The 72,089-nt window shown below is 35.5% G+C and overlaps 2 protein-coding genes across 2 annotated transcripts; both read left to right on the top strand.

Annotated features, from left to right (window-relative positions):
• Positions 1-34,565: 34,565 nt before the first annotated feature.
• LOC149532089 (uncharacterized) lies at positions 34,566-38,627 on the top strand. Its single transcript, XM_089808427.1, has 4 exons — positions 34,566-35,149; positions 35,498-36,553; positions 37,274-37,836; positions 37,981-38,627. The coding sequence occupies exons 1-4, from the start codon at positions 34,566-34,568 to the stop codon at positions 38,625-38,627; spliced, it is 2,850 nt and encodes a 949-aa protein (XP_089664553.1).
• Positions 38,628-38,675: 48 nt separating this feature from the next.
• Positions 38,676-39,107, top strand: LOC149532088 (uncharacterized). Its single transcript, XM_089808426.1, has one exon. It carries the CDS (start codon positions 38,676-38,678, stop codon positions 39,105-39,107), a length of 432 nt encoding a protein of 143 aa, XP_089664552.1.
• The last annotated feature ends 32,982 nt before the right edge of the window (positions 39,108-72,089 follow it).

Below are 72,089 nucleotides of genomic sequence, written 5' to 3'. Positions count from 1 at the left end.
TGCCTTGAGCATTTTTTCAGCATTAGACAGAGAATCACAACTATAAGCCCCAACCTTCATGGGGAACTCATATCCCTTCTTTCTTAGACTGGTGCTCAACATGTTCACTTGGATACCTTGTCTTTTGATCTCTATGAGCACGATCTTGGGTATCTAGGTAGCTTCAAAGGAAATCCGTCGAAAGCTACCAGATGCAAATATGAGATGGATGAGAATTGAATGAAGTAGCTACCAAACTAACTAATGGCCACCATCACTTCTAGACTAAACCTCCTCTCTAGGCATCCTTGTATCTCCCTAAAAATCCTCATTGTAAAAGAATCATTAACCCTGACATACTCTGCATAACTATTTTGTAACTGCAAGCATGGATAAAATTCATAACTTTTTACATCATCAAGAAAATCCTCTATTCTGGGAAGGCTTGGCCACAATTCCAAAGAAGCCAACATGTAAATCAAGAAAGAAGACATGTAGAAGGTATTGTAGAAATTTGCAACACTAAGAGCTCTAGACAAATGTTCACTCACCTCATATGCCCAGTCAACATAATGTGTATCTAAATAGATGATTTGCACTAAAAAGAAATATTGTTTTACGAAATTGAGTGCTTCTACCTCACCTTTCAATCGATGCAAAATAACTAGGATGTCCATGATTTCGGGCTTGTTATTAGTGCCAAAAAGGGTCTTTGGAACATTACTCTTAGGTCCTCATGGCTTTTGGAACCAAGATCTCATAATTTCCTTCTGCCACACCATCTTCTTCAAGGAGAACTCGGACATGGCTCCTCCCATGATCAAATCGAAAAATTCTTCCCACTCTAGAATTTGAAGGCAATTAAGTACTATTTTTTAGTCAATTGAGATCAAAATTGTATGATCTAGCAACATAATTTGTTTAGTATCTGGATTGTAATGGTTAATGCATTCAAGGGTCAGCTTGGGGGCTTGAATTGCTACTAGAAACCTGACTGCTTCCACTAGTTTGTTTCCTCGAAGTTTCTCTATTATAGGGTGGATTGGCTCTATCTTCAACCTTCTTTGAAAATCTTGCATGTCAAAGAAGCGGAGTGAAGTATCTATGACATTCTAGAATGTCAAATTAATCCCATTCAGTCCATTGAAACCAACAAATCTTGTTGCCATCCTGACTGAGATAGAGATGAGCTATAAATCTTAAAATTGAAAATAGTACAGAGAGTAGAGCTTTACAGTTGTGAGGATTCTGAAATCACTATTCAATTCAATAGCATATCAGTTCAAATAAGAAAGTGGTAGTTTGAAAATCTATTATGTTCATCTCTATGTAGAAATCCCAAACCACCCGTTAATCTTCAAGATCTACACCACACAAGTGAATTAAAGGATAAATATGTTAGATTAGTAAATGCAGGGGTTTCTAACTAATTTTTGCATGTCATTTCACTATTCTCGTTCACTCAATGGTTACTTTCCTTTATTATAGACTTACATTCCCATTTTTCACCAAGTTGCAAAAAATTAAGAACGGAGTACTCTATGGGGATAAATCCACCCAGCCAGATTTTTCTCAAGATACCTTCCCAAATGTGATCAATTGGCTTCCATTGTCATTTTTAAGTATCTTGTAATTGATCTATGACCCCAACATGTTTGCAGAAGTAATTTTTTAATGGATGTGAAAATTCACTTCGAAGGGTTGAAAACCTGCCAAGGAGAAGGCAACTTCTATTTTTTTGCCTTTGTCTCATTTTCACTTAGCCCCTTTAAGTCAATGTGTCTCTAAGCTTCAAAAAATTTTAAAAGGGTTGTAAAATGAAAAATGAACCCACTTACTTGCTTTTCTCCCTTACAAATATTTTTGTCAAAAAACTGACTTCCTTGGTCGAAAACCCGTTGTGGAGAAGCTAGTTCAGAACTTTCTGCCAGATGCTATTCTAATCATTATACTAATTTCTAAGTAACTCCTGAGGTAGAATACTACAATGTAGGAACAATGTATCCATAAAAAAGCTCGTTTCTTCTTTTTTGTAGCCTATAAACCTCATTAGTTGGCCTTTGTGAAAAATCACCTACACAATGTGAAAATCCACCAAGGAGAAGCTGATGCTAGGTTTTTCATAGACTTCATTTTCTTTACGTGTAAACTATAATGAGTCATGAGCAAGTTCTTATTTTCTTTATGTGTAAACTATAATGAGTCATGAGCAAGTTCTTTCTTGGAATTGACTTTGTGAAGATCATCATGCAACTAAGAATCTCCATCGAAAAGGATCTTAAATTACCCACAAAACTCATGACAACAAGGGGAAATCCATCTGGTTGTGTAATGCAGGAGAAGGAGGAAGATGAAAATTTGATGGAAAGACTTTTCACTTGGGGAAAAGAAATAGACTCAGACATACCTAAACCTAATTGAGACACAAGACCGTTTTCCACTTTGCATAATGGGCATAGGATGAAAAGTGGGGCAACATTATGGTATGTGTTTATGTGAATGTTAATTGCTTCCACTATTTTACAACTATTGTTGTTGTGTTATTATCTTTAACTTCTTTTTTTTTTTAAATGTTTGAAAAACTTAATAAAACTTTAGGTCAACTTCTTTTGGGTCACATGGCAAGGCGTTACATTTACCAATAGGTTTGCAACTTTCTAAACCAAATCTTTTCAGCAAGTCTTTTAGATACTTGGTTTGTGAAATAAATATCCTATCTCTGCTTTGCACAATCTACAATCCTAGGAAAGACTTCATTTCTCGTATCATGCTCATTTCAAATTCATTTTTCATCTCTTCATCAAAATTATCACTTTCTTTATCATTACCTCCAACTATTATATCATCCAAAAATATTACAATGATAAATAAACCATCTTCAATTTTTCTCAAATACAAAGTACCATATGTTGTACCTTTGATAAATCCAACCGTAGACAAATACTTGTCCAACCTTGTATACTAGGTTCTAGGAGCTTTCTTTAGATCATATAGTGTTTTCTTTAGTCTGCATACAAACTATTTTTCTTTTCTTAGAGGGAATCCATCAGGTTGCTCAATTTAGAGTTCTTCTTTAAGTTCTCCATTCAGAAAAGCTGAAATGACATCCATCTAATAAACCTTGAAATTCTTGCTTGTTGCATAAGCCAAGAACATCTTTACCACTTCCATTCTTGCCATAGGTGCATAAGCTTCTTCATAATCTATGCATTCCTACTATCAATAACATTTGCAAACAAGGATGGCCTTATTTCTCACAACCTCTTCTTTCTTATTCATCTTATTTTTGAATACCCACTTGGTTCCTATAACATTTTTGTCTTTAGGTCTAGGAACTAATTCTCATGTCTCATTCTTCACAATTTGATCTAGCTCTTCTTTCATAGCTTGCACCCAGTGATCATCCTTACATGCCACATCTATGCTCTTAGGTTCCACTTGAGAAATTAGACATAATTCCTCATTCACTATGTTCCTTGTCATCACACCTTTATCCTTGCTCCCAATTATCTTCTCTGGAGGGTGATTCTTTGTCATGTTTCTGGCGGAAGTAGGAGTTGACATCTCAACTCTTATCTCTTCTGTAGGTTCAAATCTTTGTTCTTATCTATGCTCAATAGATACACCATTATGCAATTCATTGTTACTCTCAAAAAGAACTTCAACATTCTATCTAACAAATCCAAAATTGTCCTCTTCTTCATCAAAATTATAATCTACCATCTTCTCTTTAGTAGAAAACTTTTCATTAATCCTTACATTTGTGCACTCAACTATTATCTTAGTTCTATGGTTGAAATATCTATATGCTTTACATTTCAATGAGTAACCAAGAAACATACCTTCATCACTTCTAGGATCAAGCTTACCCATATCATCATATCTCTTTATGTAACACTTACTTCCAAATATTCTGAAATACTTGATTAATGGTGAGTGACCAAACCATAACTAATATGGTGCTTTGCTCATACCTTTCTTGATTTGTACTCTATTCAGAGTATATACTGTAATGTTAACTACTTCTCTCCAAAATGTATTTTAGACATCATTCTTGAATAACATCACCCTTGTTGCTTCTACTACTGACTTATTCCTTTTTTGAGCAATCCCATTCTATTTAGGTGTTCTTGGTGAAGATATTGAATTCTCTAGAGGTGAACTCTCCTCCTTTATTTGATCTCAAACATTTAATCTTGACACCAGATTCATTTTCAACTCTATTCTTGAATATCTTAAATTTCTCAAAAACTTCAGACTTCTCTTTGAGAAATGCTACCCACATCATCCTAGCAAAATCATCAACAAAAATAATAAAGTACCTTTCACTAGAGAATCCTTTGGTTCTTACAGAACCACTCAAATCTGTATGAACAATCTCCAATTTCTCTATAGTAGAGAAATTCTTGCTAGGAAAAGACACTTTCCTCTGCTTAGCCAAAACATATGAAATTCCTTATAGATAACATTAGTACACTTAATAATTTTAGGTAGATCTCATGTTGCAAATGTACTACTAACTTTCACAATATTATCAACTTTTATATGAGAGAAACTTCTATACCATAACCAACTTTTTTCAACCTTAGCAACCAAACATGTTATTTTAGTAGGATTTAAGTGAAATACATTACCTCTAGATTTGGTTCTAGTACCAATCTGCTTACCATCTTTGTCTTTGATAATGCAAGTATTCTCTATGAACTACAATAGATATCCCCTATCTACCAATTGTCCAACACTTACCAAATTATGTTTCAAACCATCAGCAAATTAAACATCATCAACGTTAGTTTTACCATCAATAGCAATAGATCCAATCCCTATAATATGACAAGCTGCATTGTTGCCAACTCTAACAATACCTCCATCATGATTTCTAAACTTAACAAATTTGTTCATATCACCATTCATGTGATTTGAACATCCACTATTAATTATCCAATTTGATTTCTTCTCAACTTGGGTAACCAGAGCTCTCTCTTATCTAACTTCTTTATCAAGATCATCTTCCTTGATAGCCACAAATCCTAATTCATCATCACTTTCACTCTAATCTCTTTCATTAGATTATTTTTCTTCATTAGCATATAAATAATTTCTATCCTTATCTCTTCTAGGCTTAAATTTTCCTCTAAGATTTTTCTCTCTTTTAGGACATTTAGATGCATATTGACCATATTAATCACAAGTCCAATATTTAAATATTTTCTCACCATCTTTCTCTCTTCTTACCAGAAGGGTTATTCCTTATTCAATCTTCTTATCTTCTTCAGATTTACTACTATTGGAAAAGTCTCCTCTTTAACTTACACTTCTTGACAAATTAGGTCGAATGTTTAGAGCACTAAAATTTATCTCAACTTTAGCTAGTTCTCCAAACTATCTCAATTCTACTTCTACAGACTCTAACCTTCCATGCAATATCTCCTTTGTGAAATCTTGGGTGTAGGTAATTACTAGCTGAGTCATCTAAGTTGTCTACTTGAATGGTGGTGTTTAACTTTTCAAGATCATCCATATAACATCATCATCTTGTTTAGTTCCACCAAGTGACCAAATACCTATAACAATTTCTGATATTCTACCAACATAACTTCTTATAGATTAATCTTCCATCATCTTAGCATCTTGAAATGCACAAATCCAATTTTGCAATCTCATTCTTTTTGCATAATCATCACTTTCAAAAGTAACTTCTAATGCTTTCCAAATTTCATGAGAAGTTTGAAATGTCTTTTTCTAATTGTATTCATTCTCTGGAAGAGCTGATAGTAGGACTTCTCTAGTTGTCATGTTTCACAGATCTCTTTCTCCCTCACTGCATTTCTCTAACTTTGATTCTTCAAAAATTTCCTTCTTAGCTTTCATCAAAAGCCAATATCTTGGACCCATGCATAACATATGAGTCTTCATCTTTTCCTTCCATCTATCATAGTTGGCCCCATCAAATCTTGGACTATCCTTCTATAATACCCCAAAATTGGCTCATTGCCATGATACCAATTCTACTCTATTTCTGATCAACCCTAAGACCTATCCTAATAGGCAATTCTTATTCTGGTACTCGCTATTTGACTTAATTGTCAAAATTTTGAGACCCTAATCTGCATTAATTAGACTCATTATTTAATCCCTATAGTACACACTCATATTAGCCACATTAAACCTATTTGATTTCAATTTAATTTAATCTAAGGTATTCATACTTTATTAAATTAAATTATCTCCTAAGGCTAATGTACTACAAAATTAAATTTACTTAATTTAATAAATATGTCTATTTTAATTAATTAAAAAAAATTATTTAATTACATAGGAAGCCATTCCTAATTAATTAAATGAAGTTATTTAATTAAATAAGAAAAGTGTCTCTAATTAATTAAATAAGAATTATTTAATTAATAAGAAAATATATTTATGAGAGCATATCTCATTTTATTAAATTAAATATCTCTCCAAAATCTCTCTTCAGTTCAAAAAGGGGAAATTCCTAGTTCACTACTGATCAAATTGGAAATGACTCAAATCACTTACTCTGACACTAAAGTCTATCTGAGTTGACTGACTCTTACACTCATTTTTGAGCCAGTTAACTCCTTTTGATTTGGGAATATTTCTTTATGACTAAACTTCATCTTTAATCTTGGTCGTTGATTGAAATCGATCTCAACCATCGGAGGTTTTGAGGTAAGCCTATTTAAGAGATGCTCATCTCTTCATTTTAAAGAGGATGAATTAGAAATTGCATTGAATTGTTGCCAAATTGCATACTCATTTAAGCTTATTACATTCTCATAGATTTTCATTGTTAGCTTAATTCTCATCAAGATCTAATATGCATACATCTTTAGCATAAGTTTCTTTTATATGTTCTTAGACTAGTTTGCATATCTCATTTTAGATTAATTTGCATATTCACATAGAATAGTTGCATCTCATTCTCAAATCCTTCATTCTTAGAGGGTCTGGTTGCCTACCCCTCAAATCTGAGGACATTAATTAGGCAAAATCCCTTTAGATAGGAGGCAACAGGTCACTCTGTTAGGCATTTTGGATGAACAATCCAATGTTTATCCAAGGATGACTTCGCAGGTAATGACCACATTGAAGTGTCTGTGAGGTTCAAAGGCCCACAGTTCATAGGTACACCTTCTTGAACATATTCACCATAGATCTCCAATGCTGTTAAGCATTATCTTCAAGGACCTAATGCTTTGATACCAATTGTTAGAATATATAGTCCACTGATAGAACTGGGGGGGGGGGGGGGGGGGGGGGTGAATCATTTATACAACTATTATGCCAATCAATAACTTTAAACAATCTTAACTGCAAGAGTAATGTTAACTGAAACCACAACAAGATACTCATACACAATTAACACCAGATATGTTAACTAGGGAAACTCTTGATCAGAGGAAAAACCCCAATGAGGATGATACCCATAGACCTTGTTATGAGTCTATTACAACATTTAGTACATATGAGTCCCTTTTAGGAGACTTTGAATCCTTTTTAGGAGATTCCAACCCTGTTAGGAGTTGTGCCAATCCTATTAGGAGTTGTGAAAGACAACTGGACCCACTGCCCAAAAAACTTCAAGGTTAAGATCAAAGAGCCCACTGTCCAAATGATCTATGTATTCTTCCTTATAGAATAATAGAACTAAAATATACTTCCTTCCTCTATCTCTATCCTTTCAACCAAATTTCTACTTCTTCAGATCTTGTAACCAAATCCCACACTGTGCATCCAATGATCCCTTGGATTGCTTACATGCATTCAACAAATATTTTGCTCCTTCCACTATGCACTAATACTTCACATTCCACTTGATCCTCTTCCTTAATATACATTAAAAATAAGGAAAACAACTTTCCTTTATATCGTATCTTCATAATAATTCCTCGAGTCAGCCTTGAGGCTTTCCTAAATAATTAAAATAAGATAAGTAATTAATTCATAATTACAATAGCACTGTCGGCTCACAGTCTATAGAAAATTGCACAAATGTGAAACATTGTCTTACGTACATGTTGGCATTATCATAGGACTATCCTTGATCATTTTGTGTATGTGCATCTCTTCAGTACATCTCAGATGAAAGATAGTATCAGATCATTTGAACTCTACTTTCCAATGCTATGTTTCTGCAATGCTTCTGGTAAATCAAATGTAACTTCCATACACCATTGACTCAAACTTAGTCCTCTTAACCACGTTATAAAGACAACCTCAAGAACATGTCCTACATTGTGCATCATCTGAAACTTTCTTAGCTTTAGTGCATCATAAGATTACTGACTAGTATTCTTCTAGTCTTTACAAAATTACTGCTATGTTGTCATCAATGAAAAATGTTGTCATGAATGCAACATATCAATACTCTTCAATTCTTAGGATACTCCCCCAATTTAGTATTATCAACATTCATGCTAACATTGATGGCTAAAAAATGTCCCATGTTATCTCTTTGTACTTAAAATAATCCACATTTCTAAAACTTGAGGCTTATGGTAAAAAATTCATCTCCAATTAATGTAGTTGGCCATTTATATCAGGGCCTCTTATTATTTTTTGGTTATTATTTTCTTTTACTAAGTCAATAGTGGGACGTATACTAATACTTCATTTTTTTAAAATAATAGAATTTCACAAGGCTTGGATTGTCTATTATGAAGATAAATTGACTCAAAAGATTCAATTTTATTTGCCCTAACTATAAGGATTATTTAAACAAAAAAATGGTAGTTACATGCAAATATAACTAATTACACAAAGGAATAAAAAACACATAAATATAATAGAAGACACAAAGATTTAACATGGTTCACCCAATCTTGGGCTAAGTCCACCAAACAAAGAGTCCAATATTATTATCTTATAACCTCAACCTGTTACAGTCTTCAATCTCCCTTACTACTCAATATCATTGCAAAATAGTATATATTAACTTTATAAAACCCTAACCCTAAACCAATATTGCATGACTTGTGTTAGCTTAACAAGTTAACTCTAGACATACTTGACAAGTCAAACTTGGAAAATAGTTGACAAGTAAAATTAAATATGCTTGAAGACACACCCTTCCACCCCCCAAAAAAAAGGTTGGACCAATGCCTTGAATCCCATGCCTTATGTGTATAGTACTTTCCTAATCAATCGCCATAAATCAACACTAACTCCTCCAATTCCTAGCTTGAATTTTTAAAAATTCCCTATTTAGTTTATTTACTACTATTTTATTCCATGTATTTTGGTACATCTAGGACTTGTGACTTCTTCAAGGTTGGAATGATCAACATAGGGGTGATGTTTTGGTCTTGTGTCTAAAGTTCATTAAGATCTATTTTTCATGGGACCCTTCCCATCTATTGGATGTGTGATCAAAGAAGGATGTGAGGGTCCGATAGAAGAATTTTAACCCTAATGATCTAATTAGAGTCCAAATTTTATCTGTAATTCCCCACTCAAGAACCTACAAGAAATAAACTATAATTTATTTTTAAAGTTTAAACAATACCAAAGTAATAATATAGAAACAATATACACATACACATCAAGTAAATAAAAGAAATTACAAATACAGTTGCTCATTCTTCAAGGGTTCCTTCACATTGAGTCATGTTTAAGAAGTTTATACTAATTAGTTTAAGTATTCAACACATGTTCATGAATCATAGGGAAATAAAAGATGCATTATCTTATAAGAAAATGCACAAGTACAACTAATACAGTAAAAATACATCCAATGAATAACATCCAGTGCACATGTCACAATGTATGTGAGAATAAATGAAAGGTACATCAGAATACAAGATACATGATAATACATATACACCAACTGAATGGAAATCATTGAGATATAAATAAGAATAATAATGGGTACAACTGCACCAACTAGCATCCAACATCCACAAATATGAGTGGGACCCATATGGTAAGAAGACACTACTTCCTGACCATAGGGTCACCTAATTAGACTCCCACTCCCACTGTGCATGAGAGATAATGTACGATCTACACACAGATAATCAAATCATTAAACAATCCTAGGCAAGGAATCCTAATAGCCAAAACTACCTCAAGGATAACACAAACTACTCAAGAAGAAGAGATAATCAAAATTTTAAAAAAGACACTCATTCAATACCACCATCACATACCAAGTCAACATCTAGATACCAAATACAATACATTATCAAATCAAGATAAAGTCAATGAAAGATATCCACTTTAAGTCAAAGGCCACATGTCCAAGAACAGTAATCAATAGATAACAACCATCATCAAGAAATAGTAAATCACTAGTAATAAGAACATCCAACAATAAGTACACCTCCAATAAACAACTAGCACTCATAAATAAAATTCAACTATTAACAATAAATGAAATTTGATCAATAAGTAACAAATCACAATAAATACACCATCAAAAGTAACATCCAACAAGTACACCACTAGAGGCATATCTAAAAAAATCATGAAGGAGACTTAGGAAACATACTAAGGAGTGTCATCACATGGTTAAACTACTTGAGTTACCTTGGAGTGGTCACTCTGGACTCCAAACCCTCAATGTGACCCATGCAAAACTAGAATATCCTCTCATGAAAATGAGAAAAACTAGTCATACCTCTCACTAGGTATCATCCAATTCCCATCCTTAGCCTATACAAGCACTCAAGGCATGGGTTAGGGAAAAATCTTTAACTTGTATTTCTAACATGTATCTAAAAATTTTTAATTACTATGTTATCACTTGTTACACAATTTATTATGAGTTACCTTGGCAAACACTTTGGGTGTCGACCCCCATTGCAAGCCACTCCCAAAGACATACACCTAGACTACCTTCCCAAAACTCACAAACCACAACTATGTCCCATACCAAAAAAGTAATACTGATCGAATTTAGTTCCTTAATAGGAAACCCAAAAATAAAATTGGTTTTCATTATCCAAGTTCTCATGAATGCTCAATAACATAAATCTCAATTCAAATTATAAAGTATATCATGACATCCAGTAAAATAATTTTAAAAGAAATTTTTAAAAAAGCCTTTGGTGCACATCCTAACTTGGCCAACTAAACAACCCACAAAGAAAACCATCACAAAAATAAAAACCACAAGACTATAAATAGAATATAAGAAAAAATGTAGTTTTCAGCCATATGATTTAATTCCATCATTTTCTCTTATTTAGTTTGGGTCATAAGGATGTGTGTAGAAATAAAGTAAGAATATGCATGTTAATATAAAATGTTATGCTAATATACTTATTTAAATCAATAAGTATTGAAATGTCAAATCTCTTTGTGCATATAAAATATCATGCAATATTATCATGTTATTAATTTAAATAATCTTGAATCATAAATGATTTAATTAATAACATAAATGTATCAGAGAGATCAGATTTCTACAATCCATTAAGATTGTTGGTAATTACTTCTAGATTAGATTGTGTTGAAATTTTTACCATCAACATTTTGAATCACACTACATGATTCATCATCAAGATAAGAGAGAAAATGTTTCAGATCACACTTTATTTTTAAACTCTTGCTCTCTCATCCTGATGATGAATCACATAGTGTGATTTAAAATGTTGATGGTAAAAATTTCAGCACAATCTAATCCAGAAGTAATTACCAACAAACATAAATATATATTATTAGATTAAATATTAATATCAATTTCATTTCTAAAATATTAATTTAACTTCTATTTAAGTCCAATATTAATATTTAATTCTCCTTTAATTCATAATACAACTAAAGATAAAATTATAAATTTAATTGAATTGTTTATAACTTCTAGATCATAAAGTTAAATAGTTATTAACCAAGTGATTACAAAGTGAACTTCACCATAACTTCTCTTTAAATATAATTAAATTATAAATATTTATTTATTAACTTCTATCTTGCATTAATAAATATAAAATCATTTATATGCAACTAAGAGTTTAACTAGACTTAAAGAATCACTAATACTAACCTTTGCTTTATAACTAAATGAATAATATTTATTTAATTTTTTAAATTAATAAATAATAATTATTTTTTCAAGAATTTTTTAAAAATATGTTATTTTAAATTTCTGAAATTAATAATTAACCATAAATTATTATTATTATTTTTTTTAAATAAATAAATCTAAAAATTAAATTATATTTTTATAAAGTAAAATTAAACATGGAATCACTATTTTCGCATTCCTTTGATCTCTCAAATCATGCAACCATAATATACTTAGTTTTCTATCTTTAATATATTTGTTTTCACATGCATGTATAAGTTTAGTTACAACATGCTTTCTTCTCAATTCATCTTTTGCTTTTCCAATAAATTTTATAACCAAATCATTTTAGATATAAGAATAATATTTATCTTTGTTTAGAAAATGCATGATAATCACATGGTTCTAATGACAAATTTAAAGTTAAAATATGAGTTGTTCAATTTGTTTTTGTTTTCTTCCAATTTACTGTAATCGAATTTTCCCTATATTAGAAAATATTCTAAAAGAATAGAATCATAATAATTTTCTAGATTTTTCTATATTTTTTGTCAGCCAAGTTATATTGATTAATAAGTTTTACTTTTTCAAAATCCACAACATAATTCTTTACCAAAAAAATCAAAATAATAAATTAATAAGCATAATGCAAGCACTGAGGAAGACATGAAGTAGATAGATCCTTTAATAAAATTTCACAATGGATTTTCAAACCCTACCTCAACACCACAATTAAAATCTAAGACAATTTGTGAATGCATGCAAATCCAAACCTTCTGAAACTTTAAACAATTCTCTTTCTCCAATTCTTAATTTCGCTCCCCAAAACCTTTGTGCCCCTCGAATGAACTACCAACCCCCTAATAAAGAACTTTTTAATTAAAATATTATTTTCAGTTATTTGCCCTACTTTATTAATTAGTGCAAGCACTATTTAAAGTGTAGTTTATTATATAAATTAATAATAATTAAAGCTCATTATTTAAATCTAACTCTAATTTAATTATTATTAGTTATATAATAATGAAAAATATTAAGTCTTTAATCTTTTAATATTGTAATTCTCTTTCTATCCAACTTGTTAAATTAGACTTTTAAATTACATGTTTTAAAATAAAGCACATATTTAATTAATTTAATATCATCATATTTTAATTTCTCTTTAACCAATTTTCCAATTTAGACTTCCAAATTAAGTCTTTTAAATTAAGCACATATTTAATTAGTTTTTAAAACTAATTAATATTCTCATATAAAGACTAATTAAATATATTCATATTTTAATATTTCGTTTTTAATCAAATAATATTTAATAATTTTCAATATTATATGATTAACCCAAATATTATAATTAAATCATTTACCAAATAAATCATATAGTCAAATCCACATAAAAGCAATATTACCAAAACTGACCAAAACTCAAAAGTAAATATTATAGACAAAGATAAACTTGTATGTTTAAAAAGGGTGGAAAGTCAAATACATGTCCTCCCTCTCAAGACAAGTAATTAGGCTATGGTTGGGATTGGACCTAAACATTATCTCCCCATTCTTTCCATTGAGTTATTTTGATAGGACAGGCTCATCCTGACTATTTAGGGAAGTTGATGCCCAATACCTACAAATCTATATAAAATACGTGTGTGTGTGTGTGTGTGTGTGTGTGTGTGTGTGTGTGTGTGTGTGTGAGCTAAACAAACAATGGCAAGGAGTGGTACATCATGTAGATCCCGACTCGAAGGTGACTACAACTCTCTCCCTCAACCATATTAGACATGTCAAACATAAATATAAAACACACACACACACATGCAAGTATGGGGTAAGTATGATAGTAAATCATAAATATAAATAACATCATATTCTAACATGAATATCTCATCATTGTGAGTACATAATAAATATCTTTCTAAGACATGCCATATGACATCATCATAAAAGTAATTTCACTAGCCAACTAAGAATGATTAAAGCATCATCACTACAAGTAGGAAATTATTACAATTGGACATAATCAATTATTCAACATATCAAAGTATTACATTTCAAATATCAAATAAGGGATAACATATCTATAAAAGATTCATATATAACTTTAACAACTAAGTCTACAATGGTAGCAAATGAGGGGTATTACATTATCTCTCTTTTACATAGTAGATGTGTAGATCCAAGGTTTTGTTTATGTGTAAAAAGAGGTGGAGAATCTGACTCACCATAGGAGGGTTTAGCTAGACTCTAATACAAATCAAATTCTCTACCATATCAAAAAGAGATGATTACCAACTAGAATCCAAATGATACCTACATGTTTTAGATGAAATACAAGAGAGAAGAAATATTTTACACACAAAGTGATGTTACAGAATGACATAGAACTAGGAAAGCATAGATGGATAACAAAGATACTAAATTCTACAAACATAAAACATGAATACAAAGGAAAAATATAGATTATAATATATTTTAAACCTTATTTACAGACATCCATTTTTATAATAAATTCATAAGGAGGCACTCTTCAAGGGTTACTACCAAGTACTTGGAGATCCTCTAACCTTTATGAAAACTTGTTTAACATGACAATGAGGTCATCAACAAACTCTTAATACCTTAGATACAACATAGTGAATATGAATCCCAACATTGCCATGTGTTCCATAGAGAAAAGTTATAAGCATGATCTGGGTTTGTCCACCTAAATCTCACACCAACACTCCAACCCATAGGCTGACCTTCCTTTGGCCAAATGAAAACAAATTATGGTGGTTTCAAAGATCAAATGTTCTCTAAACCTCTATTTCTTCCAAATAGAATATTAGCTCTCAGAGCCCTAATTAGTTTTTTCTAAAACATATCATGGTTGTCACTTCTGACCAACTAGTGATCTGCCAAAATAAACCACAGATTCAAACATCCTTTTGGCCCTTTTATCAAATTCCAAAACTTCAATTTTGGATCATTTCATTTAATCAAGGTTTCTTCATTGAGTCCCTTTTTAGGGTTAAAGGCCTAATTTCTTATTGTTTTGATTGCAAATGGTTTTAATGCATTCCTCTACATAAACTAAATCAACTACCTCTTCAAATAGATTGAACACATCCAACACAATATATTGAAGGTGTTGAAACCCCTTTTTAGATCTTCAATGTGATCTCAAAATCAATATTATGCATTCATTTCTAGCCTATCACATAGAGATGGAAGACCTTAGGGTTTGTTACCAAAAAATGACCATTTGAGTTGATTTCAAAGGGTTTTAATGGATTCCTCTACATAAACTAAACCAATTACCACTTCAAATAGATTTTACACATCCAAAAAAATGTACAAAAAGTGTTCAAACCCCTTTTTATCTTCAATTTTATCTCCAAATCAATATTGTCCTTGCATTTATAGCCTATCACATAGAGATGCAAGGTCTTAGGGTTCATTACCAAAAAATGGTCAGTTGAGTTGGCTATAAAAAGAGACTTTAGAATAATAATGTACATTCATGGACCTTGCAAATGACTAGTTTTCAAAAATAATTGACTGATGGTTACAAGACCAAATTCCATGGTTTGTCTCCAACCCCTAGGTTTGAAAGGGTTTCAAGAAAAAGATGATGAAATGGCTACCATATCCCTCAAAAATTACTTCAAATTCTCTAACCAAATGCATTAGGAAACTAATTTAATATACTAAGGGGTTCTATAGATTGATCTAATTTACCAATGCATATCCATGCAATTGTACAACTTGATACACATAAAATTTCTTTGTCATTACTTACAAAATCTTGCCAAATCCTCAAAAACATCTAGTGAACCCATTATAGAGTTATTTGAATAGTTTCCTAGTGGTTCCCAACCAAAATTCAAAAGCTAGAGGTTGTTGGTTTCCAAATGCAACTTTTTGCAAAATATGTTTAATGAACATGTCATTGACAACTTGACCACTTTTGCATTTTTAATTCTAAAACTTGAATTATGACCACTAACACAATATATTTACTTCATATATCATAAAATGATTCTAATATCATGGCCAAGGGGTAGTTTCATTGGTTTGACTCCATTGGACCTTATATTTTCAATTTTCCCTAATTGGTTCTAAGTTACAATATTATGCCAAATTTGGCTTACATTATCTTATACTTGATCCACACAACCTACCCTACTCTACTTGGAACCTAAATAATTTGGTTCCTTATTACAATGCTTGGATAATCCTACACCATACTTCCCAATTAGATTTTGTCTCAATTCCCCTTAGAGACTAACTGTTGCAATGTCTTGGTCCTTTGGATTAAGACCCATTTCCCTTTTAATTTCCTCTAGATTTTTCATGATTTCAAAATTTTTTTTGTCTCTTTGTATTCTTCCCCTACTTTCTAAATTTAATACATTGCCTAATGTAGATCTACCTAAGCTTTCCCTGGAAATTTCCTCACTTAGAATAACACCAAAACCATCATCAAATTTTAGGGTATTTAAACCACAAATAGAGTTAAAAACAACCATTAACAAGCCATTCTATCTTCCAAGAAAAGAACACACAATTAAAATAGACCTAATTTCTTTCCCAAAATTGTCATTTAAAAATGATAATTGAATGGTAATTGTTAACCAAAAATGTTTTGCTACCAAATACTTGAATTCAAATGCCACAACTCACCCAATGGTCACTTCCCAATATTTAAATATTAAATGCCAATGAAAATATGAAATAATTGGAATAAAAAAACCTTATTGTATTTCCATATAATCCTAAGTCATTTTATGGCCCCATAAATTTCTCCACCATCAGATCTCACATAGATCTATGGCAGTCACTTTCCTGCATTCTGACATTGCTTGAACTTTAAGCAATGCGAGAAAGAGACATTGCACCACATGTACTCGTGGATCTTATTTTCTTGTGGACCATAGACAAGATAGAAAGATGTCAAATGAGTTGGCATATGATAGGCATTCCATTGGCTGATATGCTAACATGGTAGTAGGTAGGGCAGTTTAAATGTTTTTGTCATCAGATCAAAGATGATCTATGGTTGGCGTTTCCCCACTTTGTGAAGTTGCAAGGATTTTAAACAATGTGGGGAAGTGACATTTCAATGCGTGTCCATATGGGGTTAGTTGTTCCATAGGATGTTAGGTAGTGCTAAGGTGGAATATGTGTCAGTTAGTTCATATTGATTCACCAAGAGGACTACATGTCTGTAAAGGTGGATGTTGAATGTCTAGTGGGCCCAAAAAATTTAAGGGCAAGTGCAATAATAACTAAGGTCTTTCATGATTGTCGATCATTTGGTGATCAATGATTATCACTTTCTCGCATTATGGAATTGCTCAATCTTTAGAGAATGTGGGGAATTGACATGAGGACACATGTCCATGTGGGTCCAACTGGTAAGTAGCAGTAGCTTTTGCAATAATGGTCATGGTTAAGTCCATAGTTTCATGGGGCAGATGGTCAGTAAAGCTAAACAAGGTGGTCAACACTTGATGACTTGGTGAGGTGGTGAAAGAAAATAAAGCTATTGGTCCATGTGGTGCTTTCTGGTTGCAAGACCTAGTTTGACTATTGATTTTTCTGATTTGTTGAGCTAGGAAGGAGAAAGATAGGTTTTTCTCACGTGATCTAATCTTTCTAGTTGATCCCAAACCCCCAGAGTTATTGTTGTGCTAGAAATGATGCAGTGGCATTTCTTCCATTGCCTGATTGTCCATTTTGAGGAAGTCTAGCATTGATCGATCATCATTTTAGTCTTCTTATGGCTCCATTTTGTACAAAATATCAAATTTCTACATATGGGCACATGCCTGAGAAAATCCTTCTATATCAACATTGATGTATCTATGCAACTTGATGATAGTGGTTGATTTCTTGGCTTCTAGTAGAAGTTTTTCTATTAGTCTTGAACTATAAAAGCAAGTTTTCTCTGATTCTTTAGAATTGTTTCCCATGCATACTACTATAATTTCTTATGCCTCTAAACCATTGTAATTCTCTAGTGTGTCTCTTTCAACCATTAACACACTGTGCAAGATTTCTTTTCCTATGGTTAATGTTCTTGTCTATAATCTACAACTATATGATTATATCTATTTTGGCATTGGAATTATATTGAGTGAATTTTCTTCCTATAGAATTCTTGTGCTGTCTAATCTACATATGGTTGTTAGATTAAGAAAGGTTTGAATCTTTATTCTTTGAGATTATAACTAGTTAGCTATGCATTTATGGGCATAGATAAGATCAAACACTCTATTTTGGTGCATCACCTCCTTAGGATAGATTTCATAGTTTTCTTCTATGCATTTCTTCTCCCTTTTTCCTCTCCAAGAGTAGTTAGGTGCATCCTGATAATAAAAGAAGTCGACCTTCTCTGGAGACAACCTCATAGTTCAAGTCACATAGCTTGGAGGTTGTTTCCATATTTCACAAGGTTTTCCTTAGGTAAAAAATTTAGACAAGGGTGCAAACTTTTGTGACAAAAATTTTTGGCACACCTAACGAGACTAATATTCAAAAGATTTTAAAGTCTACTAGTGTCAAAAGAGAAGAATTTTAAGTTGATGTTGAGAAGATAGTACTCCTCTCAGTATTCTAGGCCTTCAAGAAGCTCATTTCCATGAAGCACTTGGTGACTCTACATCATTCACATCTAGTTTCAGACCATAGTTGTTGTGATTCATGCCCAAAGAAAAAACAAGGGCATCTTCTAGAGGTAAGTTTCAATACCAAGAGATTTCATTTTCCAATCCTAGAAGAGGAAAGACTAGAGTATCCCTATCACTAGTTAGGAGTAGAGAAGAAATCCATACACCTGCAAGATCCATCTCTACTCCTTCTATTGTTAGATCTAAGCCTAGAATATCATCTGCTCATATTAATAGGTCACTTGTTTATATGGATAGATCTCATACTTTTGCCACCTATAATGGTGGAACTCCTCTCTTGCTAGCACAAAGACATGATATCCCAATATCAACCCTCAAAAGTATACCTAAATTTACTAGTGAAACTTCCATTTCACCCTTAGAACATATCCAAGAAGTTTCAAATGTTTTCAATTTACATGGTATTATAGAAGATGGCATTTTTTTTAGGCTTCTAGCTTCATCTTTAAAAGGGAAGGCCTTACAGTGGTATAGGGGTTTGGCTCCTAATTCTATTACTAATTGGGATGGGTTACGAGTGGGGCTATATAAATATTTTGAGGATAAAATTGATCACCTATTACTTCTAGAACAATTAACAACTATCACAAGAGCTCCCCATGAATTCATGATAGATTTAAACTATAGATTCCAAAAAACATGGGATAGAATACCCATTGGAGTGAAGCCTAACCCTAGTAATTCATTCTTGTATTACCTCAAAGCCTTCAATAGTGACATTGCTACTACTTTGTAATCTATGGAAGGTGACACTTTACCAAATGCTTATGAGATTTCTATAAGGGTGGAGAACATTTTGATATAGGGAGGAAAGTTAGCTCGAAGGCTTCCTATGCCTTTCTTCCCAAATATGCCCAATCATCAACCTCCAGTAGCCCCTATTCCTACTACTTTTACAAGCCAACTTATTTCTATGACCCTAGTAGCCTCCACATCTTCAAGCAAGTTTGGAGAGTTGAAGGACATGATGTAGTACCTCATGTTGAGTAATAAGAAATTGCAAGATCAAGATTCTAAGATTGGTAAGAAGTTGCAAGACCAAGAAAAGAAGCTAGAAGATGGGTAACAAGGCAATGACTATGGAAAGCCAACAAGCTCAAAATTTCAGGCATCCCCAGCCTTGTTTTCAAAACCCTACTTATAAGAGGCCTATTGGAAATAACTCTATAGTAAATGTAAACCCAAATCCATTGAGGACATTAGTTCTTCAAAATAATCTTGCTCAGGATCAAGACTTTTGTCCCTCTTGCAATTATTCATATAGTCATTGCATGTGCCAAAAGGCAGAATCATACCTAGCATTAGCCACATAAGATCCATTCACTAGAAAACAATATAATGCCCCTCAATCTACCAATGTTGCCCATTTGCAGTGACAGGGTGATTGTTCTTTTATGAATAATCAACTAGGAGAACATTTCCATACAAACCAGGATGCCATAGCTCACAACACCAAAAGTAAAAGAGGAGCTATTAAGGATGCTATTACCCCTCCACCAAATCAAGCTTCAACTTCAAAAGTTACTCCTCATGTTCTAGTAATGAATACATATCCAAGTGTAGCTACTCAACACTAGCAAGACATAAATAGAAGGAAGCCTTGTGAATCCTAGACAACTTGTGTTCAGTCATCAGCACCTGCATCCCCCAAAGCTTTAGTAAAACTAGTGGGTACCCTCTTAACATTATGGATTAGATGAAGATGACTAATGTCAGTGTCCCTATGTTGGGTGTTGTTACTACTATGCCATCACAAAGGATGTTTTTGCAGTAGGAGCTAGAAACAATAGGAGTGGATAGTTAGTCAACTACTCCAAGGAATGCTACAAGTCTAATGCAACCAAGAAAAGAGGGAGAATTAAGTAAGAAAAGAAAACATCCTCCTTTCTACATATTTTTAATTATAGGAGATAAACTAGTCCATAATTGTATGATTGATTTGGGGTTAGTAGTTATGTAATGCCTAGGTGTGTAGTTGACCTCATGGATATTGAATATGAGCCAATGGTTAGAGATGTGCTCTAGTTAGATGGAAGATCTATGAAGACAATAAGGATCTTTAAAAATGTATAAATGACATTGCATGCTTGCCTTGGTTTTACTATCACACAAGACATTTCAGTAGCTGAGGTCAAGCCACATTTTTTCATCTTTCTTTCTAGAGACTTTATAGCACAAATAGGTGGCTATATTTCATCTGACTAGTCTTACATGTTTTTTAGAACAAGGTATGGGACAAGAGAATCCATAAGATCTAAGCCTCTAGCCCTCAATCATATAGAGATCTATACTCGTAGTCATATAAATATGAATTGCACTATCCATGAGATAGATAATGGAGACATGGCACAAGATCCTGCTACTTCTTAGATAGAAGTGCCTAACTATCTCTTGGATGAGTGGGCCATTGTTTACCAATTTGACCTAGTACAAGAAGCTAGGGAGATAGGTCCTAGAACCTATTGCATACTTGAGGAGGAGGCCCCTTTTCCCAATCTCATAAAGACAAGATAAAATACATGTGAATTGTGGAGTTTTTTCTTTGATGGTTCAAGGAATAAAAATGGCTCAAGGGCTGGTGTCATGCTCAATTTCTTCAAATTGGATAAGTACTATTTCTCTTATAGACTCCAATTTACATACACAAATAATGTATTAGAGTATGAGGCACTGATCCAAGGTCTTCAACTAGCATAAAGGAGAGGAATCAAAGCTCTAAAGGTATATGGGGATAGTGAGTTGGTTTTTCATCAAGTAAGAAATCATAATATCACCAAGAATGACCTCCTCAAATCATACAAGCATAGGGTATGGGATTTGCTTGAAGGTTTTCAAGCATTCAACATCCATAGAATCCCTAGGAGAGAGAACAATCATTCTAATAGGCTCACAACTATTAGTGCTTCTTATGATGTACTAGAGCATGTTGAGGATGAAAAGGAGTAACAAATCAAAGTGGTTGGCAGACCTATAATTCCAAACAACAACACCAATTGGCAAGTATTTGACTCTGATTTACAAATTGTTAATTTCCTACTGCATGAGTTAGAGTTTTCAGGGAGGAATTAGTCAAGATTACAAGGTTGGTATGGTGATCAGATCATCAACCTTGGCTCCAATAATTTTCCCAAGGGTCTAATCACCTTAGAGAGTGTCTTCAATCCTAAAGATCAAGCGAGGATCAGAGGTCTAAATTTAGCTACCAACAAAGATGATCACATAGCAGTTGTTGTTGCTGAGGGGAGAACTCTCAATTTGGGAAAGGTATGTTCTAAAACTGAACGAAAAAATTTTGTTCATCTATGTCAAGAGTTTAATGATGTATTTTCATGGAGATATGATGATTTAAAAGGTTTTGACCCAAGTTTGTTTCAACATGTACCATAGATTTAAAGGATAATGTTAAGCCTATTACACAAAAATAAAGGCCAGTCAACCCTAAAATTGAACCATGAATGAGAAAAGAGTTATAAAAGCTTATAGAGGCCAACATTATTTTTCCTATTAAGCATTCCTCTTAGGTAGCTAACCTTGTCCCTATTAGGAAGAAGAGTGGGAAGATTAGATTATGTGTAGATTTTAGGGATCTGAATAGGGCCTCTCTTAAAGATCACCATAATCTCCCTTCCATGGAACAAATATTATGCAAGGTCAGTGATTCAGAAAGATTCTCTTTCTTGGATGGGTTTTCTAGTTACAACCAAGTTTTGGTTTAGGAGTCTGACAAATATAAGACAACCTTTACAACTAAGTGGGGCACCTATGCCTATAGCAAAATTCCTTTTAGGTTAACTAATGCTGGTGCCACCTTCTAGAATTCAATGGAGATGGCTTTCAAGAGTATGCTTAAAATATTTGTGATGGCCTACTTTGATGATATTATAGTATATTCAAAGAATGTAGTAGATCAATTGGGCCATCTTAGATAAGTATTCATAAGATGTAGAGAGTATGGTGTATCCATAAACTCAAGCAAGTGTGTGTTTGTCACTAATCAAGGGAAGTTGCTAGGACATATTGTGTCCAAAGGTGGTTTGACCATTGATCCATAGATAATGAAAGCAATACTTGCTCTCTCTCTTCCTAGTCATAGGAAAGGGATACAAAGTTGTCTTGGTAGGATACATTTTGCAAGAAGATTTATTCCTAATTTAGCTACCATGGTAAAACCTCTTACAACTATTCTTAAGAAGAGCATGGTCTTTGCATGGACCAAGGAAGAGAAAGTGAGTTTTGAAGAGATCAAACCAGCTATAGCCTTGGTCCCTATCCTCATCAATCCAAATTTTGAGAAAGACTTTATTCTTTACACCTTAGGAGGAGAGTCAAGCATCTCTACTATTTTGACTCAATCAAATGACACGAATAAGGAACAACCAATTGCTTTCTTTTGTGAAGGGCTTAAAGAGTATGAAGGAAAATATAGCTATATGGAAAAGAAGGCCCTTGTAGTCATAATATCTCTAAAGAAATGCAAACACCGTCTATCACACAATAGGATCCATTTTCTATTACCCCATGCAAGTGTGAAGGATTTCCTTTTGAGCAAGGAAATTAATGAGAAAAGAGTAGTTTGGATTACTAAAGTGATGGAATATTATGTGGACATCCAAATCACTAAGTTGGTAAGAGGGAAAGGATTGTGCAAGAAAATGGTCTCATCTTAGGAATCATGTGAAGAAGTTGCCTTGGTATTGACAGATTAGCAAGAAGTAGGAGATGAGAATCTGAGAAGTTGGATAGATGACATGATGACCTTCTTGTTAGGCAATGGATATCCTAAGGGATTGGATAGGGCAAAAAGAAGACAATTTAGATTGCAATCCATTCCTTATGCCATAGTTGATGGTATCTTGTTTAGGAGGTACTTCAATGGAACTTTGCTAAGATGTATAGATTCAGAACAAGCTAAAAGAATGATTAAAGAATTACATGATGGTCCTAATGGCAGCCACTTTTTAGCAAGAATCACCACTATGAAGATTATGAGGATGGGTTATTATTGGTCATCCTTATTCCATGACTACCATAGGTATGTAAGGAAATGTGAAAAATGTGCCTTCTTTTCAGGTAAACAGAGACTTGCAACTATTCCTCTCCACCCTATTCAAGTCAATCAAACATTTTCTCAATGGGGATTAGATTTTATTGGCCCTATGAATCCACCTTCCAACTCTAGTCACAAATGGATTTTAGCTACTATAGATTACTTTACCATGTGCATAGAAGCAATTACATTAAAGGATGCCACTAAGAATTTAGTTGTTGAGTTCTTAAATGGAATCATCACAGGGTTTAGTACTCCTTCCACCATTGTTTTAGATAATGCAAAATCATTTTTAGGAGTTCATATTTGTGCATGGGCAGTGGATCATGGTATTTATTTGAGTACATCTTCCAAATACTATTCTCAAGGTAATGGATTAGCTAAGTCATCCAATAAGAATCTAATTAGGATAATGAGAAGGACCATAGAGGATAATCAAAGGTGTTGACATCAAAAGTTGAGAATATCCCTTTGGGATGATATGATAACACCTAAGAGAGCCATAGGAAATTCTCCTTTCATGTTGGTATATGGCAGAGAATGAAGGCTTCCTATTTCATTGGAATTTCCTACTCTTGAACTAGCCCATCAATTGTAACTATTTCAAGATGATGCCATGATAGTAAGGATAGAAAATTCGATGGAGTAAGAGGAGAAAATACACTAGGCTATGCAGACCTTGGAAACACATCGACAATAGATGAAAAGTTCCTTTGATAAGAAGGCTAAGATTAGGAGTTTCAAGGAAGGAGACCTTGTGCTAAAATGGGATGAAGATAGAGAAAAACTAGGGAGACATTCAAAGTTTGATGGAATATGGAGTGGTTCCTATGTAATAATCAATTGCAAGTAGGCCAATTCTTTCTAGTTAAGTAGTCCTAATTGTAAAATCTTGCCTATTAAAGTTAATGCATAATATCTTAAGGTTTATTTTTTATTGGGTGATGTTTCATGTATATTGTTAGGGTAGTTTTTCTTTTAGCCTTTTCTTTTTTTCCAAGAAGTGTAGGGTGCACATGATGTCACTCCTCTAGAATGATAGTTTTGAAGAGATCTTGTAGAGAGTACTGAGGTAGAATTTTCCTGAGTTTTATAACCATAGAGAGTCATAGTTCTTTAGATTTCTAGTTTCTTGCAAAGTAGTGTTTTGTGTCTTTATGACTTTGTAGCCCAATGGATGCTTTAGGTCACTAGTTGTATGCATAGTTAGCTTGTATCCCCTATGAGTTGCCAAAAATGTTAACCAAAAATGCCTCCCTGCCAAATATTTGAATTTAAATGCCACAACCCACCCAATGGTCACTTCCCAAAATTTAAATATTAAATATCAATGGAAATATGAAATAAAAAACCTTATTGTATTTCCATATAAGCCTAGGTCATTTCAAGGACCCCACAACTTTCTCCACTGTCAGATCTCACACAGATATATGACAGTCATTTTCTTGCATTCTAACATTGCTCAAACTTTAAGCAATGCATGAAATCAACATCATGCCATGTGTACTCATGGGTCCTATTTTCTTGTGGACCATGGACAAGGTAAAAATATGTCAGATGAGTTGGCGTACAATAGGAATTCCATTGGCCAACATGATGACATGGGCAGCAAGTGGGCAGTTTATGTTTTTTCCATTAGATAAAAAATGATCTACTATTGGCACTTCCTCACTTTGTGAAGTTGCTAGGATTTTAAACAATGTGGGGCCATGTGGGATCAGTTGTTCTACAAAATTTTAGGTAGTGCTAAGGTGGAATATCTATTAGTTAATTCATGTTGATTTTTCATGAGGATTAGGTGTCTGTAGAGGTGGATTTTGAATGTCCAGTGGGCCCAAAATTTTAAGGGCAAGTGCAGTAATAACTAAGGTCTTTCATGATCGTCGATCATTTGGTGATCAATGATCATCACTTTACTGCATTATACAATTTTCTTAATCTTTAGAGAATACAAGGAAGCAACATGAGGACATGTGTCCTTGCAAGCCTAAGTGGTAAACATCAGTAGTTTTTATCATAACAGTGATGGTTAAGTCCACAGTTTCATGGGGTGGATGGTTAGTAAAGCTAAACAAGGTGGTCGACATTTGAAGACTTTGTGAGGTGGAAAAAATAAATAAAACTATTGGTCCACATGGTGCTTTCTAGTTGTAGGACCTTGTTTGACTATTGATTTTGCTGATTTGTTGAGCTAGGAAGGAGAAAGATAGGGTTTTCTTGTGCAATCTAATCTTTATGGTTGATCCCAGCTTCCCAAAGTTATTGTTGTGCTAGAAATGATGTAGAGGCATTCCTTACACCACCTAATTGTCCATTTTGAGGATTTCTAGCATTGATTAGCTGACATTTCTATCTTTTTAGGGTTCCATTTGGTGCAAAATATCATATTTTTGTATATGGGTGTGTGCCTTAGAAAATCCTTCTATATGAGCATTGATGTCTCTCTACAACTTGATGATAGTGGTTGATTTCTTGGCTTCCAATAGAAGTTTCTCAATTATACTTGAACTATAAAAGAAAGTTATGTACCCTTTCAAGGGTTGATCTTTCTCTAATTCTTTAGGATTGTTTCCCATGCATACTACTATAATTTCTTGTGCATTTGAGGCATTGTAATTCTTTGTTGTGTCTCTTTTAGCCATTAACACAATTTGCAATATTTATTTTCCTCTAGTAATGTTCTTGTCTATATTCTAAAACTATATGATTATATCTATTTTGACATTTGAATGATATTGAGTGAAGTTTCTTCCTATAACATTCTTGTATTTTCTGATCTACATGTGGTCATTAGATTAAGCAAGGTTTGAATCTCTATTCTTTGAGATTATAACTAGTTAGATGTGCATTTATGGGTAGAGATAAGATCAAGCACTCTATTTTGGCGCATCACCCCCTTAGGATAGATTAGGTAGTTTTCTTCTATGCATTTCTTCTCCCTTTTTTCTCTCCAAGAGTAGTTAGGTGCATCCTAATAGTAAAGGAAGCCAGCCTTCTCCGAAGACTCAACCTCATAGTTCAAGTCCCACTGCTTGGAGGTTGTTTCCATGTTTCACAAGTTTGTCCTGACGTAAAAAATTTCGACAAGGGTGTAGAATTTTGTGACAACAGTAACTATATTAAATAATCAACAACACACCAACCTTCTACCATCACTATATTAAATAAATGCTTCATGAGAAATACCTCATGTGAAATAGAAGGTTTTTCATACAACTTCTCTAGGATTTCCATCAACTCTTGGGTTGTCTTCTCTTTTGTAATATTAAATGCCACTAATTGTGCTAGGCATAAAAAATACTTCCAAGTTCCTTTCTACAAAAAAAATCTTAGTTCCTATCTAACATATTTGATTCTTTCTTGGGTTCTCCTCCAAATGGCCACCATACATCCTTCTAATAAACATAGTCCTCCATTTCCATTTTCTGAAAGTTATGTCCATAAAATTCTCAACCTTCAACTTACCCTCATCTTCCATTACTCCTACTCACATGTGAGACCTTCTTGTAGAGGATAACTTAAACAACTTGTCTTTGATACCACTTGTTATATAAAAACTCAAAAAGAAAATAATAGTTACATGCAAATATTACCAATATCACAAAGGAATAAAGCAGAAATAAATAAACATAAGACATAAATATTTAATGTGGCTCACCCAATCTTGGGCCACATCCACCAAACATAGAGTCTAGTATTATTATTTAGTAACTCCAACCTATTACAATCTTCAATCTCCCTTATAACTCAATACCACTACAAGAAGATATATATTCTCTTTTGAAAACCCCAACCTTATGACAATATTACATGACTTATATCATCTTAATGGGAGGAATTTGACAACATTGGTCCAGAGAGATTAGATCCAAAAATGCAAAACATGGGAAACCAACATAGACAAGGGATTATGGATTTAGTTGTTTCGATTATTTCAATACACTATCTTTTTCAAACTTCTTTGATTAGGGTTGAGTCAATGTGATGCCATATATGTGTCTAGATTTCCCTTAAGGAACTTCTCTTCTCATGTATCACTTTGTGTGCACCTTGTGGGCATTAAAAATCAATCTAATGCATTCATTCATATTAGGTGGTTAGGAAAGGGAGGGTAAGTCTATGTATTTCCTAGATGAGAGGGAAGTTTTTCTAAAACCCTAATACTTTGATCAAGTGTTCATGGTGAAGATAGGATGCATTCAAAATAAATATCACACTACATTTAGAGGAGATGATGACTAAAAGCATTTGGATCAAAGATCAGGACCAAGATGCAGATAATAGGAAAATAATGGAAACCAGAGAAGTCAAATTAAATGTAGGCGCAGTAGATAAATCCTCAAAAATGGTGAAAGAACTTGGTCAAAGGTAGTATTACTTTCTTTGAAATCTAATTGATGGATTATATTTAATCCACATATCCACATTGCAAAGTTGACAAGTCAAATGACGCAGAGATTTAGTCTAGATCATCAGATGAATACCATATTGGTGTATGGTATTTTAAGATAACTGTATAATGGCCCTTAGAGATGCATCTCCCTAGCTGTTAGATCTTAGTAGTTCAACACTTATCACATATTCACTGGTGATTAAAGGTTACCCAGAGTTAACATTGAAAAGTAGAAAAAGCTAGTAATCACATCATAACCTGTTAAAGTAATTATTTGTTCTAACTTATTAATTAAATCACTTTAATTTAATTAATTAAGTTGCCTATTACTCTATTTTGCTTAAGCTATCTTGTAAGTGCATATAATTAATATTTTATTAATTATATTGTGCAACCCTAGCTTTTTTAGGCTTTAGGTTACCCTTTTCAAGTTTCGATCTCCTTTATAAGGATTGATCTCTTTGTATTTTTCATTAATGAAGATTTGTTGAATAATATTTTCTTCATCTGATTTTTTTAGATCAAAACCTTGCCTCTTCTTGTCTTTTTCTTCTCCATGATAGGTTTTTTGCATGCAAGTTTTCTTGGGCTTCGTGGATTTGTTTTGCGCTTTTGCTCAAATCCTACATGGTATCAGAGCCAGATCTGTTGTAGCTTGTTTGGTGTTTCAAGAAAAAGGGAGAACAAGGGTTTGGCGACCAGATCTAGTTTTTTTTCAAGCTTTTTCTGAAAATCAGTGACCCCCCTATTTTCTCATAAAAAGCTTGAAAAAACACCAGATCTGATCTACCAAACCCTTGTTCTCCCTTTTTCTTGAAACATTGAACAAGCTACAACAGATCTGGCTCTGATACCATGTAAGATTAGGTGAAAAACTAATCTCCCAAGAACACCTGCATGCATAACCCTGTCACATGGATGAAGCAAAGAACATAAGCAAGAAAAAATTATGGAGGCCAAAAACCCAGATTCACTTATTAGATCATATGAGATATTGCTCTTTGCATGTCCATAAGATGAATCTGGCTTTTTGGCCTCCATAATTTTTTCTTGCTTATGTTCTTTGCTTCATCCATGTGACAGGGTTATGCATGTAAGTGTTCTTGGGAGATTAGTTTTTCACCTAATCTTACATGGTATCAGAGCCAGATCTGCTATAGCTTGTTTGGTGTTTCAAGAGAAAGGGAGAACAAGGGTTTGGAAAATTAGATCTAGTGTTTTTTCAATTTTTTTTGAGAAAATAGGGGGGTCACTGATTTTCAAAGTAGTTTGAGGCCAAACAGACCTCACAGATGGATTCAAAAGACGTCAAAACCCCCATTTTGATATAAAATTTGTCCATTTTGGACACCGTTGGTCTGGGATGCAAATTTTTTTTGTTTGATAGGGTCGTATGGCCCCCTACATGCAATACGAGGCGTCAAAAGTCAAAAAGAAAATTTTAAAAAACTCGCGATTTAAGAAAATTGTCAGCAGTCACCGAAACTAATTGCGATTGATGGTAACTGCCTGCAAGAAACCACTAGCGGTCTCGTTGACTGCAGCAGCCCCTGGTGGCTAGCCGGCGATGTCTATCGTGACTCCACCGCAACAGCTCCACCCCGTGGCAAGGTCAGCCCTCCCGCCACCTCGGCCGCCACTTCGTCGGCGGTGCGGGGGTGGTGGAGGTTTTTTGTTTTTTTAATTTTTTTTTTATTAAAAAAATAATAATTTTTTCTTGCATCTAGAGGCCCTGGAGGTTTTTTCTCCGTAACTTGAGCATACAGATGTATTTTTTTGATCCAAAAAATGTGTCAAAAATTTGGTTCCAAGACAGAGATGCTGGTATAGGTGTTTTTGGGTTTTAATGCAATTTAGTTGCCTATTTTGGCAGTCAAAGCTAGATGTTTTATTTTGTACTCCAAGAGGCGTATCTTGAGCTTTCGAACTCTGATTTTGGACTTCTCTATATCACTGGAAATCTCTTTCCATGCTCTTTTCAGTGATGCTAGTTGTTGTTTCAGATTCTATTCTAGGCACATCTTATTTAGTCTTTTGCATTTTAGCATTCTGGTGGATATCCTATTTGTTTCAGGTCAGGAGATCGATTTTGTTGCTTCAATTGCTTCATTTTGGGCTCTACCTTCTATTCTTTCAGCCTTATGTTTTTTCTAATCATTTTTGATATTCATTGTAAGCATCTTTATGCAACGCACTGAGATGAAGTGCCACTCTTACGTTTTGGGATCCTTTTCATCATTGTGATTCGTTGTACTTGCACTCTTTTATAAAGTGCCATGGGGGGCATAGTTGTTTGTTGTGTATAGGCCCTCTTTCTCTATTTTTCTCATGTAGTGTCGATGATACGTGCCTTTATTGGTGTTTTGTACCTCACTCTCGATGTGTTTGGCTCCTATGTTGTAGGAGATTTTTGGCCCATCTTTTCAGCTTTCTGTCACCTCACCTGCCTTAAGGGGAGGTTATATTGTTGTTCTATGCTTCTTTGGTTGATGGTTTGTGCCTTCTATTTCCAAGGAGGTTCTACAAATCAGCATTTTGACAAAGTTTTGCAGTTCTTCATGCTTCAATGATTCTCTTCTGATCTCTTTGTTCCTTCTTCTGGAACATTCTTTGCTATCTCTTTTTGGAGTAGGGTTTTTCCCATGTAGTTTTCTCTATTTCTCCTCTTTATGGAGATTTTTTTTTGATTGGGTACCTGATCAGGCCTTGTTGTCGGGACCCAATTCTACTTTAATAGCTGTGCTAGGTTAGCTTACCTCCTGAGCTTCGCTTAAGGGGGGGTGTTAGAGTAATTATTTGTTCTAACTTATTAATTAAATCACTTTGATTTAATTAATTAAGTTTCCTATTACTCTAGTTTGCTTAAGCTATCTTGTAGGTGCATATAATTAATATTTTATTAATTATATTATGCAACCCTAGCTTTTTTAGGCTTTAGGTTACCCTTTTTGAGTTTCAATCTCCTTTATAAGGATTGATCTCTTTGTATTTTTCATTAATGAAGATCTGTTGAATAATATTTTCTTTGTCTAAGTTTTTTAGATCAAACCCTTGCCTCTTCTTGTCTTTTTCTTCTCCGTGACAGGTTTTCTGCATGCAGGTTTTCTTGGGCTTCATGGATTTGTTGTGCGCTTTTGCTCAAATCCTACATAACCTTTGGTTAGTATCATGACAAAGAGAAAAACATGTGTTTGCATCTTCATAAAGAGTTAACAATAACCTATGGTTAAAGTAGAGAAACAACAAAAATCTTATATTCACAGACTCATAGGGTTAGTTGATGAGCTAAGATTTCAAGTTACAAGGCAACAATAAAGAGATAAAGTGATAAAGTTTGAACATCTGCACCATTGCTAACGTATAAGTTAATCATGAGTTAAGGCTATGAAGTATTGAAAGCTAAAGATTGCATCATTGCAAATGGTAATGTAGTTAAGAAAATTCAAGTTGTGAAGCTATGAAGTGAAGAAACTATCAATTAAAATAGTGATCACAACATTGCAAGAGGTAAAGATGTTAAGTGATTAACAGTTGTGAAGAAGTGATGCAATCAGATTCGAGAGATTTCGCTACTTCACAAGTTTGAAATAACCATTTTCTTTAATTTTGGGAAGGTTTGAACATAGTTAGTATGCAGTCATCACTACTTCATTGTGGTTAGTGAAAGGAGGTAGTGAGTAGTTGTGAAGTGGTGAATAAGAGGAATTGCAAGGTCGCAAGCTAACAATCATTCAAGACATTTAAAGCTGCAGAAAGGTGAAAAGCATTTGATAGTTAAAGAAATAAGTTTTTGCACCACTGCACTATTCATCCATGAATGAAGATGTTAGGTTGGGAAGCTATGAAATGATATAATAGTTAGTGAATCACATCATGGCATCTGGTAAAGGTATCATATGAATGGAAATTGTGAACAAGTGATAAGGATTAAGACAAAAAGGTTGATAGGTTTTAATTGTGATCTTTGATTCAAGATAGATAGTGAGAATTCAAAAATGTAGTGATTGCTGAGATATGAAATACAAGTTTTGGCACCAAGGTGATTATTACAGATTAGAGAGGAATATGAATCATTTAGAGGGTTTCTAACTATTTCTACTTTCTTTCTCTGATGTATCAAAATTGTAACTGATGACTACTAGATTTTTGAGCCTTTCAAGTTCTCTGTTAATGTAACTTACAAATTTATAACTAGCCAAGAATCCTAAGAGGGGGCCTATATATGTAATTTTTCTAAGTTAATAGAAAGGATCAAAAAGTTTCAAACATTTTATCCCCCCTGTAGTAGAGGCCATTGAGTGGGAATTGATAGGTGTATGGAATGAAGGATTAGATTAATGTTTGCAACTAGGTAATATGATGTTTTAATTCCACTTAGAACTAGCATGCCTAGGCTTCTTTCATTGTATCTGTCAGATGAGCTAACATACATGTAGATTGGTCTTTCTAGAATTGTAGGAAAAGTACTTGCGAAGCTACTAGTATTTTGACTAATTAGAATGTTAGTGAAATGTTAGTAGTGTGGGTAGTTAGAATGTTATCTTTCATAGGTATTTCTTCTCTTTTCCAGAGCTGCATAAGATCCTGCATTTGTGATGTGAAGTTAGGATTGAAGTGTGTTGGGATTTTTGGTGCAGAGCACTCCTTGGGAACATTCCTTTTTCATCATCTTGGCATTGGAGGACAAAGCATGGCTGATAGAATAGGTGGTATCAACTCTACATCATATGTAGACATTTTTCCATCTGCAATCTAATCATGGTCTATGAAGATCTTCTTTGCAATGTAATTGGAGTGTTTCCTTCAAGGAGGCTTGAAGCTAGTTTGAGTTTAAAATAGGATTTTAATAAACATTTGCCCACTTGTAAAGATACATAGTCCTATTTGGTAGTTTATAAACCAAGGACTCATGTGACCTATAGGGCTAATAGCATTAGGTGTTTTGAATAAGTCTTATATAGCCTTAAAAGGCTCTAGGCATTTCTAAGATTAGGTTAGGAATGTTTTAAAGTAGTTTGGAAGCAAAAAGTTGCTTATCGGCAAGATGCAACAAAAGTTGCTGTCAACTTTTCAAAAGTTGCTCAACAACAATTAGCAACTTTTGCAAATAATGGTTAAATCAGTTAGAAACTGATCCCAAGGTGGTTGATCGGTATAGGCATGGTATTTAAGTCATATTCCACCTTCCCAAAAGAAGAGAGGGAAATTGTAAGGATTTTGATTGCATTAATACAAAAACTCTCAGTTTTCGTGGTAAAATCTCTGGGTTTTTGAATTCTGCACGTGCTGTACGGAAGAGTATCTGCAAACAAATGCATGGATTCGAAACCTTGGTGTGTTAGCAAACTTTTTCAAGTGGTTTGAAGGTTTTTTGGTGAAGGGAGTCGATAGTTATTGCATTTTGTTCTCAAACAGCCACCAAACCCTCCCTTTAGCAAGGGTTTTGTGCAAATGGGAAAATAGAGTGCACCTATTTGACCTCAAGGGCACAAAACCCAATGAATCTACAAGCTTACATGTTGTTCTTTCATTCTCTAGAATTAGGATCAATTTCAATGGTGAGAGCACATTTTGCATGCAAGCCCTAGTTCAAGTCTAGTTGTTGGTTTGAACTAGGATTTAGTAACTGTATGGAAATCAGAAGGAATTTGATTGAATAAATTGCAACCAAGGGTAGAAGTTGTTGAGATAAACATTCCTTGAGGTCGCCCAATCATTTCTTTCCATCCATGAACCCATTTCCGTACTGCTCCTTTGTAAACCAAGCCTAATTGGGCCCATTAGGTCTGTGTGCATAGGAGAGGTTCTGTAGTGCAGGAGTGGATTGGGAATTTGATTTTTGGGGGATTGATAGAGTGGGATAAAGGGTATCTGAAACCCTAATTTGTTTGACAAGTTGTTTGGAGAATTTTGGATTTGTTGCAGGAAAATAGGGTATGGAGACCTAGTAGGACAATTAGGTGAGTTGTGGATTTTGGTGTTGCAAAAGTTGGAGAACCCAAATTGTGGGTTATTTGCAGTGTGGGGGAACATTTGGAGGTGTCCCAATCATTGTCTTGTGTTGTGGAGTGCTAGAAGTTGCAGAAGCACTAAAAGGCCTAAATCAGGGATTTAGTCCCTAAAGGAAAATTGGAGACAAAGCTGGATTGAGCCTTCCAAGCATTGCGAGATTGTCCAAACCTTGGAGAAAGGGTTGTTGCAGAGCTTGGTGGATCCTTAAAGTGATCCTAGACTTGGAGAGTAAAATTGTGGCTTGTGTAAGTCCTAAGGACAACTTAGGCCAAATTTGGTTATTCCGCTTGCCACTCTGCATCAGGTGGTATCAGAGCAGCAGGAAGACCTTGGTGAGTGGTTTGTTCATCAAAAATGTTGGATGGAGAAGATGGAGAGAGGGAGATCCCATTGAGGATCACCAATATTGAACTAGCCAAGTTGGTGAAAGAACAAATGGCTGAAAGTAGGGCAGTCAGGGAAGAGAATAGAAACATGAGGAGAGAGCTTGAAAAGCTCCAAGGCAAATTGAGAAAGGGTAATGATTATGAGTCAGAAGGAGAAGAAGTTGAGAGAGATACTTATGGAAGTGAGATTCCATTGGAGCAAAGACCACTTCTTCAAGCTTTGGAGAGAGTGGGTGCAAAAGGGGGTGACATCCCTATGTTTTATGGCCGGTTGAATCTAGATGAGTGCCTGGATTGGATAGAGGCACTAGACAATCACTTTGAATGTGATTATATCCCTGCTAGTCAAAGGGTGAAGATTGCCAAAGCCAAGTTGAAGGGGCCAGCCCTTACTTGGTGGAACTTTGTTCAAAATGAAAGGTTGGATGAGGGCAAGGAACCCATTTCAACATGGAAAAGGATGAAGGCTGAAGTGAAGAAGCAATTTGTACCGGAGGATTATGAAGTCCTCATAAATCAAAGACTACAAAACCTAAAGCAAAGGGACATGGATGTGAGTGGTTACACTCAAGAATTCCATAACTTGACCCTAAGAGCAAAGGTAAATGAATCAAGCAAACAAAAGTTGGCAAGGTATGTTAATGGCTTAAAGTTTAGCATACAAGATGAACTTACATTGATCAATTTAGAATCTGTCCACCAATGTTTCAATATTGCATTAAAAATAGAAGAAAAATTGAAGAGGAGAAGTGAAAATAATAAGGGAAGAGTAAGTAATTCATTTAGAGGTAGAGGGGGCAGATTTCAAGGTAGAAATAATGCTGAAACTAGGAACCATGAACCAGACACTAGTCAAAGAGGCTCCTTTAGGGGTAGGAGACCCAATAGGAACCAAGGAGGAGGCAATGGGAGAGGAAGAGGAGGTCAAGTGTTCACAGGTAGATGTTTTACATGTAACGAAATCGGGCATCAGTCATTCAGGTGTCCTCAAAAAGGTGGAGAATCCAGTAAACCTATGGATAGGAGAATCAATCTGTTGCAAGAAGAAGAGGATGGGCAAAGCATCTCATCCTATCACACCACAACCTCCAGACCTGCTGATGCTGAACATGGAGAGTGCCTCATGATGCAAAGGACACTTTTGAAGGTACCACAACCTGCAGATCCACCACAGAGAAGATCATTATTCAGGACAAATTGCAAGGTAAAAGGAAAGGTATGCAAGTTGATAGTTGATTCAGGTTCAACAGATAATATAGCCTCTAGAGAAATGGTTAACAAGTTAAAATTGCAAACAATTCCTCACCCTTATCCATATAAGGCTTCATGGTTAACAAAGGACAATCATACCTTAGTGAATGAGCAGGTTTGGGTTGAATTCACATTGGGTGAATATGCTAACAGAATTTTATGTGATGTGACTAATATGGATGCATGCCACCTCTTGCTTGGGAGGCCATGGCAATATGATGTCAATGCAAAACATGATGGGCATACAAATGTGTACACTATTGTGAAAGATGGAGTCAAGTACACAGTGAATCCACTACCGGATGATGGCAAGATGGACCATATGGTAAGTAGTATTGCATTGGTTGGTGAAAAGGAATTTTTGCAATCCTTAAAAGTGAAAGATACTCCTTGTTTTGCAATTGTGACTAAATCTAAGAATGATGTGTCAAACAAAGTAATATTGGATCATGGTTTAAGTGAAGTGGAACCTAGAGAGGTTAGGGAATTGTTAAACAAATACCATGGGATTGTGGCAGGCAGTTCACCTTCTACTTTACCACCAAAAAGGGAAATCAGTCATTGTATAGACCTAATACCAGGGGCTACACTACCCAATAAGGCTGCCTATAAGTTAACCCCGGAAAAAAATGAAGAGATAGCTAGACAAATTGAGGATTTGTTGTCTAAAGGCTTGATTAGGAAAAGTGTTAGCCCATGTGCAGTCCCTGCTGTGTTAGCACCAAAGAAAGAGGGCACTTGGAGGCTGTGTGTGGATTCAAGGGCTATAAACAAGATAACAATAAGGTATAGGTTTCCCATGCCTAGGATGGAAGACCTTCTTGATTGCCTAGGAGGGGCAAAGTTTTATTCTAAGATAGACTTGAAAAGTGGATACCATCAAATCAGGGTAAGAGAAGGGGATGAGTGGAAAACAGCCTTTAAAACCAATGAGGGACTCTATGAATGGCTTGTCATGCCATTTGGATTGTCAAATGCACCAAGCACCTTTATGAGGCTCATGAATGAGGTCCTCAAACCCTTTCTCAACAAGTTTGTGGTTGTATACTTAGATGATATCCTAATTTTCAGTAAGGATAAAGAAGAACACCTAAAACACATAGATCTTGTATTGCAAAGACTTCATGAGGAAGAATTGAAAATAAACCTTGAAAAGTGCACCTTTGATAAACAAGAATTCATTTTTCTTGGATTTGTCATTTCTAAGGATTGTTTGAAGATGGACCCCACTAAAATTGAGGCTATCATGCATTGGCCTACACCCACAAGTCCAAGTGAAGTGAAGAGTTTCCATGGTCTATGCAACTTTTATAGGAAATTTATTAAGAATTTTAGTGGAATCTCTGCTCCGATGATTGACACAATAAAAGGTGGAAAGAAATGTAATTTTGTGTGGACACAAGCAGCCTAAGAGGCATTTGAACTCCTAAAACAAAGAATTGCCCAAGGACCTGTTTTAACATTTCCTGATTTTAACAAAGTGTTTATAGTTGAATGTGATGCCAGCACCAAAGCTATTGGAGGGGTACTAAGTCAAGAGGGCAGACCAATTGCCTTTTTCAGTGAGAAATTAAATGAGGCTAAACAGAAGTATTCAGTCTATGATTTAGAGTTATATGCAATGGTGCAATCTTTGAAGAGATGGAGGCATTACTTACTTCCTAAAGAATTCATTGTTTTCACTGATAACCAGGCTTTAAGTTTCTTGAACAGGCAGGATAAATTGAACCAGAGGCATATCAAATGGATGGAGTTTATGCAGTCATATACCTTCTCCATTAAGCACAAGAAGGGGGTCATCAACAAGGTTGCTGATGCCTTGAGTAGGAGGAACCTCATGATCCAATCAATTGACCTTGAAAGTGTGGGTATTGATGCCATGAAGGACATGTACCCTCAAGATGAAGATTTTAAAGAGATCTACAAGGTTTGCCAAGACATGGGAGATAGATACCATTCTGGTTTTGCAGACTATTTGATTCAAGAGGGCTTATTGTTCAAAGGAGGGCAACTATGTGTACCAAGGGGTTCATATAGAGAAAATATAATTAAGGAGAAGCATTATGGAGGTATGTCAGGTCACTTTGGTTTAGACAAGACCTTGGAATAGGTAAAAAGATTTTACCATTGGCCCAAATTGCAATCTGATGTTAGGAAGTTTGTAGATAGTTGCATAATCTGTCAAAAAGCAAAGGGTCATGCTTCAAATGCAGGTTTATACACTCCATTACCCATTCCTTGCAAGCCATGGGATTCAATAAGTATGGACTTTGTCTTGGGTTTGCCAAAAACAAGGGCAGGAAATGACAGTGTATTTGTTGTTGTTGACAGATTTTCTAAAATGGCTCACTTCATTCCTTGCAGAACCACACATGATGCCTCTCATATTGCAGGGCTTTTCTTTAAGCAGGTTGTAAGACTACATGGTCTTCCTAGATCTATTATTTCAGACAGAGACTCCAAGTTCCTTGGCCATTTTTGGAGGACACTATGGAAAAGGCTTGGAACTAATTTGAACTTCTCATCTGCTTATCACCCACAGTCTGATGGGCAAACAGAGGTCACAAATAGATCATTGGGGAACTTGCTAAGATGTCTCTCACAACAGCATGGAGGATCATGGGACTCTATCCTACCACAAGCCGAATATGCCTATAATGACTCAGTCAATAGAAGCACTGGATTGACACCATTTCAGATTGTCTATGGGGAGCATCCAAGAGGTGTATTAGAACTAAGAGACATCAATCACCTTGATAGAAAGAGTGCCCAAGCACAAGACTTTGCCCAAGTGATGAAGGACATTCAGCAGCAGGTGAAGCACAAGTTGGAAAGGACTGCAGACAAATACAAAAATTAGGCCAATAAGAAAAGAAGAGACCTCCAATTCAAGGTAGGTGACTTAGTGATGGTGCACCTTAAAAAGGAAAGATTTCCTAAAGGGAAATATACCAAATTGATGATGAAGAAGGCAGGGCCATTCAGAATTTTGCAAAGATGTGGCAACAATGCATACAAAATTGAAGTACCTCTAGATGTTGGTCTTTCCCCAATATTTAATGTATCAGATTTATATGCATATAAAGAACCTACTGACATTTGTGATGCAGGTACAGATTTAGACAATAAAGGTGATGATTCTCAATTGCCCAAAGCACATAAACCTCAGATTGAATGTATCCTTGATAAGAAGGTGACTAAACAAACTAGGAGAGCAACATACTATGCATACCTGGTCAAATGGACTGGGTTACCTGCTGAAGATGCCACATGGATGACAAAGGCTGAAATAGAGAAGGCAGGTTTTGTTTTTGACACTATCCCAACTCAAGGGACTTGAGTTTTTTTCAGAGAGGGGTAGTATGGTGCAGAGCACTCCTTGGGAACATTCCTTCTTCATCATCTTGGCATTGGAGGACAAAGCATGGCTGATAGAATAGGTGGTATCAACTCTACATCATATGTAGACATTTTTCCATCTGCAATCTAATCATGGTCTATGAAGATCTTCTTTGCAATGTAATTGGAGTGTTTCCTTCAAGGAGGCTTGAAGCTAGTTTGAGTTTAAAATAGGATTTTAATAAACATTTGCCCACTTGTAAAGGTACATAGTCCTATTTGGTAGTTTATAAACCAAGGACTCATGTGACCTATAGGGCTAATAGCATTAGGTGTTTTGAATAAGTCTTATATAGCCTTAAAAGGCTCTAGGCATGTCTAAGATTAGGTTAGGAATGTTTTAAAGTAGTTTGGAAGCAAAAAGTTGCTTATCGGCAAGATGCAACAAAAGTTGCTGTCAACTTTTCAAAAGTTGCTCAGCAACAATTAGCAACTTTTGCAAATAATGGTTAAATCAGTTAGAAACTGATCCCAAGGTGGTTGATCGGTATAGGCATGGTATTTAAGTCATATTCCACCTTCCCAAAAGAAGAGAGGGAAATTGTAAGGATTTTGATTGCATTAATACAAAAACTCTCAGTTTTCGTGGTAAAAACTCTAGTTTTTGAATTCTGCACGTGCTGTACGGAAGAGTATCTGCAAAAAAATGTGTGGATTCGAAACCTTGGTGTGTTAGCAAACTTTTGCAAGTGGTTTGAAGGTTTTTTGGTGAAGGGAGTTGATAGTTATTGCATTTTGTTCTCAAACAGCCACCAAACCCTCCCTTTAGCAAGGGTTTTGTGCAAATGGGCAAATAGACTGCACCTATTTGACCTCAAGGGCACAAAACCCAATGAATCTGCAAGCTTACATGTTGTTCTTTCATTCTCTAGAATTAGGATCAATTTCAATGGTGAGAGCACATTTTGCATGCAAGCCCTAGTTCAAGTCTAGGTGTTGGTTTGAACTAGGATTTAGTAACTGTATGGAAATCAGAAGGAATTTGATTGAATAAATTGCAACCAAGGGCAGAAGTTGTTGAGATAAACATTCCTTGAGGTCGCCCAATCATTTCTTTCCATCCATGAACCCATTTCCGTACTACTCCTTTGTAAACCAAGCCTAATTGGGCCCATTAGGTCTGTGTGCATAGGAGAGGTTCTATAGTGCAGGAGTGGATTGGGAATTTGATTTTTGGGGGATTGATAGAGTGGGATAAAGGGTATCTGAAACCCTAATTTGTTTGACAAGTTGTTTGGAGAATTTTGGATTTGTTGCAGGAAAATAGGGTATGGAGACCTAGTAGGACAATTAGGTGAGTTGTGGATTTTGGTGTTGCAGAAGTTGGAGAACCCAAATTGTGGGTTATTTGCAGTGTGGGGGAACATTTGGAGGTGTCCCAATCATTTTCTTGTGTTGTGGAGTGCTAGAAGTTGCAGAAGCACTAAAAGGCCTAAATCAGGGATTTAGTCCCTAAAGGCAAATTGGAGACAAAGCTGGATTGAGCCTTCCAAGCATTGCGAGATTGTCCAAACCTTGGAGAAAGGGTTGTTGCAGAGCTTGGTGGATCCTTAAAGTGATCCTAGACTTGGAGAGTAAAATTGTGGGTTGTGTAAGTCCTAAGGACAACTTAGGCCAAATTTGGTTATTCTGCTTGCCACTCTGTATCAATTTTTCCACTGGGTAACCTTAATTGGTCTGAGAGCCACTTAGGGCCATGGATGTTCTTCTTCCATAACATCTCCTTGCATCATATAGTCTTAGATGAACTTAGGAGTAGAGCTAGTGTTAGACCTAAAACCTTCCTTGGGTTGATTATGTCTATGAGTAATCTAGCTAGGTTAAGGGAATGTGCCCCCCTCCCCCCATTTAATCAATTTAAAACATAATTCATCATACATCTTGCATACAAGGGATTTGTACCCTCCAATTCAGGGATTAGTGACATAGGAGTGCACTAATCTAATCTATTGTAGATAGCTTGTTTCTCACAATCTTGGGCATAAGGAGTCAAGGTGAGGGAAAATTTGTTGACAAACAATTTTTGGCGAATCAGCTGGAGAAACCTAAATGAATCTCTAGCTATCAAATAATTCTACTGAGGACAAATCCTAATAGGATCTTTGTTATCTCAAGATCTGTATTCCCCTATGTTTTAAAATTATCCTATATGTTTAGGATTGGTGACTCTATATAATGACCATGCCTAATGGTAAGAAGATGGTCAGGTCTAGACTTGACCCTACCCTTGAAGACCTCTATAGATGGAGTGACCCTTTGCTTCATCAACTTTATAACAAATATCATAAGTGCACATTTTACATTGATAGTCAGAGACTTTGGCATTAGGTTTGTGCTAGGTATCATGAGATAGAATACTAGGTTGAGCATAATATACAAGAATTGACAAAGGAGATGGAAGAAATAAAGAAAGAACTACTAGCTAGAGCTAATTCCCCTCTACTTGTATGTACTTTTACTCCTATAGAAGAAGGAGATCCTACTCCTCTTTGTGAAAAAGATGAATGTTCTGGCATGCACCTAGAAGGAGAAGTCTCACTTTCGACCAAGACAAATAAAGAAAAGGGATATTCCTAATGTGAAAATTGAGAAAAGGCCAAGATTTGAGCCTACTCTCAAAGAATTCCATACAATAGATGACAAGGTGTTTCAAAAGATCTTATTCAATTTTTCAAAGAGTTTTAGCAAAGGGGATAACCCTAGAATAGGGAAGATATGGAATTACCTCTACAATCATTTCCATAAATTAAAAGATTTGCAAGAATACGATAGTAAGATTTTGAGGCCAAAGCAACCAATGGTACTTAAGCATGAAGAATTGCCAATGAAGCCCCCTATGTCTACCTCAATTAATAGAAAATCGGTAAACCCTTCTGATGCTAAAGAAGGAGACAACAAGTCTTCATTAGATTCTTCTAATGAAGAAAATGTCAGTTCAAGAAAAGATAGTTATCATTTTATTCCAAAGAATCCATCTCATTTGGAGGTGAGATGTCAATGGTAGTCAAAAATTTAAGCAAAGAGGAGCAACCCGTGAAGGAAGCCTACCAGTGTGAAGAAGAACTTTAGGAAGAAAATGTAACATCATTCCTTGGTAAGGATCTCTCTCATGATATAATTTTAATTAAAGAAAGGTGTCCTCAAGTTATTGACTATCATCCTATGGAAGATTAAACTCTAAGTTTGGACATGGCCCTTCTTTATGATGAAGAGGAAAATATTTTTTGTGGATACTTGTCATCCCTTAGAATCGACGAGTCCTTTCAAAATGACCTAGGTATGGAACTAAAACCTAAAGAAAGGTTGTTAGTTTGTGAATCTCCTTCTTTGTGTTATGTGACTAGTTTAAATTTTTGAACTAATGATGATACATTAGAGGATGGAAAGGATGAAAATAAATGTGTATATGAGGATGACCGCATTCTCCAAAATAGTGTAGTTGATAACCATACAATAGCTAATCCTATACTTGAAGGGATGTCATTATTTGTCCTAAACTATGAAGCTAAACTCCATGAGGAGAAAAATGAGGGCCAAGACCTTTCTGGCCATATGAGGTACGTCACTTATATTGAAGGTAGTCATCAATATCTTCCTTCTAGCACTAAAGACCATCATTTGCAAAACACTATTAAAATCCCCAAGGAAGATGAAGTGGTTTACAAAGGCATGGTTATTTGGACCTAAATGGACATATAACCAACTCTTACATATAGTCAAAGAATTGTGTGGAGTCCTGCTACTACCATTCATAGGAGTAATGTTAAGAAAACAATGTCAACTGTAGAGGAAGGGCTCCTATTTTTCCCAACTGGTCAATGGCTTCACATAAGAACTCTTATTACTAGTTTCATAAGGTGAGATCCTTCTCACCTTCGTATATAGTTATCTATTAAGTTGTGTGTTTTCCCATTTTCCAGTGTAGGTGTCTTTCCTTGCTTTCTTTCTTTCTATCTATTTCTTTTCCTACTGTGTTGGTTGTTCTACTTCTCCACCACCCAAATGCATAGCATCTCCTTGTGTTACTTAAGACTCTACAACCCAATGGACTAGGAATTGATCTTTTCTATTTGGTATTTTCTATAATAAAAGAAGTAGGTAGTTTGTTGTTGTGTTTATGTTTGTCAAGCTTTTTGTGAAACTAAATATTGCTAGGCTCCTTCCCAGGCACTAATATGCCTAGTTCCCTAGATAGAGCTAGTTGTTGCCATTATTTCATTCCCCTATATTTTTCAAAATTTTTTGATTAGGGTTGAGTCAATGTGATGTCATGTTTGTGTCTAGATTTCCTTTAAGGAACTTCTCTTCTCATATATCCTTTTATGTGCACCTAGGTGGGCATTCAAAATCAATCTAATGCATTTGTTCATATTAGGTGATTAGGAAAGGGAGGTAAGTCCATACATTTTCTAGATGAGAGGGAAGTTTTTTTGAAACCCTAATACTTTGATCATGTGTTCATAGTGAAGATAGGATGTATTCAAAAGAGAGATCACACTACATTCAGAGCAGATGGCAACTAAAAGTATTTGGATTGAAGCCCAAGACCAAGATGCCTATCACAAGAAAATCATGGAAACTAGAGAAGTCAATTTGGATGCAAGAGAAGTAGTTAAATCCTTAGAAATGGTGAAAGAACCTTTTCAAAGGTAGTATGAATCTCTTTGAAATCTAATCGATGGCTTATATTTAATCCATGCAAATACATTACAAAGATGAAAAGTTAAATGGTTTAGAGATTAAGTCCATATCGTTAGATAAAGATCAAATTGATGGATGGTGTTTTAAGATGGAATTGTAATGGCCCTTAGAAATGCATCTTCCCAGCCATTACATCTTAGCAGATCAATGCTTATCGCATGTTCACTAGTGATTAAAGGTAACCTAGAGTTAACATGGCGAAGCAGTGAAAGCTAGTGATCACATCATTATAGGCAGTTAAAGATGACCTGAGGTTAGCATTGTGATAGAGTGAAAATCATGTGTTTTTATCTTTGCAAAGAGTTAAGAATAACCTATGGTTAAAGTAGTGAAATAAAAAAAATCTTATATTCACTGACTCATAGGGTTAGTTGATGAGTTAAGATTTCAAGTTACAAAGCAACGATAAAGAGATAAAGTGATAAAGTTTGAACACTTGTACCATGGCTAATAGTATAAATTAATCATGATTTAAGGCTATGAAGTAGTGAAAGCTGAAGATTGCATCATCAAAGATGGTAATGTAGTTAAGGGATTTCAAGTTGTGAAGTTATGAAGTGAAGAAACTATCAATCAAAATAGTCATCACAACATCACAAGAGATAAAGATGTTAAGTGATTAACAGTTGTGAAAAAGTGATACAGTCAGATTGAAGATATTTTGCAACTTCACAAGTTTGAAATAAGAATTAGCTTTAATGTTGTGAAGGTGTGAACATGGTTAGTATGCAGTCATCACTACTTCATTGTGGTTAGTGAAAGGAGGCATTGAGTAGTTGCGAAGTGGTGAATAAGAGGAATTGCAAGGTTGCGAGCTAACAATCATTCAAGACATATGAAGCTGTAAAAAGGCAAAAAGCATTTGATGGTTAAAGAAATAAGTTTTCACACCATCACACTGTTCATCCATGAATGAATTTGTTAGGCTATGAAGTTGTGAAATGATATAATAGTTAGTGAATCACATCATGGCATCTGGTAAAGGTATCATATGAATGGAAATTTTGAACAAGTGATAAGGATTAAGATGAAAAGGTTGCTAGGTTTTAATTGTGATATTTGACTCAAGATAGATAGTGAGAATTCAAACCTGTAGCGACCGTTGAGATATGAAATACAAATTTTGGCACCAAGGTAACTATTACAGATCAGAGAGGAATATGAACCATTTTGAGGGTTTCTAACTATTTCTACTTTCTTTCTCTAATGTATCAAAATTATAACTGATGACTATTGGATTTCTTAACCTTTCAAGTTCTATGTTAATGTAACTTACAAATCTATAACTAGCCAAGAACCCTAAGGGGGCCTATATATGTAATTTTTCTAAGTTAATAGAAAGGATCAACAAGTTTCATGCATTTTATCCCCCTATAGTAGAGACTATTGAGTGAGGATCGAGAGGTGTACAAAATGAAGGATTAGATTGATGTTTGCAACTAGGTAATATGATGTTTTAATTCCACTTAGAACTAGCATGCCTAGGTTTCTTTCATTATATCCTTTAGCTAAGCTAACATATATGTAGATTAGTCTTTTTGGAATCGTAGGACAAGTACTTTTGAAGCTACTAGTATTTTGACTAATTAGAATGTTAGTACAGTGTTAGTAGTATGGGTAGTTAGAGTGCTATCTTTCATAGGTATTTCTACTCTTTTTCAGAGCTGCATAAGATCCTACATTTTTGTTGTGAAGTTAGGATTGAAGTGTGTTGGGAGTTTGACATTGGGTAACCTTAATTGGTTTGAAAGCCACTTAGGGCCATGGATGTTCTTCTTCCATTATATATCATTGCATCCCATAGGCTTAGATTCATTTAGGAGTAGAGTTAGTGTTAGACCTAAAACCTCCCCTAGGTTGGTTATGTCTATGAGTAATCTAGTTAGCCTCTTCTACTCTTAGGTTAAGAGCATACCCCCCTCCCCCCATTTTAATAAATTAAAAACATAATTCTTTGCACATATTGCATATAGGGGAGTTTTACCCTCCAATTTAGGGATTTGTGACATAGGAGTGCTCTATTCCAATTTGTTTTAGATAGCTTGTTTCTCACAATATTGGGCATAAGGAGTCAAGGTAAAGCCAATTCAAGGTGAGGGATAAACTGTTTACCAACATTAGTCAACCCTATTATTTCCAAGACTCTATGGATAAATAAAATATGCAACTAAGACAAGAATGCAAAAAAAATTACTAGACCTAATAGGTTGAATTGACTAGCACAACAAAACTTTCTAGACCATCAATTCGACTTTTCTCTTTCTTTGGGATAAGTGTAACTAGAATTATAAAACTTGCTAATCATTCTACTCTCTTTATTCTCCTCTTTTTCTTGCATGGATCATGTAGTGTAGCACAACTTACTCGATTATTATATTCATGGTCTCTCTCTTCTCTCTATGCTCTCATATCTTTCTAGTGGGTTAGACCATTTATTTTTGTCTTTTATTTATTGATTCTCTTTCCCTTTGTGTTTGACCAATCATTATTATGCATTAGCTTTCTAAATATGATTCTATAATTTGTTCAATTTTTTCTTGATTAATGTTTTGTCAACTAATGTATTTGGAATTTGTTTTTGATGTATTAAATAGCATCCAAAAAGGGAGGTTGACCCCAAGTTTAAGAGTAGTTCATCCTATTCCTTTTCTAAACATTTAAAAAAACCCATCTTGACAAGAAATATTGAAATCCCTCCTACTAATAGTACTAATAAAATTAAGCATAATATCTAACTAACTAAACCAAAAAACATAGTAGAAACTCATACTACAAGTGCTACTATACTTCTAGCAGTATTTCAAATTATACATAATAGCCTCATTGGGCATAGATTTTATAAAATAACAAAGCATATCAAAAAAAAATTAAAAAACACAAGGGCTAGATCCCATCATTGTCTCCTGGGTCATTCTTAATAGTCTTTTCTTCCTCCTTCATAGGTTTGTCTAGCAGGGCTTTAAAATAGTCATCCACTAGGAAGATGTAGAGAGAGTCAGTAGCTTCATTTTATTTTCCCACATCCTTCTTCACATTATTGACCTACAAAAGATATAGAGTTGTGGGCACTAAATGCATAACCTTAGTAGTGTCCTCAGCAAGGGTCTCAAATTTCCTTGACATGGTCGCCTGGTTATCCACAAGCTCGTGCAGGGATTTCTCTAGCCTATTGGTGTAGGAGAACCTAGGCAGGATAAGTGTGAAACCTAGGTATTTCATTATTTTTGTCTTGTAGTGATGCTATCCATATCACTAGTCCAATAATCTAGGTGGTCCTTACGTGTGTTTAGGAGACTTGGCAAGACCCAAAGTGACCAAGTTGCTAGAAGTTGTTGAATATTATCAACTAGGTGACTTAGGTCCTATAAAGGCTAAAATGGTCTAGAAGGGTTCCAATGGCTTTGAATAGTTTATTTGAAGTCATTTTATTCATATTATATGTCTACTTGGTCTTTGTGCCAAATTTGGAGGTCTAACTCCATGTAGAACAAAAGTTGCTAAAATGTTGTCATGTTGGATCCAATGAAGGTTGCAATGTTTGATCAAAAGCCATGATCTACCCTGTGAAAGGTCTTCCCTGTTAAAGGCTTACAAGATTTTTAGGCCTTACACTATTAAAGGATTCCAACATCCTATTAGGAGTGTGCCTGATTAAAGGGCTTTAACTTACAATGAAGTAAGAATCTTGTTAAAGGATTTGTAATAGCATATTAGGACTACTCTATTAAGATATTTAACTGATTCACCTACTAAAATGTATCAACAATGATCCTTTGATTATCACTCTACTACTAGATAACATATCACCTCTTTCCTGATGTGTACTTGATCCTCTTTGATTAGATGTATCACTTATGTCCTCTAACTCCTTTCCTTTGTTCTCTTCTAACTAATTCTGCAATGTATCTCAATTCACAACTTCTTAGCCATCATGAATTCTCTCTTCTCACATTTCACTCTTACATCTTTTAGGGTTTTTCCTCCTTAAGAAGACCTAGGTGACTTAGGATTAGGTATGAATCAATAATTTTGATTCACCCATTTTTCCACTTAAAACATCCCTTCAAATTGATTGCTTGCATGTACTGCATAGAGATCTGCAATATAAATTAGTCTTTATCATCTTAGAATAAAAAAATCCTTAAGTCAACTCAAAAATGGTTTACATAGAAGTTTGTGTCATTACAAAAAACTATGTCCAAAACTATCTACTTGGAATTTGAAGTGTCTGATGCTCAGAATCCACGGTATTTTCAATGTTGTAACTTGGCCTCTAAATGACTCAGAATCCATTAATCACTCAACATTTGAATGACTCAACATATACTATCTTCTCAGCACTTGAGTGACTTGGAACATACTATTTATCTAACAACTTATGCACAACATACACTACTTATTTGACATGAACTAAGAAAATGACTTAACTATGTTGTCACTCATATTTCAAAACCAAACTGAGATTAAAAATGTATTCTTTAGCTTGCGATGAAGTGTGAACACCTCCTTTTCTTGTCACTTTGATATTGTCAAGTGCATTGTCAACAACAAGGAGCTTGAAAACATCTTCAACTATGCCAAGTACAACTACTGAAACCTTGTTTTGCTATATTTTGTAATGTGCTAATCATGCTTCTTCTTTTTTTGTTTGCTGGATTTTATACTCATGGACTTATTTTTTGCACTAATAGACATGCCTATAGTTGATAGAAAAATAGAGAACAATACTATTGAAGCTGAACCATTTCTTGGAGCAGCCTATGTGACTAGTACTAGTTCATTTGCAGGGACACTATTGCTAAACAAGAAAACTATGTTTCAATTAAAATTATGAAAGCTTCTAGGTGCTTTAAATTTTTTTTTATTTCTAGTGTAATTGTAGTTCATTTGTACATAACTCATTTTGGATTAATAATCATATTGTATTTTTGTAGGAAATGATGTTTTCTATGATCATCTTTTTCAAGGGACATTGAAGCTATTTAGACCCACCATACGTAAAAGGTAAATAGTTTCATATCATTGCTACAATATTTTTCTTTTCTTCCATTTATTGTACTATACTAAATTTATTTATCTAAAAAATTTATTTTTTTAAAGGGTGGAATGAATAGGTTCTTGAATTAAAATATCAACTCATTACATCTTTTAAGGACCTTTTTGGAAAAAAAACATTTTTGGCTATGCCCTACTTCTCGAAAGAGCACCCAAATATATAAAGACTATGAGGGACCAATATATAAGGGGTCTAAAGGATAATCCAAAGTATGACCATCCTCCTATGATTCCATGGATGGAGTGGAATTAAATAATAGAACATGCAAAATAGAAAAGGTTGCATGGTCAAACAAATGAACTAGAAAACGGAAAAAAAAGGTATGTCATGATAGTATTAAGTAGAATGTAGTCATGCACTAATTAGTGATATTTTTAAATATATAATCTAACATATTTCAAATTTTTTATAAACTTTAGAACACATCAATGGCTATAAAGGTGAGACTAGAAAAGGTTGGCCAACACAAACTTGGTTCCGATGGCTATATGAATCTTTAGTCTCAACTTGTAAGTAGAAGCAATGGAATTTCATATTTAAAAAATTTATATAATGTTACAAACAATTTTTTTTAATCAAATAATGCATAAAAAAATGAAAATATTAAGAAAAAAATATAGGGCACATAATTCAATGTAGAGCCCATGGATGAAGATAAAAAAATTACCTTGAGGGAAGGCTATAAAGTTGTGGCTACAAGCCTATGCCAAGAATCTAAAAGCCATACCCAAGAATTTGGTGCACCAAATGAAACATAGGTAAATTGGTCAAATGAAAAGTAAATCAAATTGAATAGTTGAGAAATTTCCTTTTTAGTGTTAGTTTCCAACATAAATTGACTGCATAACAATGTGCATAGCATTTCACTGTAGCTTCATATTCTATCACAGAACCTATGCATGATGAAGGTCATGATGTGCATCATAGTAGTGGAGGTATTAATTTTCTATTGGAAATTAATTATGCAATTATGAATAAAATTTAATATCTTCAATTGCAATTTGATGTATAACCTTTTTTTGAATATTTTAGAGCATGTTGAACATCATGGTGGAGTGGAGCATGTTCCAAGTGTTCAACATGTTGAGCTGATGGCATATCAAAATGTTATTGTACATGATGTGGCATTATTAGATAAGAAAAATACATTTTATGTTCTACTAGTTAATTAAATACTAGTATCATTTAAAAAAAGAAAAAGAAAATGCCAATTTAACCCATTTACTTGTTATTGCAACAAAGCCCCCTTTAGTGTAAGAGCCTCCTACTCCTCAGACTAAGAGGAGGCATCATAATTTGACATTACATGTGCCACAAGAGGAGGATAATGAAGAAGATATTGATGCTCCTATCAGCCTTTACCTTAAGAGAGCTAAGAAAAACAAAAAGAAGAAATAATTTTTTTTAAATGCTCTTTGATTGAATGTTATGTGATTGTATTGATTGAATGTTATAGTTCATAAATGGATGGATAAATGAATGAAGTATGTAGTTAGATAATAATGGGGGGTTTAGATTGATGTTACGGGGAGGGAGGTGAGGCTAGATGAGCTTCCACCTTCACATGGTTGGCCTTGTTGAGTAGAGAATAGTAAAGTAGTCTAGAAATCAAGTGAATCTCAAACTAACAAACCTTAATTAATTAATCAATTTCATTCAAAATCTTTACCAATTGCCCCATTTTGGATCTTGCAGCTAGATCTAGGATTGACATTGATGTGGTTGTTGACAATAATCAAATGAAAATAATGGTGAGTAGATTAGTATGTATTTTACTTTGTTTTATTGTTTTGATTAGGGTTTCATTTTATTTATAGTTGTTTCAAATACAAGATCCACATTAAAAAGTACAAATATAGTATTGTTCAACCACTACATTAAATTTTGATGAACAGATTAGTATAAATTTTACTGTGTTCGACTATTTCATTTTATTTATAGTTGGTGCAAATACAAGATCCACATTAAAAAGTACAAATATAGTACTATTCAACCACTACATTAAATTTTTATGTGTAGATCAGTATGAATTTTACTCTATTTGATTGTTTCATTTTATTTATAGTTGGTGCAAATACAATATCCACATAAAATAAGTATGCATATAGTAGTTTTGTTCTTTCTTTGTAATAGTTTTGATTGTTTTCTCTAAAAAATATTTCTCAATACTTTTTATATCCCTCAAGAATCCATATCTCCCTATTAAAAAAAATTATTAGAAGAAAATAACCATTGAGAAAAGTAGGGTTGTATTGAAAAACTTGTTCCATGATTTCCAATACTTAGAATGCAAGACTATAGATAGTAATAGCATAAATGAAGTACATCTAGACTTAAATTCAATTTGGAAGTTCCCTCAATAAGGGTCTATAACTAAATTATTCAATGTTCATTGTATTCTTAGATTTACAAAGTTGCATACAACATATGATTGACAAAATTTGGAATGAATGTGAATAGCAAAAGCACTAAATTATACAGACTCTAGACCCTCACACCACATCATGGAAATCCTTATATAAAGTATTGCAACAAGCTTTAGATAAAGGATTGCAACTATATTCCTACATTGCTTAGTCATTGTCAAAAAATGCTATAGCCTTTATATCAGCAATGACTTCCTAGATGGTAATATCAGTATTCACATTTGGCCATGTGGCATCCCTAAATACATCCAACTCTTAAAGGTATTTATTCCATTTGGTATTAGTTAGTGCTTTCAATTATCTAGTAACCTTGCTCATGTCTAACTCAACTCTAAATAGAAAGTCAATCCTGTCATAGAAAGTTGTTACATCTATCTCATTATTGCAATAGGCCACAAATTGTGGATGTCTCAAAATATCCTCAAAAGAGGAAGACCACACCTGCCATTCCTTTATAACACCATTACAAAATAGAATAGTAGGAAAAAAAATTGGAATCCCCATGGGAATTTTCTTCATCTTACCATGTATTAATTGTATTTTTCCTAAGAAAAACTAATGCAATTCTTTCACCTTGTTAATTATCTTTCTTGCATTAATAATTATTGCCTTGGGTATTTCCTTCTTTTGGGGTAACAGGGGAACCAAGCTATCAAAGAATTGTGTATATGGTTCCCATGTTGTGAATAAAGGGGATAGATGGGCTAATACTTCCAAGCATTGGAATTTAGCTCTTTGCAAATAAATGTAGTTGCTATGCATATTTTGTGATACAATTTGTAGGGCACCCATCTTGTGCATCATCAAGCTCTTAATTGTCTTGATCTCTACCTCCTTGGCACCATCCCATTCATCTATATCTAGATCTTCTAACCCTCTCCTACATTTTCTACATTGGCTTCTATTTGGGCTTCCTAGTCTCTCACCTCTATGACAGGCCTTGTAACAATTCTAAGGCTTCTTATGTCTTCTTCTAAGGAAGCTGCCCTCTATTCTAGGACATAAGTCCTCTTTACTTCTTCCTCATACTTCTTCCTAGAATTAATGTATATTTTGTACTTTTGATAAATTTGTTCTTCTGACATATCCATTTTTCTCTTCCCCATATATGATGTTGTGTTATGTAGATTATGGATTTGATCATTGGATATAGTTATAACATACCTTTTCATGCAATGTTATAATGCTATTTTGAGAGCCTAAAAACTACCAAAATACCATCATAATGTTGAAATACCTCCATTTTTTGAAACCCTCATCCTTACACACATTTGGTGAAATCCTCCATCCTTTGGAAGCTTGAGCACAACATGAGCATACATCCCCTCCTATCAAGGAAAAATCCATTGCATCATGTGTTATACCATTAGGAGCCTACCATTCTTGGTTTTCTTCCTTTCGTGGTGATAACAATCAGTCCTATCATAAGTGTTTTCCATTTTTAGTATTAATAACGCTTTTAATAGATTAGTTTTCAATTTGCAATACTAGATAATAGGTGATGCATTTTGGCACACCTTGTGGGACCCCACATTTGGGTCAATCTAATTAGTTTTGAAAAAAAAATTATGAACTAACCAAAATAACCTTGTTTTCTTGTGGGGTTTTGTAGGAAGTTTGCTAATATTGTTGCAAGTACACAGGTTAATCTTTGGGGAATGCACTCCCAGCCATCTAAACATTTTAATTTAAACCACTTCAGAAAACCTTTTGTTCACAATCTCGCGACTGCGGGATTGAATCTATAAACTTTTGAGACCATGAACCCGCGATCGTGAGTTTGTAGTTTGCCACATTCCATCTTTTTCATGTGTCCTCAAACTATCTTTGCATCCCCATCAAATTTTTACCCATAGGAATGCCAGAATCTTCTTGCGAGATTGTTGCATTTACCTGTGGGAATGCTGCCATAGTTAGTCAAACCATAGAATCCAACTTTAACTATTGACCAATCAAACTCGTTGAAAAACTTGTCTACAGGAACACTGATAAAACCTCCCATGAGATTTCCTGCTCACAGGAATGCTCTCTATTTTCCAACCTGTGGTCTATTTTTTTCCTTTTTCACCAATTCCTATACCTTGATCCCACAATTTCTAGCCTAATTCCCACAACCGCTGGATTGCTGCCTAAACTCGTGGGTTTTTGAATTTGATTTTTTTTCAAAAAAATTGACTTTTTCCTATTGCAGGTATTATTGGGAGCATAACACTAACAATTTCATTGTAGGTTTTTACTACCATAATTATCTTTTTAAGGCTTAAAATCAAACAAATCACTTGTTTTCTTGGAATGAATGATTAGATCTTTTAGGGCATCTTGCTTCAATTGGAATGTTTGAAATAGCTTAAGTAAAAAACTCACTCTTGAATGAAAAAGGCTTAAAATTAATCAATGTGATGAACATTTCATTTTAAGTGTTAAAGAACATTATGTGCAAACACTTCGAATTTGGGGCTTAAAATAAACTTCATTCAATCTTGAATGCCTTAAAAGTTAAAATGTTCTTATTCATTCCTCTTTAAAGCTTTCACATTCAATTTCCACTTTTTTGACTTGATTTATTTTTATTGATGGCATTGTCAAGTTGGAACAGACCATTGAATGATTAAACACGTGTCTTCAAATCATAAAATAGAGCACTAAAGCATCCAAATAGTAATGAATCCAATGTCTTGCATGTTTTGAGATTGTGCATTTTAGCACATCTTGACCTTCTCTCTTTTCATGCAAAGTAAGACCTTAAAATGTGTGACGCATGTACCAAAGTTGTTAGCAAGACCATCTGCAACAACTTAGGAGTTCTTCTAGTGAGTTCATCCACCTCTAGGAAATGCTTCTCCTTTGGGGAGAAGCTCAAACTAGTAAAAATTTTGGTCGGTATATAAATGAGGGGAAAGTTAAACTTTCTTGCTCCATCATTCAAGTTTAGGTGGTGTGTTTCTAGGGGTAGCCTGAGGTGGGAAAACTTTTCCTTGATTCCAGCATGTCTAGAATAGATTCTTAAGTGGATCACATACGTAAAAACCATTTGAAGGACTCCACAAACCCATTTACAACCCTTTTAGTCAAAAGTATCTCACTTTTTTCCATGGTATGTTCATTCATGGTGTAAGGGAAACAACATCCCTCAAGATTAATCACCATTGTGCTCCCCTGGTAGAGGCATAAGGCCACTTGGGTTTCATCTCCAAGGGTCATAGTTCTCACAGAATGGGAACTTCTATTTGTCATGCCTTGAAGATTCTTTGACGTGTATCATTTGTTGATTGACTCTTGTATCAACTCACCTCTTCGATGAGAGGGACATATTACATTAGAATTAGGAGACATCAAGTTGTGGGCCATTTAATAGCATATTGCAATAAAAAAATATGATCTTAGGGATAAAGTGTGTGTTTGAACTATTTTATTTGTGATCAAGACCTGTGAAAAAATTTTGTTGAACATACACAATTTAGTGGTTACTATCAAAAAAAAATTTCTAAAGAGATCATCTATTTGTCTTTCTCAAATTTGCTTTGTCCTTTGAGAAACTATTTTCTCATAAAAATCCTCAAATTAGAGAAAAAATTTCACCTTTGTCATTTCAAACAATAGTTGTTAGCAAGTCCATTCACAACAACTATTTGTCTTGTTGGTCCACTTTGTCCCTTTGTCTAAAAAGTTATACTTATTCCCTCAAAAACACAACAAAATTACTAAGTACATCCTAGTTACGAATCCTCTTTCCTTGGTCTAAAGTTTTGCTCTTTTCAAAATACCTTTGCTATCTATCCTACTTGATCGAAAATATCACATCTTGTCTTTGAAAAAACCCATTTTCTCATATGAAAAATTGTTGTTAGCAAGTCCATTCCCAACAAAATTTTCATCTTGGTTTATCTTTACTTATACTTAAAACCCACAAAATACCCTACAAAATCTAGTTGCAAATAACCCTTTTGCCATTTATTCAAAAAAGTTGCTCTTGCTAAACTATCCTTGCTATCTATCCTACTTGACCAAAAATATCACATTTTGTCCTTACCAAGGAGATCGTTAACAAGGTTCATCCATATCACATCCTAAAATTTAGGCTTGTCATACTTCACTCAAACTTTCTCATTGTTATCAAGCCCTTAGCTATTTCTCAATTGATTTGTGTTTCCAACCCAAGGTCCAAAAAGGTATACTTAGCGTAGTCAATACCTCTAAAACCCCACAATTGTGATCAAAATCCCTTGGAAATATCTCATGTTAGACCATCCCAAGACTAAGTTTAAAAAGGCTAAGCTTTCACAAATACTATTTTACAAGGAAATAGAAGCAGAGCAAAAGAAAAACACCCCCAACCTGAGGATTGCCAAACTAGATCAAATTGAGAAAGACGGTATAGAGGTAGCATTACAAATTGAGTGGGACTACAAAATCTAGAACTTAACTCTTTGATGTGGTGTTAATCAGAGCCTTATCAACAACTCTACTATTACTCATTCTTATTAGGTCCTTCCTTTTTCCACACACACATGCGCACTTATAGATTTGGTCTCTCATTTCAAAATCCCACTATCACACACAAACATTTAGAAATAGGATCACCTCCTCTCATCTTAGATTTCCAAAAAATAATCCTCCTAATGCATTCTTAAACCCTAGCATCTCCAACTATTTCCTCACTTAGAAACATTTAGCATCATATATTCACCATCCTAGTTATCCTTGAAACTCAACATTTTCTAGAAATAGGTTATCATTTGTGCCCCACACCACCTTGAGCCAAAGGTTAGGGCCACACATTTCATATCCCCATCACATTTCCACACTCATATTTTAGGGAAGCACAATCTCTTACACTTAGCACCATATCATTTAGACCCCTCAAATATTATATATATCTAGCATCATCCCTTTTTGCATTGTCATCCTTAAGAAAATCATCCTTTCATGCCACCCACCGCATGTTTTGGCAAGAACACATGGAAAAAGAAGGACATGGATCCTAGTCATATTAGTAATACATCTCAAGCTCAATTGTACCCTATAGTTTCCATGATTCCATCAATTCCACCACCACAAATTCTAGAAGAGCCAAGATCCTTCATAGATATTGAGACATTCATGAACCAACCTGGTCACGCTACCATTGTAAATGCCGTCATAGATCAAAACAAGGAAACCATCATGGAAATTTTCTCAAGGGACAATGTTGGTGCCTTTGAGTTTGGGTGTCCACCCCCCATTAACATAAAAAATCCTACTCACCCTTTGTTTAGATGGCAACCACCTCAGGTAGAACCAATAGACCCAAATATACCCTAAACCCAGGTGTCTGTTCCCATTCCACAAAACACCCATCCCACTCTCACTCAACCCTTAGTGCATTCTACATCCCAACCAACCCCAAGTATACTATCTACATCTGCCTCCACTACTCATTTTCCTACCCCACCAAATCCTCCATTTGCATCCAACAACACTACCTTTTCGCTTCCAACCCACATCACATCTAGTCCATTTACTACTCAAATATCGCCACTAGGGTCCAATACCTCATCTTCCATCCTACCTAACATCACTATCAACCCCTTTGTATCCAAATCTCTTTAGCCACATTTCCTTTAGGACCTTGGAATGGTGCTATGATGTAGGGCCCTATCACTAGTCTTCCCCCTAGCACTACAACCATATCCGCACCACAAGCACTTTCATCCACCACTTCACATAGCTATTCATTACCACCCCTTACCAATTATTTCTCTATTCCACCTTTAGGCAATAGAAAAACCACCCCACCATTGCAATTCCCTATGATGAATACTCTCTTGCAAATTAATTACCTTATGCCTATTCATTATTAGACATACTCTCAAGTATGAGCACAACCTACATATATTGGACATGGTATCTAGTCCCAAAGAAAGGTGTAGACATTACCAACATTACCACCCTTTTAGCCATAGCCTCCACACCAACAGTGTGCTCTAGTACCCACACAAAACTATCTCATAGGGCAGAAACCACATAGTTACCTTCCACACCAAACATCTCCTCAGCAGACGCAGCAATATGCACAACCCACATTCCAACAACCCATAGCATCCACCCCACTAGTTGTGCAACCTATTTTTCCATAGATGCCATATGGAAACCAAGGTTTTCCATATCAACCTTCAGATCTTGGCATGTATCCTACATTGGGGGCACTTGGATTGGGGGCACTCGCTCCCCCACCTGTAAACTTTGAATGGGAAGTGATGAAAATTTTTCTTAAGGCCCTCAAAGATGGGTCAGACTCCAAAACTTTCAAGTTTGAGAATGATTACCCATACCCATTTGACAAGACCATCATGATGACACCATTTCCTAAACATTTTGAGATCCCCAAGTTTGACAAATTTAGGGGGAAAACCTGATCTAGTCACACATGTTAAGGAATTCTATATGCATTGTTAGGAGGTAGCCTATAATGATGTGTTCCTCATGTGGCTCTTTCCCAAAATTTTAGGAGGCCCAGCCTTAGAATGGTTCTGTTGTATCCCTCAAGGCACTATTAAAACCTTTGCAAATCTTTCTGAATCCTTTGTGGCTCAATACACCCATCTTTTTGAAACTGAGGGAAAAGTCTTGCAGAATATTTGCAACACTAGAAATTCCTCAAAACCAAGATTTCTTGTACCATCCCTGAGCATCATCTTGTGAAAATGTTCATAAATAATGCACACCCTATTCTCGCCCATCATATGGTTATGAACTATTTTCAAACATACAAAGACATTAAGGAAAAGGGGATGGGACTTGAACAAGGCCTCATTAAGGATGGTGTTATTATACTTTACAAGGAAAACATCCAAGACCAAGGTCACAACAATGACAAAACCTAATATTGGGACAAAAACAAAAACATGGTGACAGATGGTGCCACCGACACCCAACAAGTTCATATCATTGGGGTGGCTACCAATGTTCATACCACATTTTGTTAGCAAAAACCCTATTAGCAGAAACCCCATATGTACCACTAGCCACCCATATAGACCAATCAGCAAATACCTACTCATCATAACCAAACCAATGTTATCACACTTTTGGCAAGTACTAAACCCTGTGTTCAGAGGCAACCACACACATACACCCCATTGGGGAAGCCTCTTGATGCAATCTTTGAAAAATTGGCCAAAGATAACCTTGTTTGGTACCCACAAACACACCTTTTTGAGCCTAATTAGTCTAGAGCATCCTAGTAAAAGGATAATGAGTACTGTAAATTCCTTTGTGTCAAAGGACATGCTACCCTTAAATGCATGCAACTCAAGGATTATGTCTAGGAGCTCACTGACTAGAAGGAAATCATAGTGGGAGCACAAAATTCACCTAATGTAGGATTAATGATGTATCAAAATGCTTTCCCTCCTCATAACACAAACCTAGGAAAAGCACCTGCAAACCCTCCTATCAACAAACTGAATAATACTCAAAGAAAACAAGGACATAACTGAGACAAGTCTCAAAACTATACCTTGACATATTTAGACTATGGAAGTCTTATCAGTTGCATATCACAAGTTGAGCCATCCATTAATGTCATAAACATTAAAGGCCAAATACCCAATGTGCAGTCACTACTCACCAAACTCAACTCAATATAGCTGGCACACCTTTTTCTGCACCATCAAGACCACCTCCATCTAGAGCATCTCCATCAAAATCATCCTCATTAGGGCCATAGTATAACATCTCAAAACACCTTGGAAACATGCCAGCTCAAATCTCCATTCTAGATCTCTTATGAACAAACCCACTTTATCAAGAGATCCTCAACAGTACTCTACGTGAGTCACACGTCCCCTCTAACATAAATGGAACTGAGTTTCACAACTTGGTTGGATATCTTTCAACATCATTTCCTTATCTTTCAAAAGCACTGATATCCCAGTATTCAAACCAGATCATATCCTTCCACTTCGCATAGTTTTCATTGTTTCCAACTTTGCAGTTAAATGGGTCATGATAGATAATGGATCGACTTTAAATCTATGTACTTTAAAGTTCATCAAAAAGACAGGATACACTGAAGTAGATATCATTAATGAAGTGATCACCATCAAGGCATATGACAATTTGGAGTGCACCATTAAAGGAACCATCTTGCTCCCTATCAGAGTTGGCCTAGCCACTTAAGAAACACTTTGCCATGTAGTTGATCTTAACCTTCCATACAACATCCTCCTTGGTCACCCATGGATTCATGCCATGAAGGCTGTTCCATCCACATATCATTAGTGTGTCAAATTTTTGCATAATGGCACTGAGATAACCATCCATGCAGATCATGAACCCTTTGCTTGTTGCAATGTGGTTGAAGCTTCATACACAAATCATCATCCTAGGATCAAAGTTGGCCAGACCATGGCCAATTCCTCTAGTACCTACCATGATCTAGACACCATTTTAGCCTCCACTCTTTCCATGCTTAAGATCAATTATCAAGGTTGTGGCAAATACAGTCTTACAGATGCTTTTGTTGTTGGTGCTATACCAATTGATCCACATACTCAAGGGCACACAACCTATTAGAAACGAAGAATAGATGCTACCCCTTAGATAAAATAGCTTTGACCTAACATATTTCTTACCAATGGTATCCTTGATGGAGAGGAAAATTCTCTCAACATTAGTACATGGTTGTACAAAGAACCACCTCCAAAAAGTGAAGCACTTTATGATCACTTTAAATAGAAATATCCTTGGTCACATCGGTTGGGCATGGAGCAATGGGATTATCAAGGAGGTAGTTTGGGCCATCTGGAATCAGGTATGAGACAACCTATAGAGGCATACTAGGGATAAAGAACCAAAGGGTTAGGCTATGGACTCCCTATGACTAGGGGCACTATGAAGGAAGGTCATGCCTCCACGAACATCCAAAATAGCCTTGTTGAGGTCGAAGACATTCCTAAGGAAGTAGAAAAGAAAGCTTATGACAATATGTTCCCTAAAAAAATCATCCTAGGAGCCTCTGTGCTCTACTAACTATCCTTGAATCTCATAGACCTACCTCTTGCTCACCCCAAACTCATAGATTGGGACCAACCAAGTGTCATTCATGTTGATAAATTCTCTATCGAGCATGTGCTCCTTAAATTCATGGGGGGAAAAATGCCACATAAACAGCTACCACCACCATCGGCATAAGTCTACAAGTTGGATCCCACAGGTTACTTTGGGGAGGAGGAAATCTTTAGTCGCAAAAATGAAATAAAAAAGGAAACAAAAAAGCAAAAAAGAAAAGGAAAAATGTCCTCTGGTGAAAACTCCTTTGGAGCAACATTGGATAACTCAAAAAATGAAATAAAAATAAAGGACATATATGATGGTGAAAACCTCTCTAAGGCACCTGAAGATGGAGATTTCATCCTTCCCTCGTAGGAGCATAAGCCTCCTATATCTTTAGTTTTGATAGAGGAAACTCGGCCAGTGAATATCAATTTGATAGAGACACCACATGTCACATACATTGCAGCTTCTCTACCACCTGAGAAAGTAGATCTTCTCATTGAGGTCCTCCATGATAATGTGGTTCATTTTGCATGGTCATATCAGGACATGCCAAGATTGGACCCCGAGCTAGTGGTGCATCATTTGGCTGTAGATCTGGGGGCCAAGACTGTTAAGAAAAAGCTCCATAAAATGCACCCCAACGTGGCTCTATTAGTTGAAGTGGAGCTAGAAAAATTACTAGAGGCCAAAATCATTCACCCAAAATATTATTCTAAATGGATTTCTAACATGGTACCTATTACCAAGCCTTCTAGTGATATCAAATTCTACACCGATTTCAAGGATCTTAATAAAGCTTGTCTGAAGGATGACTTTCCATTACCAAATATCTACATGATTATGGATCTCACTAAAAATCATGAACTTTTTTCACTAATGGATGGTTTCTCTAGATATAATTAGATTCATATAGTAGAGGAAGATCAGCATAAGACAGTGTTCACTACACCTTGGGGCACATTCTACTATAACATGATGCCATTTAGGCTAAAGAACACCAAGGCAACCTATTAGCACACCATGATGGTCATCTTCCATGACCTAATCCATAAGATTCTTGAGGATTATGTGGATGATTTTTTAGTCAAGTCTCTAAATGCTCTTGATCACTTATTTCACCTTGAGGAAGTGTTTAATCAATTGGCAAAATATCATCTCATGTTGAGTCCAAAGAAATGTGTCTTCGGCGTCACCTCAGGAAAGCTCTTGGGATTCATTGTGTCATGGCATGGTATCAATATTGGCCCTAAAATGGTCAAATACATCATGGATATGGCTCCTCCTAGGACACTCAGACACCTTCATTCTCTATAGGGCAAACTCGAATTAGTCAGACAGTTCATTTCCTAGCTTGTTGATAAATGTCAACCATTCACACACCTGCTTAAGAAGGATCAAAACTTTAGATGGGACCTTGCTTGAAAACATAACTTTGAGATCATCAAGGAATACTTGGCTAATCTACCTATTTTGGTTCCTCCAATTGTAGGGCATCCACTTATAATGTACATCACAGCTACTCCCATAGCATTAGGTGCTCTTCTAACACAACTTGATGATGCAGGGAAGGAAAGGGCTATTTATTAAATTAACTAAACATTAGTGGGATATGAGCTCAACTACACACCAATGGAGAAGGCTTTCTTAGCAGTGGTATTTTCCACCCAAAAGCTATGCCATTACATGTTGAGTCATACTATGTAGCTAATCTCAAAAATTGATCCATTGAAATATATGCTTTCTCACACAATACTCATAGGACGCTTGGAAAAATGGGCTATGCTTCTCAGTGAGTTTGACATCTAGTATATTGATAGAAAGGCCATCAAAGGCTAGGCTATTGCAGATCACTTGGTAGGCTCACCCTTGATTGCAGATCACGCCCTCATTATGGAGTTCCCAGATGAACACCTCTATTTGATAGAAGAACAACCATCTTAGAAGTTATATTTTGATGGCTCCTATACATCTCATGGCTCCAGTGTAGGCATATTCTTGGTCACACCACAAGGTGATTATATTCCTAAATCTTTCAAGCTTCAGTTTCAGTGTACCAACAACATCACAGAGTATGAAGCCCTTGTTGTAGGGCCCAAAATCTTTGTTGAATGGAATATCTCAAAGCTACAAGTCTACGGTGATTCTCGACTTATCATCAAACAAGCCTTGAATGAATATCAAACCAAGGATAACAAGCTACTACCTTACAAGGAATTGGTTGATCAATTAAAGGAGCATTTTTCTCAACTCTAATTCATATAAGTACCTAGACTCCAAAATAAAGAAGTAGATGCCATGGCTACTATTGGTTCTCTCTTGGAAATATTACATGAAGCTATGCAATATGAATTCTCGGTCAAGCAGCAGTACAAACCTGCATATGAGAATGATGAATCAATACGGGCATGCATCTTAGTTGGTCCCCAATCCCCATGGTACCATGATATTCATGCTTACCTACTAAATGGTATCATATCTCCTCACCTCACATGAACCCAATGCAAAACCTTATTCACAGAGCTTCCTATTACACTATCATTGCCCAAACCCTATATTGGCATGGTTATCATGATACTCTCTCTTGATGTTTAGATCAAAATGAGGTTGGAATGGCTCTCAAGGAAGTACACGCTAGACTTTGTGGTGCTCACATGAGCGAGATAGTGCTAGCAAAGCAAATCCTTCATGTTGGGTATTATTGGCCTACCCTAAAGCATGATGCATGTGAGTTTGTGAAACGATGTTTACCTTGTCAATAGTATGCTAATCTAATCTAGGCCCTAGATCAAGACTTGCAACCTATAGCACAACCATGGCCTTTTTCTTGTTGGGGGTTTGATCTTGTTGGTCTTATTGCACCACTTTCTTTAGAAGGACACAAATGGATAATCACTGCCACTGATTATTTCACTAAGTGGGTCAAAGCAGTTCCCCTTGTCATAGCTACAAGAGTTCAAGTGTCCAAATTTATCCTATATCATATTATATGTTGCTTGGCATCTTGGCTACCATTTTCACTGACCACGGAGGTAATTTTGAAAACCTAAATATGGAGGAATTGTGCACTTCCCTTCACATCCATTACCACTTTTCTAGCCCATATTTCCACAAAGTAATGGTCAAGAAGAGGCAACTAATAAAACCCTACTTAAAATCCTAAAGAAAGTCATCAATGACTCCAGCCATAATTGGCATTTGCAAATCAATCCTACCCTATGGGCATACCACACCTCATTCTGCACATCCACTAGCACAACTCCATACTCCTTGGTCTATGGTGTTGAAGTAGTCTTACCTATTGAGGTTGAACTCCCATCCCTTCACATTTCTCTACGGGGTCAGATATCAGATGAAGAGTATAGAGTAGCTCAACTTACTCAGCTTGATCTATTTGATGAGTGAAGGCAATAGGCCTATGACCACCTCATGGTCTACCAAATTGCCTCAAGTGCAATTTCAATAGGAAATTCATTCCACACAATTTTCAAGAAGGTGACATGGTACTCAAAGAGAACATGAAGGTTCAAGTTGACAAAGAAAAGAAAGGCAAGTTCAAGCCCGCATGGCATGGTCCTTATGTGGTCATGATATCTTTTGGCTTGGGAGCCTATTAGCTATCTACACTTGAAGGTGAAGTCCTAAATGATCCTACCAACATCATTCACCTTAAGAAATTCTATGCCTAAAAGAAAAATTCTCAAAAAAAAATCAAGTAAAGAAAAATAAGTGTCCAATGGTGAAAACTTGGCAATTCAAGCACCTTGGATAGGTCGCTAGTGAAAACCTAGCAAATAGGTGCCACATGTACTACACATTTTATTATCTATCACTAACACTCATCTTACACATCACCATTCCATCTCACATCACCCATCTCCCCATTTTTCCAAAGTGCTCCTCATAAGCTCTACTATTCACACTCCCATTGTGCCTTATAACATCACCTTCTAGCATTCCCCCCTTTTGCAACATCCCACCTAACCCCTATATTATAGCATCTTGAGTATCATACCCAATGTACCCTACCATTGTACTTTACCACATGCAACTTCTCAGTTATTTTCATCCTTGTACTTTACCATATCCATCCTACTCAATGAGTAGTATTATGTGTATCATATCCTTGTTTGAACTATTGTATACTATGTATCATAATCTTGTAAATATAGAAGTATCACAAACAATAGTCGCACTATACCTATCACACCCCTGTAACAATACTTGTATTATAACAATGTTATCTCCTCATCCTAAGCTTTCCCCTGTCATGTATATACTTAATGCCATATTTTATTATATGTTTCTAAGTTTCCAATAATTGTATAGTAATGCTTGTACATCCTATCTAGGTCTTGTTGTGACACCTTGTGTCCCTAGCCCATCAATCACCCATCAATTGATCTCTTTAGCAAAAGGTTACTTTTTTGCACTTTTGTTCTTTCTTTGAAAAATCTTTGGTTTTTGTATGTTTTGATTGATCACTTCCATGTATCTTTCATTGTTTCTTCCTCACGGTTGCCATGATCATTTCATATCATGGTGTGTTTTGACTGGGGCAACTTAGGGGCATGGTTTTGATCACAACCTTTTTCTGCTTGTGAGTCAGTCAAATATCACTCTTGCATATTTCAACCATGTTTTTGTTTCTGATAACATGATGCACTTGGGTGATATCGTTTGCTTTTGAATCACCCAACATCATCCCCACACTAATCTCTCTAAGACTCATGTGTGATGCTAGGGAAATCCTTGTGTGCTTGTTTAAGTTAGTCCTATGTAATATTGGGGAAAAGGCCTCGATGTCCTTAATAACCTTGGCAGATCCCTAATATTCCTATATCAAATAAAGTGCTCACATTACATAATGGTACTTGCTCACGAAGTACCTCACACTCAAGCTTCTGATACACCTTACATTTATTTTTAGAACCCCTGGTATCCTCTTCCTTTTCATCACCTCTCTTCCTCAAATTTTAGCTTTTGCCACTATTAGAATCTTTTGTTTCAAATCATTCAACAATGACTCTTGTTCATTATTATAGCTTCTCATCCCTAAGTTACTATTTCACCACCATCATGATGTGATCCCTATCATAAGTTACTATCCTAGCTCTAATCTCCACTATCCTCTTGATTGTGAGTTTGTTGGTCACTCATTTTCCAACATCATTCTCCTTAGAGTTAGTATCTCCTATGTTCACTTTTCATATCATAGAACACTATCATAAGTGAAGAATTGGCTATGTTATTCCACCATCATCATTTGTCTTGCATCTCCTAGAATCTAGTATGTTGTATTATCATAGCTTGGATCCTTTTATCATATCTCATAATATCACAACATTCGATCTTTTATGAATTATTCTCACATGCTTATCATAAGTCCTAGATGTATCTTTTAGTTTTGTTCTTTTTTAACATATCATAAATTTACGGTTCTCTCTTTTAGTTTTCTTAAACTTTAGCATTGTAGTTCATCATTAGATTATGATTCATTTTAGCATTATCATTCATCATTAAGTTGTAATTCATTTTAGCATTGTAGTTCATCATTAGATTATGATTCATTTTAATCATTTTCATTCATCATTAAATTGTAATTCATTTTAGCATTGTAGTTCATCATTAAGTTGTAATTCATTTTAAGCATTGTCATTCACGATTAAGTTGTAATTCATTTTAGCATTGTATTTCATCATTAGATTATGATTCTTTTTAAGCATTGTCATTCATCATTAGATTATGATTCATTTAAGCATTGTTATTCATCATTAAATTTTGATTCATTTTAGCATTATAGTTCATCATTAAGTTGTAATTCATTTTCAACTTGTATTTTCATCTTTTATTTTGTGATTCATTTTTTAATCTTTCATTCATCTTTAGTTTGTGTTAACATGTCCTAAATCTCATGAGCTTATGTTCATTTTTGATATCATAAATCTGTTGTTTGTCCTTTAGTTGGTGATTCATTTTACATTTGTCACTTATCTTTTTAGTTTGTACTTATCATCATACAACAGCATATCAGATACTATCAAAAGAAATCACATCATCAGGGATTACATCACAAACAAATCACATCACATCTAAAATATCATAGATAAAAATCACATCACATCTGCAATATCATAGATAAAAATCACATCACATCATATCTATACTATCATAGCCAAATCAAATCAAAAACATATTGCATCATATATACACTATCATCAAAAATCACATCCTACATCATAAACTATTAGCAACATCATGATCTCAGCACATATCACATACTACACCACAAATTGTTAGCAATATCATCCAAAATCACATCTTGCATATCAAACATATTAGTCTAAACATACATACTCATGGCATCAGAAGTCCATAACATGTATCCCACCCCAAAGCATCATCGGCTCTCTCTCTCTCTCTCTCTCTCTCTCTCTCTCTCTATATATATATATATATATATATATATATATATATATATATATATATATAATCCCCTCTGGAATGAATCAATGAAAAAAATGAAAGAATAACAGTCTATCACTATCCCAATATACAATGGGTCTATGCCTGCACAAAATATACATCTCAAAACTACCAATCTATACAATAAAATTCTCATAATGTCAAAAATCCATCATACTGCTAGTCACTGATCCAACTCCTCCTCCTTGGGCTCCTCCTCTGCATCCCTCCTAGCCCCTCATACTACTGGTGGTGGAGGCAATGGCCTCATCAATCCCTCTCTTGTCCCTAAGCTCTCTGCCTCATCCATCCTCTCCCTCACCCTTGCCCCTCACCTCTAGCTTTGTCCTGTCTATTAACTATGCCCAGTATGCTAAAAACCAACTATACTTTCTCCTCCAACATTCCATCCACTGTCTCCCCCTACATCCCTATGTGTGTCCCAATTATACCTAACCAAGTCAATCACTTGTAATTCTCTATCTAGGATGCTAGGACTACTGCATGGTATTTCCCTCAATAAAAACTAGCCCTCTCCCTCTGATCCTCTACCTCAGTCCGTAGTCTCCTCAACTCATCCATCCCACCTCCCACCACCAACTGTGCCCATAGGGTTGCCACCTCCACCACCAGCCTATCTCAATCCTGTTGGAGGGCCTCTATCCTCACCTAAGTGTCTCACCTCTCCAAAGTCAACACATCCAATCTCCCCTCCACTCACCCTACCTTTGTCTATAGCCTCCCCACCTCTATCCCTGCCTTGTCTGCTTGCCCCTAGGCTACATCATGCTCCTGTCGAAGCTAATCCCACTCTATCCAAAGCTAATCTTTCTCTTGTTGGGTATCATGAAGTAACTAGCTCATCACATCATGTGCCTATTGTAGACATGCATAATGGGCTTCCCATCCACCATCCCCTCCCCCTGTCACTAGCCCTCCTCTATCACCCCCAACTGGCCTCTGTGGCCTCTACTCCCTCTCCCCCTATGGCCTTCTCTCCTCTACTCTCTCCTCTCCTCCTCTCTTCAACTAAGCTTCTCTCTCCTTTGCTCTCTCCTCTCCCCCTCTCTCTAGTTCTATCCCCCTCTCCTCTACTCTCTCCTCTCCTCCTCTCTCTAGTTGTGCTCTCTCATGCCTCCCTGCCCTCTGCCTCTACTACACTTGCCCCCCTCCTCCTCTACAATGGCCTATGCCCACTATTGCAACCCTCTTGCCACATACCTCACATGTCGTACTACTCGGGCTAGCTCCCTAACCACCACTGCCACCCTTGTAACCTATGCTCAGCCCACTGGTCTCAGTTGCACAAAGGTGTCTTAGTACTCCTGAGTGGAGCCTACATTTTTTGACCCACCAAAATAATCCTACTACTATGGCTCCAGCTCCAGCCATGCCCTCAACAAACCCTCTCTTTGAAGTGTTGGCCCATACATCGATACTAGCTCGCGTATAACCCACTAATACCAATTTGGCTTCCCTAGAGCCATCTGCCACCACCCAAACTATAATAACACCCTGTCTAGCCTGTAGTGCTCAGCTATGTAATCCCACTAACCAAAGACAAGGAATGGGGATATAATGTATGGTAGTTGCTCCCCCTCCTTCGTCCATGGCCCTAGGCCCATATATGGCCTACACACTACTATCACCATGTCATCCAAAATGACTGTCCAGTGATCTACCACATATGTATGGTGGTAGGTTAGTGGCACTACCCAGCTATAGGCTACTAGATCCTTTTCTTGCCTATCCCTCTGACCTAGCAGCCTAAGCACTATAATGTACTCCTAGGCCCATACCAATAGAAGAGTGGGGAACCCTATACTCCTCCCCTACTGACCAGCACCATGGTAAACTATCTAGTGTAGATCCCTGTATAACTCTGCCAACATCAAGGACCCCCATGCTATTGGGACTCCTGCATCGACTATCCACATCACCATTGGTATTAGTGATAGGGTCACTCATGTCCCACCTGTATTTGGAGTGATGTATCCTGAGACTGGTCCCAACACATAAAAATAAATATGCCTCTCCGAGGTCATGCGATCAAGTGCTCATCTAGAGCAAACTACCTCATCGGATCCTATACTCCACTCTAGCCCCCACTAGTCCCTGTATTACCGCCTCTGCTGTCATCTCCTTGGTCACCATCATTAGCATCCCCCATACTGGTAGTATGAAAATTTGATACATGTCCTCCAAGGTCACCGCCATCTCCCTAGTCAGCAAGTGGAAGGTCATAGTCTCGCTATGCCATCACTCACATAGGGTTGTAACCATTGCCATATATGTAAGCATGTGGGGAAATCATGCCAAATAACCAAGTCCAATGGCCTTGATCCTTGCCTAGTCTATAGGCATCAACATCTCTTATGCGCATAGTATCACTGCTCCCATGATACCAATGCATCTAGTGACCACTACACACCACAAAACCCACTTAGCTATTAGTATTCTATGTTCAATTTTAATCTCAAACCCCTCATCTTACCCAACCTCCAAATTTTTCTACATTTTTTAGCAAAACTTGCATTCCTGCGAAATGCATTCTCGTGAAACTTGACCCTCGTGTTCATGTGGATACATATTCCTGCAAAATCATACTATTGACTTTTCTTATCCTCCTTGTTTGACTTGCAGTCTCGCTAATGCATTCTCACAATAGTAGAATCTCACATTCCCATAGGTGTATCTCTCCATGAGATCACAATTTTGAGTCACCATCCCCTCCTAGTTTGACTTATGTTCTTGCGAACACATATCTATGCACCTAAAATCTTTCATTCTCGTGGATTTATCTGCCCGCAGGATCACACCTTCAACTCTTACCCACCCTTGACCTTTTGACCACATTCTCACCTGCGTGTTCCTATTCTAGCTCAAACTAGAAATCTTGTGGGTCCTTCTTCCTACAAGATCATGTTTTTCTCCTTTACTCCCCCGAGAAACCCAACCCCATCCTCATGTTGACCCCTCTGGCTGTGGGATTATGTTCTCACTAAAATATTTGTATTCCTTCTTGCAAGAATGTGATCCTGCTTTGTTACCTGCAATCTCACATAAGATCCCATCCCAAAATTTCTATCCCATAGTAAACCCAATCAAACCATAACAATCTCCTACTATTACACTATTTTCATAGGATCACAATCCCACTGATCCCGCACACATTTCTGCCAGACTTGTGTACATGAGATTGCATTTTTGCTTTCGTGGGATTTCTCTAAAACATCCAAAACAAAAATCACAAAGAGGTTTTTGACCCTACCAAATAATCAAGGATTCTTTGTACTTGTACTCATCACACTACATTAGCTCGATGCTCCAATCATCCCATAGCTGCCATTGTAAAATCCAACTTAGAGCTCCTCATAGCTATATCTCCTCATCAATCTGAATGCAAATGACCCCTTCTAGCCCTCTTCTAGCCACTTATAAGCCCCTTGGTTCCCTAGTTACCTTTATAGGTCCTTTGGTGATGCCCCTTTTGACCATCACCCTTCTTTTTTCTCTCCATTTTCTCCTTTTTACCTGTTTTTCCCTCTTCCATGTCCGTCTGGCCCCCGTAAGCTTACTGTAATTTTTTAAAAAGCCATTGTGCCTGATTTTCTTTCCCCACCACCTTCTTAAGGGGGCATCACACAGTCCATTATCTCCTCTTCTACTCAAAACTAGGTCAACCATGTTGCTTTAAAAAAATTGCTTTGCGTCGTCAATATTTGAACTTTTTTGAAATAGTGTTGTCCCAACACTATGTCAAAGAGGAGCAAAATGTAGACACCTAAATCTGATTACATCACTAGGTAATCATATTTAGTCATCTCCTAAGATATTATTGATTAAATATTTACTATTTAATTAATTAATCATCATCCCCTAGTTTATTTATTTATTTAATTAACTATAGCCCAATTGATAAAATTAAATGATAACCCAAACTTAATTTATCAATTAAATTCCTATTCCTCTGTTAAATTGAATAAATCCTCAAAAAATTTCAATTTAATTCCATACTCTCATTTTATTGAATAAATTACTTCCTAACCCCTAATCCAACCCATTCACTCATACTAACCTCACTTAGCCACCTAACTAACCCATCCCATCAAGGTTGAGCTACTTGCCCTCCTAACCCCCTTTCTAAGTTAATCCTAATCCCCCTCCTAAGCATGTGCACAACTTTAAGCAAGGGTTAAGACTTGCTAACCCAAGCCAAAGTCAACAAACTCAACCACACCTCTTACATCCTTAAAATATCTCTTACACCTCTCTTAATGACTCTTACATCCCTCTTACATACTCCACCTCCCTCATTACTACTTTGACCAACCCTTATCCTATCCTCTCACACTCATCCTCCTTGTGACAAATGTCACCTCCCTATTGGTGCTAAACAAGCACCATCCATGTGCTCCCTTTTGAGTGCATCTTAATCCTCCCTCAACATCTCATCATCTTTGCATCCTAAGCATCCATCTCTCTACCCCTTGGCCTATAAATGGAACCCTCTCCCTTCACAAAATCATCCACCTTTTCGTGCAATGTTATAATGCTATTTTGAGAGCCTAAAAACTACCAAAATACTATCATAATGCTGAAATACCTCCATTGTTTGAAACCCTCATCCTTACACACATTTGGTGAAATCATCCATCCTTTGGAAGCTTGAGCACAACTTGACCATACATCCCCTCCTATCAAGGACAAATCCATTGAATCATGTGTTATACCATTAGGAGCCTACCATTCTTTGTTTTCTTCCTTTTGTGGTGTTAACAATCGGTCTTATCATAAGTGTTTTCCATTTTTAGCATTAAGAATGCTTTTAATAGATTAGTTTTCAATTTGTAATACTAGATAATTGGTGATACAATCTTTCCTTCTTCTTATGCCATGATTCTATAATCAATTTCTTACAAATAAATTCTATCAATATCAAACTTCTAAAAGCTCAACAAATATCTACGAATTCTAGAAATCTCTTAGTTCTCACAGTTCTATCTCTAGATTGTGCAAAATAATGTAACTCAAAATATCATTAAACCAACCTATTAATAGAGAAAAAAATGTAGTAGAGTGATCATTTATGTCTATTTATGTTAACATGCATGAAAAATATCAATTTCTGTAAAAGTGGTAAAATATACTTGTATTGCCAGCCTTTTCTAACTTTTTATGCAATTTTGACAAGACATCACTTTTAAGTCATAATGAGGCTCCTTAACAATCATTTTTA

Source organism: Cupressus sempervirens, chromosome 11, assembly GCF_028749045.1.
Source record: "Cupressus sempervirens isolate cs-2001-9-10 chromosome 11, ASM2874904v1, whole genome shotgun sequence".
Taxonomy (NCBI): Eukaryota; Viridiplantae; Streptophyta; class Pinopsida; order Cupressales; family Cupressaceae; genus Cupressus; species Cupressus sempervirens.
The sequence above is the reverse complement of the archived record's forward strand: the minus strand, read 5'-3'. Positions and strand labels throughout refer to the sequence as shown.

Excerpts from the sequence above, each read along its gene's own strand:
- LOC149532088 (XM_089808426.1), top strand. The coding sequence starts at position 38,676 with ATGGTGCACCTTAAAAAGGAAAGATTTCCTAAAGGGAAATATACCAAA.
- LOC149532089 (XM_089808427.1), top strand. The coding sequence starts at position 34,566 with ATGGCTGAAAGTAGGGCAGTCAGGGAAGAGAATAGAAACATGAGGAGA. Across the intron at positions 35,150-35,497 it reads AGCAAACAAAAGTTGGCAAG|GTGTCCTCAAAAAGGTGGAG; the intron begins GTATGTTAATGG and ends TCAGTCATTCAG. Across the intron at positions 36,554-37,273 it reads ATAAACAAGATAACAATAAG|CACCAAAGCTATTGGAGGGG; the intron begins GTATAGGTTTCC and ends ATGTGATGCCAG.